Source organism: Meriones unguiculatus, assembly GCF_030254825.1.
Source record: "Meriones unguiculatus strain TT.TT164.6M chromosome 13 unlocalized genomic scaffold, Bangor_MerUng_6.1 Chr13_unordered_Scaffold_45, whole genome shotgun sequence".
NCBI lineage: Eukaryota > Metazoa > Chordata > Mammalia > Rodentia > Muridae > Meriones > Meriones unguiculatus.
Window position 1 is genome coordinate 1,918,501 of NW_026843652.1, and position 71,500 is coordinate 1,990,000.

Consider the following 71,500-nt stretch of genomic DNA (forward strand, 5'->3'; position numbering starts at 1 on the left):
TAACCAGAACAACCATAGCACATTCAAGCAAGTACTCAAAGGTTGGAATTCCATATTAGACTTGGTTCTCTGTCAAAAAAAATCTCCTCATTTTCGGATAGATCAAGTGGGGTGGAAATGGGGATAAATGTAGTGATGTTAACATCTGCCTCCTTGTAGGTGTTGGTCTCCCTGTAATTGCCACAACCGAACAAAGATATCTCCAATGATATATACACAGGTTGCAGGAGGAGGCTGAGGCAAATCAGAGGAAGGGACATGTCAGGCTCTTTGCTGCACAGAGACAGTCTCCTGCATCAAGGCATTTCCAGGGAGATTATTGGCTTAGGTCCTGCAACAGGCTCAGACCTCATGGATGTCAGAAAAGACTTTGTTTGCAACAGATGCTTCCTACTGTTGCTTCAGGCTCTCAGTCTGTGCCTACCCAAAGGTTCTCATGACAGGCCAGCTCACTCACTGTAGCAAAGTCCAGACAACTGAGGGTCACAGTGCTGAGATATTTCTGTCACTGTAGCCAGACTTGCTCTGAATTTGCTGTCTTTTTATTGTTCTGTTTCTCTCATCCATGTATTCTTGGAATCCCATAGCCCTGAAGCTCTGCACCTGGTTTCTCCATGTGGGTGAAAAACATGTTTGGTTCTTTCTTCAACAATCTGTATGATTTCATCATGGTCCACAGTGACTTTGGTGAGCACCAGAGTCTGAGACAAAATAGTCGGTCATCCAAAAACAGCTTGTTTGTTTTGGATTGCTGTTGTGAAAGTAGTTTCAACATTTGATTTTTCCTAGGAAGGGGAGCAGGGGCAGTCATGCTTTGATCAGTTTGATAGCTCTTTTATCACTTCCACCAGTCAAGGTGGCTTAAACTAAGCAACAAGGAAAGTAGATCCAGAGAGTTTGATGAGACTGGATAAGCTAGAGTAAGTTAGTAGAGGAGGAGGACATCCCTTATCAGTGGACTAGAGGAGGGACATGGAGGGGGACTGGAGAGGGAGACTTCAATCATATTTTGACATGGGGTTTTGACCAAGAAAGTAAACAGTAGTGACTCAACCTTATGCAGGACACCTGGGTTCAGGGTTCTCAACTCAGCTTTTGCATTCAGACCTCCTCCTGGATGTCTGGCACCAAATTCAGAATTATACAGGACCAAAAGAGAGGGCAAGCTGCTCATAGTCAATTTAAGTCATGACAGGCAACACATTTACGATGTGTGTGCTTAGTTTAGATTATCAGCCACTTTCCTCTTTACATTCTTTCCTGATTAAAAGACAAACATTAATCACCTTAAGAACGTGCCATATTTGTATTTTTGAACTTGTGTTACTATATACTCAGACTGATTTTTTTCTAGTTTGCCTGCAGATATGCATTTTCTTTCAAATTTCATGGTTTGCTTTGTAAAAAGACTGAGTAATATTTTGTTGTGTAAATGTCCACATTTTCTTTATCTATTCTTCTGTTAATGAACATCTGGGTTATATCCAATATCTGGAAGTATTGATTAGAGCAATCATAAACATGTTTGCACAAATGTCTCCATGGAAGGATGAAACATTCTTTGGATATATGCCCAAGATTAGTATAGCTGGTTCTTAAGGCAGAACAATTCCCACCTTGCTGCGGAAAAGCCACAAGTATGTCCTTAACTAAACATGTTTGTACTCCTACTAGCAATGTCTGAATATTCTTAGCGATTGTGACTCTCTTTAGGCCATACCTCAAACTATTTTTGATTTCCATTTCCCCAGGGACTATGGATCTTGCTCGTATCTTTAAATGTTTCTCAGCCATTTGAATTATTTCTTTAAGAATTATCTTCTGATATATTTTTTTATTTATTTCTTCAGGGACTGAAGATTTTTTTTCATATAAGTCTTTCAATTGCTTGGTTAGAGTTACACCAACGTACTTTATGTCCTTTGAGGCTATTGTGAAGTGTGTTGTTTCCCAATTTCTTTCTCATCCCTTTTGTCTTCTGTATATAAGAGTGCTACTAAATTTTTTGAGTTGATTTTGTATCCAGGCACTTGGCTGAATGGATTTATCAGCTGTAGGAGTTCCCTGGTAGAATTTTTGGGGTCACTCAGGTATACTATCATATATCATCTGCAAATAGTGACATGACATGAACTCATGGGATGGCTCTTTGATCACTTACACATGATGGTGTAGCAGCCTTACCAGTCCACAGAGGAAAACAACGAAGCCAGTCCTGATGAGACCTGATAGACTCTTGTCAGACGGAAGGGGAGGAGGTCCTACCCTATCATTGGACTGTGGGAGGGGCATAGAAGAAAAGGGTGGGTGGGATTGGGAGGGGTTGGGAGAGGGTGTTACACCTGGGATACAAAGTGAATAAACTGTACTTAATAATACTAATAAAGAATTCTTTATTTAGAATTATATGTGTGTTTTATTTGTATTGTATATTTTCTTGATATCTAATTTTTCTTTTGACTTATTTATGCATTTGAATATTAGCCTTTATTTGGGTGTGTAGTTGGTGAAAGTAGTTTAGCTTTCTGTACACTTCTACATTTTCAGAATGATGGTGGTCTTTTGTTATGCAGAAGATTTTCAGTTATCTACTGTGTTTTTGAAGATGGTTTATTTTTATGCCTGGGCAAGGGCTAGAAGGATCTCCCCTGCTTATTGATAAGTAAGATTAATAGAGTAAAACTCTCCATCCTAAAAAAATGTCAACATCAACATTCAGTGCAAACCTCATAAAAATTCCAGACAATTCTTACCAGATGTTTAAAGGACAATTTTCAGCTTCAGCTAGAAGCACAAACAGAGCATGAAACCTAAAACAATCCTAAATAAGAATTGCAAGAGGGATCGCCTATCCAAAGATTAAATTGAACTAAAAACTATGGTAGTAAGTAACAGGATGGTATTGGCAGAGTAACAAACACTTTGGTCGATGATGAGATCTAAGATCCAAGCAGAAATCCAAATACGTATGGACACTTGATATTTTTAAAAGAAAAAAATCTTAAAATAAACACTGGAAAAAAGACAACATCTTCAACACATTGTTGTGGTCAAACTAGAAGTATGCACATAAAGTAATTTGAAAGATCCTTATGTATCACTCTGCATAAAACTCACCAAAATAAAGAGCTCAGTATAAATCAAGAAACAGAGAATCTGATAGATGAGAAATTAAGGAATTGTATTTTCTCTAGTCATGAAAATATCTTTTTCATGTTTTGGACTGTGTTGGTGAAGCTTATCACTTGAGTTTCTTAGACTTCTTCACTTTTTTTATTTCTAGTTACACCTCAGTTTTTAATTTTATTGATTCCTATGCAATAAAATGTCTTAACTATCTTCAGTGTGTTATTTCACTTTTTGTTTGTTTTCACAGACATCATTGAGGTTTTATTCATATCCTCTGTTATAGACTTGATTTATCTATGTTTTGAAATCATTGTCTTATTCTGTGGCTATATTAAATTTCTCAGGGTCCCCTCTAATAGGATTGTGGTGATTTGGTGTCTTGGGTGTTAATGATTTTGATTTCACTGTAGTGTCTAGTTATCTGGGTTTCATATGATTGTGATTCTAGCTGTTGCTATCTGGACTTGTCTATTGTAGGTTTATGATGTTTAATTCCTTCACTTCTGTTTCTCTCTCTGGATCTTAGGAAAGGGTGTTGGCTGTGTATTGTCTTGTAGAGGATTCTTCTGAATGTGTGCCTTGATAGGTCATTAGGGATACTAGAGAGAGACTGTTCTTAGGTGTGGGTGATTACACTAAAAATAATGATGAATAAAGATAGACCTTTCCTCAGATTATAAGGCTGGAAATGGTTTGGAAAGCAAATTGACCCCCCAAAAAAACAAGATGAAGTATCCATTTTCATGTCTCAAAAATAAGTTTTCAATCAAAATTAATCAAAAGAGAAGGGGAAGAACACTTTATACTCACTGAAGAAAAAACCCACCACTACCATTCAATAATGAACATCTGTGATGCAAATCTAAGGGTAGCATCATTCATAAAAGAAATATTACTAAAGCTTAAATCACACATTGAATCTCACACATTAATATTCGGAGACTTCAGCACTGACTTTCTCCAAAGGACAGATCAAGACAGAATGTAAATGGGGAAATAAAGAAACTAACAGACATATTGAATCAAATGTGCCTAACCAATATATATAGAACATTTCTCAGAGGCTCATGAAACCTTCTCCAAATTTTACCATAAAATCAGTCACGAAGCAAGCCTCAGAAGATATAAAAAGATTGAAATAACTCCATGAATCTTATTAGACATCCATGGATTAAAGCTAGACTTCAACAAGAGAAACACCACTTGGTCATGGAAGAAACAAAGGAAGAAATAAAAGACATTTTAGTTTTCAATGAAAATGAAGGCAAAACATACCCAAACTTATGAGACAGAATGAAAGTACTGCTAAGAGAAAAGCTTACAACATTTTGATAAATGAAGTGCCTTTATAAAGAAATTAGAGAGATCCCATACTAGTAATTTAGCAGCACACTTGGAAGTTCCCTAACAGAAGGAAGCAAACACACCAACATGGAGCAGTTGACAAGAAATATTCAAATTTGAGGCTGGAATCAATACATTGGAAACAAAGAGCCTTATACAAAGAATCAATAAAACCAAAAGCTGATTCTTTGAAAATATCAACAAGATAAACAAACCCTTAGCCAAACTAACTAAAAGACAGAGGGAGAGTATCCAGGTAAACAACATCAGAAACAAAAAGGTGGACATAACTACAGACAATGAGGTAATCCAAAAAAATCATTAGGACTGTATTCCACAAAATTAAAAAATCTAAAGGAAACAATTGATTTTCTGGATAGATTTCACCTACCGAAGATAAATCAAGATCAGGAAAAAGTTTAAACAATCCAATAACAACTAAGAAAATAGAAGGAATCATCAAAAACCTCCCAACCAAAAAAATACCCAGATCCAGATGGTTTTAGTGCAGAATTCTGTCAGACATTCAAAAAAGAACTATTACAGATACACTTCAAATTGTTCCACAAAATAGAAACAGAAGGAACATTGCCAAATTCATTCTATGAGGACACAGTCACACTGACACCTAAACCACATAAAGACTCAACAAAGAAAGATAATTCCAGACCAATTTCATGCATGAACTTCCATGTAAAATAATCAATAAAATGCAAACTGAATCCAAGGACACATCATATACATCATTAAGGGGATGCAGGGATGGTTTAACATACAAAATGTCATCAATGTAATCCACCATATTAAAAAATTTAAAGACAATATTACACGGTCATCTCATTAGATGGGGAAAATATGCTTGACGAAATCCAGCATCCCATCATGATGAAAGTCTTAGAGAGATCAAAGATAAAAGGTCTATATGTAAACATAATAAAAGCTATATACATCAAGCTGATTGCAAGCATCAAAATAAATAAATGTAAAAATATTGTAGAAAATAAATGTAGAAAAATTCAAAGCAATTCCACTAAAATCAGGGACAGGAGAAGAATGCCCACTTTTTCTGTTCCTCTTCAATATATATAGTACTTAAGTTCTAGCTAGAGTAATAAGACAACTAAGGGAGATCAAGGAAGATCAGCAAGGAAGAACTCAAAATATTCCTATTGGCTGATGAGGTAGTAGGTTATGTAAGCAACCCCAAACATTCCACCAGAGCTCTCCTTCAGCTGATAAACAGCTTCAGCAAAGTAGCTGGATACAAGATTAATTTTTTTAAAAAAATCTGTAGCCCTCCTGTACATAAGGGACATATGGGCTGAGAAAGAAATTAAAGAAACTACACCATTCATAATATCTACAAATGTTATAATGTATCTTGGTGTGACTCTAACCAAATAAGTGAATGTCCTGCATGAAAAGAACTTCAAAGGTCTGAAGAAAGAAAAGGAAGATGTCAGAAAATGGAAAGATCTAATCTTCCATATCCGTAGGATTACCATAGTGAAAATGGCCATCTAACCAAAGGCAATCTACAGATTCAATGCAATCAAATTAAAATACCAACACAATTCTTTTCAGACCTTGAAAAAACAATTCTAAACCTCATAGGAAGAAAAAAAAAACAGAACAGCTTAAACAATCCTAGACAATAAAAGAACTTCTGGAGTTGTCTCCATCCATGACTTTAAGCTACAACACACAGCAATAGCAATAAAAACTGCATGGTACTGGCATAAAGATAGACTGGTTGGTTGATCAATGGAATTGATTCAAAGACCCAGAAATAAACCCACATTCCTTTGGTCAATTGATTTTTGACAAGGAAGCCAGAACAATACAATGAAAAACAGACAGCTTCTTCAACAAACCATGCTGGTCTAACTGTATCTCTGCATGTAGAAAAATGCAAATAGATACATATTTTTCTCCCTGAAAAAATCTCAAATCCAAGTAGGTCATAGACCTCAATATAACTTCAGACACACTAAATCTGTTAGAAGAGAAAGCTGGAAGGAGCCTTGAACGCACTGGTACAGGAGACAACTTCCTGAACAGAACACCAACAGATCTATAAGGAGTAAATGTTATCAATGGAACTAAATGTTAGTCTACACATTAGGAAAAGAACACATCAATCCTATTTTCAACACAGAGCTATATCCAAACTATACAATGCACTCAAGAAATCAAACTCCAATAAAAAATGACCCAAAATACTAGAAATGAAATGATTCAATGAATCAACAAAACCAAGAGCTGGTTCTTTGTGAATATCAACCAGAGAGACAACCTCTTAGCCAAAGTAACTAAAAGGCAGAAAGACACTATCCAAATGAACAAAATAAAAAAGGAAAAGAATGATAGAAGTACAGAAATCGAAGGAATCATTAGGTCTTACTTCAAAAGTGTATACATCACAAAAATTTTATATCTGTATAAAATGGACAATTTTTGTGATAGATTCTACTTACCAAAGTTAAACCAAGATCAGGTAAATAAAACATCCTATCTTCCCTAAGGAAAGAGAGAAAGTCATCAAAAGTCCCCATCCAAAAAAAGTCCCCATCCAAGGGCCAGATGGTTTCAGCTCAGAATTTGATCAGACCTTCAAAGAAGAGTAAATACCAATACTCTTAAAACTATCCCACAAAAAAGAAACAGAAGGAACATTAACAAATTGATTCTATGAAGACACAGTCACGTCACAGTAAGACCCAAGAAAGACATGAACTTCAGACCAATTTCCCAAATGAACACTGACACAAAAACCTCAGTAAAATACTTGCAAACTAAATACAAGAACACATAAAAGATATCATCCACCACTGTCCCATAAGCTTTATCCCAGGTATGCAGGAGTGGTCCAGTCTACAGAAATCCATCAATTTAATCCACCACATAAACAAACAGAAGGGTAAGAATTCCATGATCATGTCCATAGAAGCCAAAAATCCAACGCCTGTTTATGTATAAAATGGAACTAAATGTCAGTTTACACATTAGGAAAAGAACACATCAATCCTATTTTCAACAAAGTGCCAATATCCAAACTGTACAATGGACTCAATAAATCAAACTCCAATAAAAATGACCCAATTAAATAATTTGCACAGAACTAAATAAAGAATTTTCAACAGGAAAATATTGAATGCCTTAGAAGCACTTAAAGAAATGCTCACCTTCCCTCATCATCAGAGAAATGCAAATCAAAATGGCTTTGAGATTCCATCTCATACCAGTCTGAATGATTAAGATCAAAAATCTCAAATTTTAGCACATCCTGGTGAGGATGAGGACAAAGGGGAACACACTTTCCTTACTGTTGTGAGTGTAAATTTTTACAAGCACTTTGGAAAACGATCTGGTGCTTTCTCAGAAAATTGGGAAGACCTAGCTATACCATTACTGAATATATACCCAAAAGAGGCTCTACAAAAGGACACCTAATCAACTACGAGATTCATAGCAGTTTTATTTGTAGTAGTCAGAATCTAGAAACCACCTAGATGTCCCACAACTGAAGAATGGATAAAGAAACTGTGGCACATTCACACAAACGATAATACTCAGCCATTAAATCAAAGCAATCAACTTGCACTGCTTTCCCCAGCCAGTGGTGAGATTTTTTTTTGAATTCTCTGTTTCTTATCAGGCAAAGAAATCTTGAATTGAGCACGCATAGACACACCCTACCCACTCCACCCCATTCCCTTCCCCCATATCGGCTGCATATGACAACAACTTCACGTTTGGGTCAGGACCTCTGAAAAAAAAAAAACAAGTTTCTCTAAGATTATAGTAATCAGATTAGAATAGGATAGAATATTGTCATAGTGATTATGGCATTTAAGGAGACCACAGGCCACAAATGCACACCCTCATGGTTTTATAAATGGCAAATGTGCCCAGGTCAGGCCTGCACAGTAAGATGATGAGAGACACTAAGGGTGAGGAAAGGAAAATCCCCTCCTTCTCTCCAGAGATGCTCTCCAAGCTCAGACACACCCAGGAAACTTTGTGGAGGAATTCATCCTAACCCTTCCTGGATGAGAGGAGTTCTGGAGGAGTTTCAAGTTCCCTGCAGTCACCAGAGTGGTTAGTGACACCTGAATTCACTGTGCCAATTGCTTGAGAAAAATTTGAAGGCACTGCTGAACTGATGACCCTTTGGACTCTATGAGTTCACAGCTCTAGTCACTAGCTTTCTGCTAGTCATTGTCAGAGGGTTTGGGTGTCGTGCTAAGCACATTGGCATCTACTATATACAATATATTAAGGATAAAACCCCTCAGCAAATGATGTCCTCACTAAAATAATTTCTAAACGAAAGGTCCCAAAAACTTCAGTCTTAATTTGCATACATATTCTACTACTAAAACTTCATAATCATTATTAGTGAGAAAGTAAACTCATCTAAGTGTTGTGCCAGCCAAATCTGAAAACATTAGTAGTGGATATTTTGAGAACAGGGACTGTCTCTGACATGAACTGATTGGCCTGCTCTTTGATCTCCTCCCCTTAAGGGGGGGAGCAGCCTTACCAGGCCACGGAGGAAGACAATGCAGCCAGTCCTGATGAGACCTGATAAACTAGGATCAGAAGGAAGGGGAAGAAAACGTCCCCTATCAGTGGACTGGGGGAGGGGCACGGGTGGAGAGGGTGGAGAAGGGGGAGAGTGGGTGGGATTGGGAGGGGAGACGGGAGGGAGCTACAGGGGGATACAAAGTGAATAAATTGTAATTAATAAAAATTAAAAAATTAACAATATAAAAAATGAACTCAATTGACTTGGATAATCTCTAGACTCGACAAAGAGCCCCATGAATTTATTCAATTGTGCTTTTGCAGTAGAGCAACTTGGAAGTTAACACCTGCTTCAGCTACCAGAGTGTTGAGACAAAAAAGCAGTAAAAGTCAGGTGGGCAGGGCTCCCGGGGGAGAGACAGGACCATTTCAGGAGGATCCTGATGTCCTGTTCCTAGGAGGAACCCAACTCCCTTGGGCACTCAGAGAAAAGCCCAAGTTGACCGCCCAGAAATCATAGGCTCCTCTGAAGATTACGCATATCTTTTCCTCCCCCTCTAGAGATTTGGATAATCTCTAGACTGGACTAGAGCCCACAAATTTATTCACTTGCACTTTTATAGTAGAGCAACTTAAAATTAAACACCTGTTTCAGCTACCAGAGCCTTGAAACAAAAGAGCAGTGAAAGTCAGGCAGGCAGGACTCCCTGGGGAGAGACAGGACCATTTCAGGTGGATCCCTAGGATGCCCTGTTCCTAGGAGGAACCCAACTCCTTCGAGGTCTCAGAGGAAAGCCCAAGCTGACCGCCCCCAGTCCAGAGACCATAGATGCCTCTGAAGATTGCACAGGTCTTTTCTTCCCCCGCCAGCTCGGTGTCTTGTTTCTAAAATTCCCATCTGCACAACATAAACAGGAAACGTGCAGAAAAGGCCTTGGTGGTGCAAATTCCAAGCTTCCAGGAAAGGGCGAGAGAATCTTTGCTGTGCGGCCAGTGGCAAGCAGGCAGCAGAAAAGAGCAAACTTTCCAAGTGACCCCGCGCCCCTCCACACCCTTCTCCCCCCACTGCAAAATGGAGAGAGAAGGTGGAAGGAAAGACCCTGCTCCAGGAGAATAAAGAATAGGAGAGGGGGCGTTGAAGCAGAGGCCCGGCCTTTAAGAGTTCGGCCTCCGTGGCAAGAATGCGTCGGGCCGCCCACACCCCAATCGGCGTGTCCAAGCCTCCTCGGAGGAACCCAAAGGCCGAGCCCTCTCAGGTGGGGCCGGAGAGGTGCTTTCGCTAGGCACAGCGCAGGCACAGTGCGCGCCTCCATTGTGAAGCATGGCAGAAGCGCCGTTGCTATGGCTACAGACGCTGAAGGGAAAATGCTGAGCTTGTCCTGGGCCTGGTGGTTGGTGGCAGCGAGGGTTGGCGACAGGAACCCTCTTCCCGGGCGCGGTGGCGGCGGTCATGGCTCAGATAGTGGACTACTTCATTTTGGTAGGCTGAGACCAGGAGAAGCCAGGTAAGGGTGTGGGGCAGGCGCCACACCTCAGCCTCCTCCTCAAGCTCCGCCTCCGCCCCATGGCTCTGCCCCCGCCCCGCCACGGGCTCCGCCTCCGTCTCCCAGGCTCCGCCTCCGCTTCCCCGGGCTCCCCCTCCATCCTCCGCCCCTCCGGGCTCCACCCCCGCCCCCGGGATCCTCCCTCCGCCCCAGGTCTCTGCCCCTGCCTGGCTCCAGTTTCTGCCTCTCCCTGGCGCCGCCTCCGCCTCCGGGCTCCGCCTCCGCCCCACTAAGTTCCTCCTCTCCTGGGCTTCGCCTTTACCTCCCAGGGCTCCACCTCCCGCAGTGTCCTGGCTCCTTCCCCGTCCCCACCCTGGGCCCCAGCTCCGCCCCCTGCAGCCATCCAGTGGGCTAGGTTGTGCTGGGCCTGGAATCGTGGCTGGGAAGTGGGAGAAGAGAGAGTTGGGTCCTTTGGTGGAGAAGAGGCGGGTCTACGGGTGTCGGCCATCGCAGAGCGGTTGAGCCTGGCTGGCTGTGGGAGTGTGTGAGGGACCTGCAGGATGGCGGTGGCGGGGCGAGGCCGGGTGGTGGAGCCAGGGGCTGGCGGGCTGGGCGGGTCGGGAGAGCCTGCCCGAGTTCTGCCTTGTGCTTCAGTGGAGGCTGTTGGTACCCAGGACAGCGCCCTAGTGCTGCTGGGGTTGAGAGGGCAGGAGCACACTGAAGAGTGATACTGGGGCCAGTCCTCCAGGAAAGGACATGCAGAGATTCCAGTGCTGCGTCCTGCTTGCCCTAGGACGGGTGGGGTGGAGGAGCTTGGGCATCCCAGTCTAATGAAAGTACTGGGAAAGGCGACAGGAGCCTTGCACATTTCTAGGAATATTGTTTCAGAATGTACGTGCCGGCGTTCCAGAATGAAATGCTGCTTCTTAAATAAAAGACAGCCAGCCAACCACTGTAGGTGCTCTCTCTCACTTAGCTTTCACATGATTTGATTGTTCCCCTTATTCATCAGAGATTTCGTCATAAGGAACAGTTTGGCGGATACATTGCTGTTTACACTTTGATGGACTTGCACACCAGGAGTATACAGGGTTCACGCAGGCTTATTTTCTTATTATTATATCTTTGTGTTATGTATAGATAAGCGAGATGTAATAACAAGGTTACTGTAGAGCTGGGAAAGGTCTTCTATTTCAGGGTAATTCCAGTTTTCCCCTTGCAAGGAATTTTAGCTACCAGCCATGCAGGCCCTTGTCTCAGGAGGTGCTTAGGTTATGTTTTGCTGATTTTTAGTCATTGGTAACACTAGGATAACAATGTTCTACTCATCTCTTTTTATTATTTATTCAACCCTAAGAATTTGTTTAAGAGAAGGGGTCCTTCACATTATTTTTTTCTCCCTACTACCTAATTGAGGCCACTTAAGAGAATTGCTTGCAGGTTGGTGAGATGGCTGAGCAGATAAAGACTCTTGCTAGGCAAGCCTGGAGATCTGAGTTTGATCCCTGAATTCATGAAAAGGTGGAAGGCAAGAGTTGTCTTCTGACCTTCTATGTGTTCCCTAGTATGCATGCTTCACCTGCATCATGAACACACAAACACACCACACACACAGACTATGAAGAAGACATTGACCTGTATTAAGGAAATCTTCATGCTGCTCCATAATATCACGTCATTTCACTTTTTAGTCTCTTACAGACATAGTCTTACCCAGCCTGCCAGTACGAAGAATCAGTTTTTTTTTAATCTTGTTCAGCTTTTAGTTACATTGTTGTTTCCCCTAAAGCAATGTTATTTAGTTATTTTTGTTTGTTTGTTTTTGTTTTGTTTTGAGACAGATTCTCTCTACAGAGCCCTGGATATCCTGGGCTTTTCTATGTAGATTAGGCTGGTCTTGAACCTCCAGAGATCTGCCTTCCTCTGCCTCCCAAGGGCTGGTGTTAAAGACCGTGTCCAGTTTCCCCCACAACAATTTTGAAATAATAACAAACTTGAAGATAGTTCCAAGTATGTACAGTTAATTGCTGTTTTACTTTGGACATTTTGAGAGGAAGCTGCCGACTTTATGCCCTGTCACTCGGAATGGTTTAGTGTCAATTTTATACAAACAAGAATGCTGTCCTATGTAATGACAGTGCAGTTATCAAAATAGGAAATTTATGCTGACATAATATTCCATTTAATTTGGGTTTTGTTGACTATGTTATTACTCACATAAATGTTGAAAGAAGTTGGTTCATTTAAGTGTTGCATTCTTTATTTCTTTAGTCTCTTTCAATATGGAATGGTTCCCTCATCTTTTTTATAATCTTGTCACTTTTGATGACTGTCAGTTATATTTTTTCTTTTTTAATTAAAATTTTATTTTTATATTAATCACAGTTTCTTTACTTTGCATCCAAGCTGTAGCCCCCTTTTTCTTCCCTTCCAGTCCCACCTTCCCTCTCTCATCTCCTCCTATGCCCCTCTCCAAGTCCACATATAGGGGAGGTCCTTCTCCCCGTCCATCTGACCATTGCTTATCTAATCTCATCCGAACTGGCTGCATTCTTCATTAATTTTTTATTTGTTCATTTTACATCCCCCTCACAACCTCACTCTCTTCTCTCCTCCCAGTTCCACCCTCCCACCCACATTCCCTATAATCCCCCCACCAAGCAACCTACCTTGGCATATCAAGTTACATTAGAATTAAGTACCTCCTCTTTCATTGAGGCAAGACAAGGAAGCCCTGCTAGGGAAATGAGATCCAGAGGAAGGCCACAGAGTCCAAGTCAGAGACAGCCCCTGCTCTAGTTGTTAGGGGACCCACTTGAGGACAAGCAGCCCATCAGTTTCATATGTGAAGGGGGGCTAGGAATAGTCCAAGCATGTTCCTTTGTTGGTGGTTCAGTCTCTACAAGGCCCCATGGTTCCAGGGGGGCTGGTTATGTAGATATTTTTTGGTGTCCTACCCCTCCAGCTCTCTCAATCTTTCCTCTTATTGTTCCACAAGACTCCCTAAGTTTTGCCTAACATTTGTTTGGCTGTGGATCTCTTCAACTTTTTCCATTATCTGCTGGATGAAGCCTCTCAGAAGACAGTTATGCTGGTCTCCTGTCTATAGGCATAGCAGAGTATTATTAATAGTGTGAGAAGTTGGGTCTCTCCCATTGGTTGTGTCTCAAGTTGTGCCAGTCATTGGTTGGCCATGTCCTCAATCTCTGTTCCGTCTTTTATCCCTGCATATCTTGTAGGCAACAAATTTGGGTCGAGGGTTTTGTGAGTTGGTTAGTGTCCCCCTTTCTCCACTGGCTACAGGATTTATCCACTTCAGTCTCAATATCCCTGCTGCTAGGAGTCTTACCCAGGGTCACCCCCATAATAATAATAATAATAATAATAATAATAATAATAATAGTAATTATTATTATTTATACAGTGTTCTGTCTGCATGTATGCCTGTAGGCCAGAAGAGAGTAGCAGATATAGATGGTTGTGAGCCACCATGTGGTTGTTGGGAATTGAACTCAGGAACTTTGGAAGAGCAGCCAGTGCTCTTAACCTCTGAGCCATCTCTTCACCCCCTTCTGTGTCTTTTTGACATGTCCCATTTCCATCATTCTTTGAGCATCATTACTTTTTGACCTAAGGTATTTCTGGCATACATGCTCACCCATCTTCTCCTTTTTGATTTTAAGCCTCTGACACGGGGCCACTTACACAATAGGCCAAGTGCAGCCCTGTAATCAACTATTCCTGTAGGGATCCCTGATTTCTCCCAGTAGAGGCTAATTTCTCATGGCTAGCATCATTATTACTGTTGGGTTACAGTAATCATGTGGAGCTAGAGGTTCTCTTCATGTGGAGCTAGAGGATATATTTATCCATATTTTCACATATATCTATAGTCTTGTCTCTGTACATTGAAAACTGTGAAGTAATTCAGTACTTCTGACATCAGGCCAGAAATCTAGCATTTGCATTTCTCATGTTGTAATGATCTTCACAAGCAGTGAGAAATCAGGCTTTGCATACACGCACACACACACATATCTTGTTTATTTTTTGCTGTTGTTTGTTCCGACTCTTTTTCTCTCCCTACTGAAGCTATTTCTTCATTTCATATCCTCTTCCCTCATTTCCAGCTCTGTTGGATCTAAAAGCCCATGTTAGGATGCCACCACACAAGGTCTGTCCAACTTGCTTGTGCTCTGATGTGCTTGTGTTTATGATGGTTTCTGTGGACACTCTTCTCATTCTGCTCATGCTATAACCTCACACTTAGGCATATTCACCCTCCCTCCCTTTCCATCTCACTGCTCAAGGCCAGTTTGTTCCTTCAACTTTGACCCACAGTTTCTGATACAATGTGTTTGGCTTTGGCCATTCTCTGGCCACATGAACAAAGGGAAGATCTTTCTTTCCATTTGTTTTTTAAATGAAACTCAGACTGTTGCATAAATCATAATCTGAAGTGTGAAATGTATACTTTTTACTGTTATATTTTTGTATGATTTATGTGGTTTATTCAAAACTAATCTTTGTGTGAAAAATTAGGCAAACATTGCAGTGGTTTTAAGCAATTATATACACTAGTATAATCACTACCACAAACAAGATATTGTACATTTTCTTCCCTATAAAAAGTACAGGGCATGGTGGTGAATGCCTGTAATCCCACCACTCAGGGAGGCATCTGCAGTCAAATCTTTGTGAGTTTGAGGCCAGGCTGGTCTACAAAGAGATCCCAGGATAGCCAAGGCTAAACAGAGAAGTTCTGTCTTGAAAAACAAAACACAAGTCCTCTTATGCTCTTTTGCAGTCTGTTTTGTCCTTGTTTTCTCCTGGTTACAGATCTGCTTTCTGTATGTATGATTTTGTTGTTTGTGAGTGGCATGTAAATAGAATCAGAAATTAAAAAAAAATGTTTGGCTTATTTTCCTCTTTGATTCATACACTGAGATTAACTCTTGTTGTATAATTTTACCCTTGCACTGCTCCCCTTTCCCTTCAGTGTTGATGATTGAATTCAGTGCCTCATCCATGCTAAGTATATACACTACCACAGAGCTATAATCATTGCTGTTCCTTCCCTTCCCTTTCCTTTCCCACCCTTCCCCTCCCCTCCCCTTCCCTTTCCCATACCTTTCACTTCCCTTTTCCATCCCATCCATTTTCCTCTCCCTTCCCCTCATTTCCTTTTTTTTCTTTTTCCTTCCCTTTCCTTTCCCATTCCGATCCCTTCCCTTCCTCTTTCCTTCACTTCCTTTCCCTTCCATTTCTCTTCTCTTTCCTTTACCATCCCTTCCCTCCCCTTCCTTTCCTTCCCTTTCCAATCCCTTCTGTTCCGCTTTCCCTTCCCTTCCTTCCCCTTCCCATCCTTTCCATTCCCCTTCCCCTTCTCTTTCACTTCCCTTCCTTCCACTTTCCCACCCCTTCCATTCTTTTTTCCCTTCCCTTCCTTTTTCTTTTTCTTCCGTTCCCTTGCCCATCACTTTCCTTTTTTCCTTCCCTTCCCTTCTCTTTCCCATCCTTTCCATTCCCATTCTCTTCCCTTTCCCTTTTCTTTCCTTTCCTTTATTTTCCCTTTCCTTCCCTTTGCCTTCCCCATTCCCTTCCATTCATTTTCTTTTTCCTATCCCTTCCCTTTCCCTTTCCTTCACTTTCTTTCCCTTCCCTTTTCCTTCTCGTTCTCATTTACTGGGTATGGTATATGATTTCCACATAGTGAGCACAAAGTGAGCAATCAAAATTGTCAATCCAGAATTTATGGAAGAATATCCTGGGTACTGGGAGGGTGTTAGTGCCTCGAGAAAATGCTTTAAGAGAGGGATGGTTCTTGTTTTGAATATGAGAAGCTTCCTCTGAACAAGTTCATCAAATCATATTTGATACAGTGTGTAAATATAATGTATTGCTTTGCCATGTTCCACAACTTCTAGATGAAAATATTCTATTCACCATGCAGAAAAATTATTTATATCACTACAAAATACATGAACATTTACCTGTGTATGTTGGTTCAAGTTCAACAAATAAACAGCAAATAGTACCACGTTTTAATCAGCTGGGTGTTTTTCTATAAAAACAACAACAACAACAAACATCAGATATCTTTCTTTCCTTCCTTCCTTTCCTCTTCCTCCTCCTCCACTTCTTGCTTTTTCTATTTGCCCATGTGTGTATGCCTTCAGGCCAGCAGATGTGGCTAGAGCCTTATGAACTAAGTCCCCAGCACTATAACCACTAAACACAGAGCACCTTACCTACTCAGCCCCAGCACCCTAAACATTATTTATAGTTTCCTCACTGATCATGCATCCACAGGCCAGCAGAGGGCGCCAGAACACCCTATACTAGGTAGTGCACAACCTGACCCCGAGTTTGGCGGGAGAGGGGGGACGTGGGGGAGGGCGGCGTACACTACACCCATTTCCCCAAAGATGCATGCAGGCATGGTGGGAGCGGGAGAGCTGTGCCCCTCTCTTCCCGTCATTCCCTGCCTACAGTTCTGCCCCAGGCACAAGCTGGCGAATGGACAGCGGGCTAGTGATGTGCAACTCCGTCAAACAGTTTGGGAGAGGAAGGATACTAACATGGGAATGTGGTCCGCGATATTGGTGCACCTATCACGGAAGTCCTGCCCCTTCTGGCTTCGATTCCATATCCGCCCTGAAGAGAGCGAAGACTTCCGGGCGTGGAGGCTTGGGGTCACCCTCCTTCCCCACCTCCCACTTCCAGCCATCTCCCTGGCCCCCACTACTGAAATTTAAACACAAAGCTTCTAGTCACGGGGGACTTTTATCCCTTTGTTTCTGAAATTGGAGCGCTCCCAACTCAGCAAAGTACCTACAGTCCCAAGATGCATTGTGGCAGAGGGCCACCTGCCTAAGAACTACAAACATGGCTTCCGAGCAAGGACTTCTGGGATTATACCTGAGAACTACAAAAAAGGTGTCCAGGTGGCATACTGATTGCTTACAGTCACGCCTCTACGTCTCTCCTTGGCTACAGCATGACTTATGGCTCGGGTCCCGCCTACAAATCCCAGAATTCCCCTTGTACGGTTCCCAGCACCACGTGCCAGCGTTCACTAACGAGGAGTCCGGAAGTAGGCACCTGTTGACTCCTCACACCTTTGCTGGTCTGTGGCACATCGTCGTCCTCAGAGCCCATACAGCCTGTCCTGTGGTCCCGGTGTCTGCGAATCTCCCAGACAAGCCATAGTGTTTGTGGGATCACGGTTGTCCAGGAGCTTTGTGACGTCATTGCCCCGCCCCCTGACCCAGAACTCCACACACAGGAGCTGCTCCTGCTCCTGCTACAGTAAAAAATGTCCAGTCCCTGGGAGCTGGAGAAGGGGTTGCTGCTAATTTCAGTGCCAGTAGCTTATGAAGGGTCTTTGGGTCTCTGCCCCTTTGATTATGTCATTGGGAGTCAGACACAGGTAATAAATCTCTTTTAAATGTATTTTTAAAGAGCTGGGTGTGGTGGCACACCCCGTCGTCTTAGCATTCCTGCAGGCAGTGGCAGGTGGTCTCTGAGCTTTTTTCACCCCAAAATCCCACTATCAGATGAATTGTAGCGATTTTGTGTGACATTGATTAATGCTCCATTTTTAAAATTACATGACGAACTGCTGGAGTGATCGCTCAGTCGTTAAGGCGGTGCCTGCTGCTCCAAATGGACCTAGGTTCAATCCACAACACCTACCACTGTCTGTGAATCCAGTTCCAGTGCATCTGATTCCCTCTTACACACAAGAAGGCTAAGAGATACTTTTCTAAAAAAATAAAATAAAATTTAATAAGGAGACCAAAAGCTCTGATCAAAAAGGACTGTGAGGATGTCAGCGATGTCTGATTTAATGTCTGTGCATGCACAAACACACATGCACACACAGGTAATATAATCAGAGGTCCCCTCATTCACCCACTCATAAATCTTATAAAAAGTTTGGTATATAAGGAACGCTCCTCCAAAAATTCATAACAGTCTAAGGTCTTGCCAGACGTGATTGCACAAGCCTTTAATCCAGGCACACGAGAATCAGACACAGGCCGATCTCTGTGAGTTCAATGTCAGCCTGGTTGACAAAGAGAGTCCAGGACAGACAGGCCTACACAGAGAAACCCACTATTCAAAACAAAGCAAAACAAAAAATAAGATTCAAACAAAAATCTGAGCCAGGTTTGGTGGCACAGGCCTTTAGGACCAGCACTCTGGCAGGCAGCAGCAGGCCAGTGTCTGTCAGTACAAGATCAGGTTATTCTACACATCTTGTCTAAGACAGTGACGGGTAAAAGGAGAAACACTGTCTCAAAAATACCAAATCATTAATGTATATAAATATATTTTAACCTGTATGTAAATATATATTTATTCAATCTATATTTTAATATATTTATATAAAATATTTAATAAATACATAATGTAATTAATATATATTTAATAAATACTGTTTTAATCATATATATATATAAAATCTGAGCCAGGCACGGTTGTACATGTCTATAATCCCAGATCTCCAGGAGGCACAACTATGCTGTTTTGTGTGAGTTAAACATCACCCTGGTCTATAAAGCAAGTCCAGGGTATGCAAGACTACAGAGAGAAACCTTGCTGAATAAAACAAGGGCTTTCATACCCACATGTCTAGATATGTCTGAAATCACTTCAACTAAGCTATTAGAAAGTCATGTCAGGCATGGTAGCACAGATCCTTAGTCTCAGCACTTGAGAGGCTGATGAAGGTGAATCTCTATAAATTCAAGGTTAGCGTGATTTACAGTGATATTCCTGGATTGGCAATGATGCACAGAGACACCGCGTCTCAAAAATCAAAACAAAACAAAACAACCTCCCACACACATTAACTTAACTTAACTTAAATTAAATTAAAACAAAAAATCAGAGCCTAGCAGGTTGACACATGCCTGTAATACGAGTACTCTGTCTAGAAGTAGGAGGTTGATCTATGTGAGGTCAAGGCCTGCCTTGTGTAGAAAGTATGTCAGGTAAGTCAAGTCCATTCCGAGAATCTGTCTCAAAAAATAGCACCCTGGTATGTAAACAAATAACTTCTAATAATGGAAGGCCACTGCTTTAATCATTTCTGGGGGCTGTGGTTGGAGCTGAGGACAGAGGCCTGCTGAACTGGAAAACTACCCCAGTCATTCCTTTATTTTTTATTTTTATTTTTTATTTTTATTCACATGGCCCAGGGTCACGTTCACTTTGAATTCGTCCAGGTGTCCCTGCCCTGCTCTGTCTGCATTCTTCCCCACATCTACAATAACTTTCTTCTCCTCCATACCTGTACCTATCAGGTTCCTTTCTTTTATATTTCTGTTTTTGTTCTCACAGCACTTCTGGTCACTCACTCAAGGGAGAAGGAACTTTGCATTTTCCCTGTGGAGACATGTGACTCCCACTAAACTGACTCAAGCTGGAAACCCATTCCCCAGGAAACAGCCTGAAAGCTCAATTATGGACTTAACTGTGTTCTTTAAACAACATGTTGTAGGCCTGCGGATGAATTTAAGTTAGTATAGGATTTGTCTGGCATATAGAAAGCCCTGGTTTTCATCTCTAGCACCACATATACTATGTATGTTGGTCCCTTCCTGTGATCTCAGTATCTGAGAGGCAGAGGCCAGAAGATCAGAGATTCAAGGTTAGCCTCAATTCTATACTCTGACTTCAACCTGGCTACAAGAGACCCTCCTTTAACACAACTACACAAATCTTTAAATGGCTACACCAACTGAAATACAATAGGTGAGAGAGCAAGGGCAGAACTAACACTATCTTGTTTTTCAGAAACCATTTTGAATGTCCCTGACCTTTAGGTTACCCAAGTTCTCCCACAAAGATCTTAGCAAATAAAAATACTTACAGAAGGAAACTGGCAAGTGAAAAATGCCAGGGGAAACTTGGCAACAGCAAGTAGGCCCACAGGATGAACTTGGCAAGAATAATTAGGCCCCCGCACCTGGAGCCAACCAGTGAAAAAAAACTACGAACATAGTTCAGGGCATTGCCAGGTCAAAATTCCTTTTTCAATCACCTGTTTCCTCCTTAAGGATTGGCCAACTGGCCGAAAACAATCAGCTTAAAGGTCAATCTACCTCAGTCTACCTACAAACTTCTTACCCAACTGTGTAATGCCAAGGCTTGGAATTCCCTGCTTATGGTTTTCCTTAAAAACTCTACCCTCTCTAGGCTCTGGACTCTCTTTCTGAATTACTGTGTCAGGGATGATTGATGGCTTAATCTCAAGCTTGAATAAAAACCCTTGTGTGTTTGCATCATACTCGTAGTCCTGGTGGTCTCTTGGGGGGGCATCTCATGATCTAGTCATAATAGGTGAACATGACATTATCTTTTAAATATAAACCTTTTTTTTCTCCCAGAATTACCATGATAGGATGAATTTTTTATGTTGTAACAGTTCAGGCAGAATGTTGGGTGAATGTTTTGAATGGCAAATGTTATAAACAAAAATGAAAATCCCAAACATTCAATTTTACCAATAAAGAGTCAGGGACCATATGCTGCAGTGAAAACATTCTAACTCAGAGAAGAAGAGAAAGCACCCAGCTGACATTACTTCTCAGCTCAGGTCCAGATGGAAAAAAAAATCCCAATAGGTTCACTAGGTCAACAAACACCCAGGACGAAAAGGCCAAAAACCTAGAGGCTGAAGGCTTGCTAGGTCAAAGTCCCCAAAACCAGGGAGCTAAGGGCTGAAGCATAAGCTAAAGCTAAAGCCAGAGTTTAAGATAACCCCTTTCTTCTTCTCCAAACTGTCTTTAATACACCTCAACTCAAAGTCCCTCCTCCTCTTTAATCTCTGTCAGCTTGTTTTAGGCCTGCCTCTTGACCTATGGTTAACTTTGTCAAATGCTGTTCACAGAAAGCTCAAAACATAACCTTAATTTTGTATCATTATACAAATGATATATAACAATGTAACCAATTATGAGCTTAATTTTGGTGTCAGTATCCAAACATCTATAAGAATAGATTCAATAATCTACCATTTTTCCTATTGTTCCTATAGTCCTTCTGTTTTTAAGTTTATTTTTCATTAACTTTACATCATGATTGTAGCCCCATCCCTCCTCCCCTCTCAGTCTCACCTTTCCTACCTTTCTCCCTGATACTTCTACCCTTGTTTGTTCCTCAGTAAAGGGAAACTCCCTTTCCCATACAACCCAGTTCATCAATTTGCATTAGGAAATACCATGTCCTCTTCACTTTAGTCTGGCAAGGAAGTCCCACCAGAGGAAAGTGATCAAAACGCTGTCAAGTTAGTCAGCGTTCAATGCAGACCTCACTTTCCTTACTAGAGGACTCACAAAATTCCTAAACTTCCCATCTGCTACATCTTAGTAGGGGCCTAGGTGCAGTTGCTGCATGGATCTTGGTTGATGCATCAGTCTCAGCTAGCATCCCTGGGGCATGGTTGGTTGGCTCTGTTGGTCTTCCTGTGGAGCTCCTGTCACCTCCAGGTCCTTATCTCTTTCCTCCACAAGACTTTTTATCACTTTTCCACAAGACTTCCTACTCATTGTCATATGTTGACCTATGAGTTTCAAGATATGTTTTGAGACACTACTACATAGAGTCTCTCAGAGGACATCTCACAGGCTCCTGTCAGGAACCTTAGCAGAGTATCATTTATAGTAACGGAGGTGGGCCCTATCCCATAGTGTGGGTATTTATTTGGGTCAGGCATTGGTTGGGTATTCCTTCACTCTCAGATCTAACTGCTCTATCATTTTCCCTACACATCTTGAAGGCAGGGTAAATTTGGGATTGAATTTATTGAGGGTGTGTTGATTTCCCTCCCTGTGCTAGGAGACTACTCTAGTTAGAGGGTGTGCTCTTCAGTCTCTATGGCCTCTGCTTTTAGGAGTCTCTGCTTGAATTTACCTCATATCCTCATAGGAGTTTGCTCTGAGTTAGATCTCCAGCTTGTCACAGAGATACCACACGCTCAGGCCATTTCTCTAAAAGCCTTCTGTCCTCTCTCCCCATTTTTGATCTCTACTTTCTTAACTCTCTACACCCCCTCTCTTGCTTTGTTCCCTCTCTTCAACCACTGCTTGTGTCCATGCTGATTCTACAATCAAGTGAGATTTATATAGCCTCCCTTGGATCCTCTATGTTGCTTATCTCCAATGGGTCTGTGCCTCAGTATACTTATCCTGTATGATGTGGCTAAAATCCTCATGTAAGTGACTACACACCATGTGTGTCATTCTGGGTTTGCATTTCCTTATGCAAGATGATCTTTTCCAGTTCCATCCATTTCCCTGCAAATTTCATAATTGCTTTATTTTTAATGGCTGGGTAGTATTCCGTTGCTTTGCAGTTAGTTTGGATAAGTGTTTGTCTATCTTGTTGATTTTCTTCAAGAACCAGTTGTTGGTTTTATTGATTCTTTGTATCAGTCTCTTTGTTTCCAATTTAGTAATTTCAGCCCTGAGTTTGAATATTTCCTGTCATCTACTCCTAGTTGCTGTGTTTGCTTCCTTCTGTTTGAGACTTTTCAAGTGTGCTGCTAAATTACTAGTATGGGATCTCTCCAATTGTTTTAGGTAAGCACTTTATTTTCTAAAAATACTAAGAGCTTTTCTCTTAGCATCACTTTCTTTGTGTCCTATAAGTTGGGGGATGTTGCACCTTCATTTTCATTGACAACTAGAAAGTATTTAGTTTCTTTTTTGTTTCTTCCCTGACCCAGTGGTGGACCCAGTGGTTGTTCAGTTTCCAAGAGTTTTTAGACATTCTGTTCTTTTTCTTGTTGTTGAAATCCAACTTTGATCCACGGTTGTCTGATAAGATTTAGGGGGTTATTTTGATTTTCTTATATCTGCTGAGGCTTGATTTATGACTAAATATATGATCAGTTTTGGAGATGGTTCCATGAGCTGCAGAGAAGTGTTCTGTAGATATCTGTTAGGCCCATTTGATTCAAAATGTCTGTTAGTTTCTTTATCTCCTTATTTAGTCTCTGTCTTGATAAACTGTCTCTTGGAGAAAGTGGGTATTGAATTTTCTTGCTATTCATATGCAGGATTCAATGTGTGATCTAAGCTTTTGTAATATTTATTTTATGAATGAGGATGACCTTGCATTTGGGTCATAGATGTTCATAATTGAGTGGTTGTTGGAGTGGATTTTTCCTTTGATGAGTATGAAGTGTCCTCTTTTAATTACTTTTGTTTGAAAGTCTGTTTTATGAGATACAAAATGGCCACTCCATCTTGCTTCTTGGGTTTGTTTGATTGGAAAACTTTTTCCAGCCCTTTAGTCTGAGGTAATGTCTATCATTATTCAACATTATTTTTAGTGTAATCATCAACACCTAAAAACAGTCTTTGTCTAGTATCCCTAATGACCTATCAAGACACATAATCAAAAATACTCTCTACAAGACAATACACAGCCAGCACAGTTTCCTAAGACCCAGAGAGGGGAACAGAAGTGAAGAAATTCAACATCACAAACCTAAAATTAACAAGTCCAGAGAGCAAAAGCTAGAATCACAATCATCTCAAACCCAGATACCTAGACACCAGTAAGAAACCAAAATCATTAACAATCAAGACACCAAATCACAACAACCCTACCAGAGCAGACCATGAGAAATTCAATATAGCCACATACCAACACAATGACCTCAAAACATAAATAAATCAAGGATCTTACAGAGGATATGGATTAATTCTCAATGATGGCTATGAACACAAACAGTGAAATAAAATGCTGAAGGCAGTTGAAGACATCATATTAGAAAATTAATAAAATAAAAAACTGAGATAGACCTAGAAATTAAAAACAAACTGAAAAGGTCAAACAAAAATTCAAATAATAAGCCTCACCAACACAGTCTAAAACATGAAAACTACTCTATCAGGATTAGAACAAATGCACCTGTGTTTAGCAAGTCTTTTTTTTTTTCTCAGCAAGTGAGTTCAAGGCTATTCCTTAACTTCTCATCCATCAGGTACTCTTAATTTTACTGAGGTCTTCAATCTAATTTTGAGTTTTGTGCAGAGTGATAAATAGGGATCTACTTGAATTATTTTACATGCATACATACAGGTTTAGCACCACAATATTTTGAATATGCTTTCATTTTCTCAGTGTTTATTTTAAGATTTATTAATTTAAAAATTTTGGGTGTTCATAGGTATGTGGATTTCTGCCTGGATGTTCGATGTCATCATTGACCAAAGTGTTTGTTAACTATGCCAATACCTTGTTGTTATAAACTACTGTAGTTTTGCAGTTCAATTTAATCTTTGGATGGGTGATCCCTCTCCCAGTTCTTATTTAGGGTTGTTTTAGCTGTCATGGTTTGTTTGAAGCTAAAAATTGTCATTTCATCATCTGACAAGAATTGTCTGAAATTTTGATAGGAATTACACTGAATGTGTTGATTGTCTTTCTTAGGATGGAGAGATTTAGTCTATTAATCCTAGTTATCTATGAGCAGTGGAGATCTTCCTAGCCCTTGCCCAGACATAAAGATAAACAATCCTCAAAAATACAGCAGAAAACTGAAAGTTTTCTATATGACAAAGGACACCATCATTCTGACAATGTAGCTGCATACAGAAAGCTAAAATACTTTTACCAACTACACACTGAAATAAAGCTAATTCTCAAATGTATTAATAAGTAAAAAAATTAAATATCAAGAAACTATATAATCAAAAGAATACAGATATACAGTTCTAAATAGAGAATTCTTTAAAAAAAGAAATTCAAATGGCTGAGAAACATTTAAAAATATGTTCAAGATCCATAGTCATCAGGGAAATAGAAACCAAAATTGGTTTGAGATATAGTCTAAAGAGAGTCACAATGGCTAAGAATATTCAGACATTGCTAGTAGGAGTACAAACATGTTTAACTATTAAGGACATTCTTATGGCTGTTCCTCAGCAAGATGGGAATTTCTCTGCCTCAAGAACCAGCTCTATCATTCCTGGACATATATCCCAAGAATGTTTCATCTTAAAATGGAGATATTTGTGTAAACATGTATAACCAACATTTCCAGAAATTTGATATAACCCAGATGTCCATCAACAGAAGAATAGATAAATAATGTGTAGATATTTACACAACAAGATATTACTCAGTCATTTTATAAAGTAAATTATGAAATTTGAAGGTAAATGCATATCTACAGGTAAACTAGAAAAAAGTCAGTCTGAGTATAGTAACACAGGTCAAAAATACAAATATGGCATGTATCTACTTACATGTTAATATTACTTGTAAAGTGAATGATAAGCAACCTACAGTATATAAAACCAAGTAGGATACACACAAAGTAAATGATGAGTGTTTGAGAACAAGTAACTAGATCTCCCTAGGATAGGGCAATAAAATAGTTATTTATAGATGGAAGATGGACCTATAAAGGAGAATCGGTTGGAAGTGGGGAAGAAAGAGGACATTAAGTAAAGTAATATGAAGAAAAACAGCGAAAATGAAATGTCATTTGAATGTTACTGTAGTAACGTAATACAGTAGAAGCTTCCAAAAATATATACATATTTGAAGGTGATCCAAATGAAATGATATGAGAGAGTCCCAACAGGATGTCACTTGTCATTAAATGAAGACTGGGCTATATTTACTTGAGGTGGTGGCCAAAGGAGTCTTATTTGAATGCCCAAAGAAGGCACACTTTTGTCAAAATTATAATTTTCTTTCCATAAATTAACTGGAAGTCTCTATCGCTGAATACAGCACTTATACAACTCACTAAAAACAGAGAAATTAAGCTGGTGCCTACATAGAAATTTCACTATATAGGTATATTTATAGATATCTAGATAGATAGATAGATAGACAGATAGGTTTGTGTGTTTGTGTGTGTGTAATCTGTATACATATTTTAAAAATTTCAGTAACCAAAATTTTGTAAGATTATACATAGGAGACATTAGTTATTTTGTTTGTTTGTTTATATATAAGAATTAACATTACATCATTTTTTTCACTTTCCTACCTTCAATGCCTCTTGCAGTTTTAGCTCTTTTGACATTTCATGGCAGTGTTTTAATGAATGAATTTTACCTAAGGTAGATATAACAATTTGATTTGCATTATATTGTTTATATCATATTATAACAATAATATCTAATAATACCATGAAAGAATATCAATAGTAATTATGATAAATAGTATTACAGTAAATTAGAAAAAAGTACAGAGATGAAATATTTTTCTTTTTGATTGTTGTTATAAGACAGTTGACTGAGTCCAGCCATCTCAAGCCTTCTGCCAGGTTCAAAACTGAGTTCATATTCACAGGCTCCAAAACTTACTAATATCCTGATTCTTCAGGTGGTTCGCGTTTGTCTTTTAATCAGGAAAGAACGTAAAGAGGAAAGTGGCTGGTAATCTAAACTAAGTACACAAGTCGTAAATGTGTTACCTGTTATGACTTAAATTGACTATGAGCAGCTTGCCCCCTCTTTTGGTCTTGTATAATTCTGAATTTGGTGCCAGATGTCCAGGAGGAGATCTGAATGCAAAAGCTGAGTTGAGAACCCTGAACCTTGGTGTCCTGCATAAGGCTGGGTCACCAATTTTTACTTTCATGTTCACAAGTATAATTGGAATCTCTCCCTCTCCAGCTCCTCCCACCCCATGTCCTTCCTCTAATCCACTGATAGATGGATCTAATCTATCTAATCCACTCCTCTACTACTATCTTACTGTAGCCTATCAGGTCTCATTGAAACTGGATCCACTTTCGATGTAGCCTAGTTTTGCCACCTTGACTGGTGAAAGTGATCAAAGAGCCAGCAATATGATCAAAGCCTGACTGCCCCTGCTTTCTTTACTAGGAGAATTCAAATGTTCAAACTACCTCTCACAGTAGCAATCCAAAACAAACAAGCTGTTTTTTGATGACTTACAATTTTGTCTCAGACTATGGTGTTCTCCAAAGTCACTGTGGACCATGATGAAATCATACAGCTTGTGGAAGAAAGAAAGAACCAAACATGTTTTTCACCCATATAGAAAAACCAGGTGCAGAGCCCCAGGGCTACGGGATTCCAAGAGTACATGGATGAGAGGGAAATAGAACAATAAAAAGACAGCAAATTCAGAGCAAGTCTGGCTACAGTGACAGGAATATCTCAGTACTGTGACCCTCAGATGTCTGGACTTTGCTGCAGTGTGTGTGCTGGCCCATCATGAGAACCATTGGGTGTGCACAGACTGAGAGCCTGAAGCAACAGTAGGAAGCAGCTGTAGCATTCAAAGTCTTCTCTGACATTGTTAAGTCTGAGCCTGATCTGCCTTGATGCAGGGGTCTGTCTCTGTGTAGTGAAGAGCCTGACATGTCCCTTCCTTTGCTTTGCCTCAGCCTCCTCCTGCAACCTGTGTATACATCAATGGAGTTGCCTCTGTTCACTTGTGGTTATAAAGGAGAGACCAACACCTACATGGAGGCAGATGTTAACCTCGCTACATTTATCCCCATTTCCATACCACTTGATCTATCCCAATACCTCCAGATCCTTTTTGACAGAAAACCAACTCTACTATGGAAGTTTGACCTGTGAGTACTTGGTCGTTCTGGTTAAAAGATAGTATATGACCTGCTTAACACATGTAATTCCATTGAGAATAATGAACTAGATACAGAACAAGGTGAAAAACAGATTCACATTTTTTTCTCCTTCATTGTGCCTCTGCAAACATCTCCACTTCTCTTTGTTGTGTACCAGGTCAGAAAGACATCAGGGATAGAAAAAAGAACAACTTTTGTGTCTGCTCCATAGTGTGATTCCATGGTGAGACTTACATATTTTTAACACACTGGCTGTAATATGTCAAGTTAAGTTTCCATTCTTCTCAGGTCTATCTGGCCATCTAAATGTCTTATGTTTGAATATCTGTTTCTTTCCAGAGACTTGGAGAGTTTCTGTTAAAGTGAACTTGAATATGCCTATGTCCTCGGTACGAATGTTAGAATCTCCGGTTTCACATGTTCTGGCTTTAGTATCTTTAAAGTACCTCAGACTTTAGACACTGTGGTCATACTTATAACTTTTTATTTATCACTGATATTGTAATGGAGTGTTCTGAAATTCATGTCATTCATGCCCATATTCTGTCCTCTGTTTAGTTAGCTCTGCTGAAAACTCAGTGTTCTTTGATTTGATTGGAGGTTTTATGATTTTAACTAGCAACCTTTCTATCTGTCTTTCTCCTCCTCACAATCTCAATTTTGTCTTATGATTTGTCTTTTATGGCACTCAGTCTTTTTTTGTGTACAGCTGTTTATTCTATCCCTCATCCAAGTTCTGATGGAGACTGCTGATTCTTGTCTCAATGACCAGTTGAAGTCAATGCTTGGCTCTGTCTTCTTTTCTGTTGTTTGTCTCTTTACTTTCTGAAGTATTCATCTACCACTTGATCTCTCTGAGAAACTCTGAGTTAGGTTGCTGGTTATTTATGATACTGTGCAAGATTCATTAGGCTTTTTCATATTCCTGTTTTTCACTTGATGCCATAATTGGTACATATGTTCATTTGAACATCAATTTTGGGATTAGGATGGTCCTTTGCTGAAAAGTACCTTCTTCAAACTTCAATACATATTTCCTCACTGAGTAGGAAACTCTACTAATTCATTTAATCTGCAAGCCTAGAGAAACACATTTCCTTTACTACTTTTATACTACTTTTTGAATTTTTGTAAAGATTTATTAAAATTTACATTATGTTTATGAGTGTTTTGCCTACATGTTTGTGTGTGTACCACTTGTGTGCATGGTCCCTTCAGAGGACAGTAGAGGACATGGATCCCCTAGAACTGGTGTTCCACACTATTGGAACCTAAAGCTGGCTACTGTGACTTGAACCAGGGTCCTCCAAAATAGCAACAACTAGTCATAACATATCAATCATTTTTCAAACCCAAGAACACTATTTTGCACACGCTTATTTATTATTATTTCATGTACTCAAGAGCTCACTTTCTTATATATATGTGAATACCACAGGTATCCCTGGTGCCCAGAGATGCCAGAAGGGATCTTATGAACTGGAGCTAAATATGTTTCCAAGACCACCCTGTGGGCACTGAGAACTGATACTAGCTTTTTTTGAAAGTGGTGTATCTATAGATAGATGGCCGGGCATCTGTCTATACCTCACAGAGACATTTTAACACTAGGAATGCATATAAACTTGTTAGAATTTTTAATAAGTGAGTATGAAATTGAATCATTACAAAAGAAAAGGTTATGAAGCTCTTATTAATATTCCTTTAGTGCTTCCATGAGCTGAAACATCATAAGCACCTATGTATACAGTACTCATAGGATACAAGCAAGTGATATTTTATGTACACAATGTACACCAAAAAATATTAGAAACAATTAAACTTCTGAGAGTTTAGGAGCCGTTCGATGATGTTCCTGGGTTGTCATGAGCTTATGCACACAAGATTTACATGTCACAAGAAAAGTCAAAACCTGCAAAGCCAGGTTTTGTGGCCCACATGTTGTAATCTTAACACTTAGGAAGCAGAGGCTGAAGGATGGAGAAATCAAAAACAGCCTGTGGTAGATAGTGATTCACTATCAAAAGAAAAGAAAGAGGGGGAGAGAAAAGGAAGGAAGGAAGGAGGAGAGGGAGGAGGAACAGCCTCCTCTATCAGTTCCAACCTACCATTGCTTTAAGCCTCTGCAACTTGAGAAGCTGTTTTTGCAACATACCCTAGCATATTCTGAAAGGCTGACCCTCTATAGTGTTTGTCTTTAATGTTTCTGTTTCTCAGTAGCATATAATTTTTGTCATAGCCTGTATTTCTGTGAACCTTTGGGGGGCTTAGTTTACATTGTGTGTGTGTGTGTGTGTGTGTGTGTGTGTGTCCCAGTTTATTATGCACTGTTATTCTTTATAGACTCAACATCTAGAATTATGATCCTCTGGCTTCTTACTTAGATTGTAGTCCTGCCCTCCTCACCTTTAGAATACTGATTTTCAAATTAATAAAGTCATTAAATCAAAAAAAAAAGAAAGAAAAGCAAAGGCTATGGCCTCTAGGTTCCTGTATTTGATAGACTTTTTGAGAAAAATGTACTGACAATACCCATCATTCTGTTCCTCTGGTTTAGATCGAAATGGAGAAACTATCAATATTTGCTGACCTTATACTTTGCCATCGAAGAGATCAATAAGGACTCAAACCTGCTTCCCAATATAACCTTGGGTTTCCACATCTATAATGCTTTTATTTCTAACAAAATAACCTTGGAGGGCCTTCTGATGTGGCTGTCTGGAAGGAGTGATTATATCCCTAACTACAAGTGCAACACTCAACACAAAGCTCTAGGAATCATTTCAGGAAACAAGCCAGAATTTTCTGCTTCAATTGCAACACTTTCAGAGCTCTACAATGTCCCACAAGTAAGTTAGAAACATATTTTATGCACAATCACATCTTAGATCTGACCGAAACAAACAAACCAACAAAAGAACAATAACAGAACAAACAAAAGAAAACAGAGAAGTGGATTATGTTTAGTGTAGGCAGATTTCTAAGAGCAGTGGACGAATTACTTTGATATGTTAATAGTTAACAGATGGCAGTGTTTGGTAAAAAGCATGAACAGTAAATTCTGGGAGTTTCTGAGAAGATCACTTAGTAGTATCCATGATTCTATCTCCAAACAATGGATGATGTACTGTGGATGCTCAGTCTGCATTTGATAATAAGTCAAATTCTATAGCAAATGTACCTAACTCCCCAATCTAGCATATAAACATCTCAAAATTCCTATGGTTGTCAATACCTGACATATGGAAAAAGAAAGTCCAGGACATGTAACTGAGTTTGGAACAATGTTTAATGCCATCAAATATGAAAATCTTTCAAGGAATTAATTATCTTATTCAGGAAAGTGGATCTAAGAATAGCACCCACAGATACCATCCACTTAGCTATATCATCACAATTGACTATTGCCAGGCTACACTGAAGAAATGCATCTATCAGCAGGTATTACTACAAACAGAAAATACTTGGTGAGCACAAGAATCAGCAATAATCAAGATTAAAAAACCCACATGGTAATGTTCATTGTTATCACTCAGTTAAACAATTCATAAGTGTATTTTAACCTAATGCAATAAAAAATAAAGACAATAATTTACATTTCTGAGTTTTGTCTCTATCAAATCTATCAAGAGGGATGATACAATAAACCCTGGCAATGAGGCCCCAGGTCATCACAACTTGAATCATTTTAACTTAGGAAACTGAATTTCTAAAAACTTTGTAGTCTCTTTCCATATTTGCTTTCCTAAAGGTGAAGGTTCTCTGAAATATGGTGTTATGTGACTAGAAAGTAACTGTTAATGCTTTCTGCAGTTTTCTCTATATCAGATACTCTTTTGCATTGTTATTGCAACAAGAGAGATCTATCATGTCTTTCAAAGCCAGTAAACAGCTTATTACTTTCTTCTTGGCTGCTTCAGCCACATTTAGGGACAATGTAATCTCACAGAAGACATCCTCTTTAAAAAAATTCAGTCCTTTAACCCTCATATTTGAATTATGAAGTCACTTCCTCCTAAGGGTGATGATTCCAAATACCTGAAACTCAGAATCACATTTTTTTTTTGCTTCTTCAGGTCACATATGGACCATTTGATTCCATGCTTAGTGACAAAGATACGTTCACATCCCTTTATCAAATGTCTACTGAAGACAGAGGTCTAGCCCAAGGGCTGATCTCTTTATTGCTCCACTTTGGCTGGAAGTGGGTGGGGATCATTGTGTCTGATGATCAGAGAGGAAGGGAGTTTCTCTCTGACCTGAAAGTAAAGATTGTAAAAGAAGATATCTGTGTGGCTTTTACAGTAAAACTCCCAGATAATTTGAATGAAAATGGAAATTCTGATTATGGTTTGCAAAATTTGAAACAACATGCTCGAGTAAATGTGAATTTATTCTATGGTGATATCGATGACTTGCTGTTCTTCTGTGTAGATGTTAGTATCTTTGTAACCAGAAAGAAGGTGTGGATCTTGGCAAAGCCACACTCGACATACTTAGAGTCTATAATAAATGGAAAGCATATTATGATAAACTTATTCAGCGGAAGCTTCTCATTTTTAAAGAAGAGAACTATCCCTGGCTTCAAGCACTTTCTTGAGGCCCTTACACCCTCCCATTTCCCAGGAGATATTTACTTCTCTAAATTCTGGATTGACAGTTTTAATTGTTCACCTACTTCGCGATGTGGAAATTATAAACCCTGTCCAGTGAATATTTCCCTAAAGACTAAGGATAAAATAAATGATATGATGACTATTTCTGAGCCAAGCTATTCCATATGGAGTGCAGTATATGCAGTGGCCCATGCCCTCCATAAAATGCTATTGAGCAAAACTGAAACAGGATCTAAAGAAGACAGAAACACAGGCTGGCTTCTATCATGGCAGGTAAGCCTCACTCATAAGCAGGGGAAGCTTAGAATCTTACATTATTAGTAAGTAATTTGCTGTGGTCATCAATAAAACATTTCATCTTATAATTAAAAATATAAGTTAAAATGGAAAAGGGTTTATGTTTCTCTACATTTAGTTTGATGTTGGCTATAGGCTTGCTGTATTTTGTCTTTACTATGTTTAGGGATGGGCCTTGTATCCCTGATTTCTCCAAGACTTAGTTAAACATGAATGAGTACTGGATTTTGTCAAATGCTTTTTTGGCATCTAAGAAGATGATCATGTTCATAAGAGAGATAGGTCTGAACTCTTTTTTGTTGGGTCTTTGTGAGGTTTAGGTGTAAAGGTGACTGTGGCTTAGAATGAGTTTGGTAATGTTCATTCTGATTCTATTTTGTGGAATGCTTTGAAGAGAATCGGAGTTAGCTCTTTTTTACTAATTTTTTTATTTTTTTATTAATTACACTTTATTTACTTTGTATCCCCCCTGTAGTTCCCACCTCCTCCTCTCCCAAACTTTCCCTTCCTCTTTCTTTTCCATGCATGCCCCTCCCCAAGTCCACTGATAGGAGAGGTGTTCTTTTCTTTCCTTCTGATCGTAGTCAATTAGGTCTCATCAGGAGTGGCTGCATTATCTTCTTCTGTGGCCTGTTAATGCTGCTTCCCACTCAGGGAGAGGTAATTAAAGAGCAGGCCAATCAGTTCATGTCAGAGAAAGTCCCTCTTCCTATTACAATGGAACCCACTTGGATACTGAACTGTCATGGGCTACATCTGTGCAGGGTTCTTAGGTTATCTCCATGCATAGTCCTTGGTTGGAGTATCAGTCTCAGGAAAGATCCCTGAGTTGAGAATTTTTGGTTCTGTGCTCTCTTTGTGGAGTTTCTGTACTCTCCAGATCTTACTGTTCTCCACTTCTTTCATAAGATTCCCTGCACTCTGCCCAAAGGTTGCCCATAAATCTCAGCATCTACAATGATAGTCTGCAGGGCAGAGCCTTTCAGAGGTCCTCTGTGTCAGGCTCCTGACTTGTTCCCTGTTTTCTCCTTCTTCTGATGTCCATCCTCTTTGCTTTTCTGGATAGGGATTGAGCTTTTTAGCAAGCTTCCTGCCTCTTGATTAGTTTCTATAGGTGTACAGATTTTAGTAGGTTTATCCTATATTATATGTCTATATGAGTGAGTATATACTGTGTGCATCTTTCTGCTTCTGGGATACCTCACTCAGGATGATCTTTTCCAGATCCCACTGTTTACCTGCAAATTTCATGATTTCCTTGCTTTTTTTATTGTTGATTAATATTCCATTGTGTAGATATACCACAATTTGTGCATACATTCCTCCACTGAGGGGCAATTGGGCTGTTTCCAGATTCTGGCTATTACAAATAAGGCTGCTACAAACATGGTTGAGCATATGTCCTTATTGTGTACTTTAGACACTTTTGGGTATATGCTTAGGAGTAGTATAGATGGATCTTGAGGAAGCACTATTCCTAGTTGTTTGAGAAAGCGCCAGATTGCTTTCCAGAGTCGTTGTACAAGTTTACATTCCCACCAGCATTGGAGGAGGGTTCCCCTTTCTCCACAACCTCTCCAGCATGTGTTGTCTCTTGAGTTTTTGATCTTAGCCATTCTGTTGGTTGTAAGGTGAAATCTTAGCATCCTTTTAATTTGCATTTCCCTGATGGCTAATGAGGTTGAGCATTTCTTTAAGTGTTTCTCTGCCATTCGATATTCCTCTATCGAGAAACCCAGAATTGCTAAAACAATCCTCTACAATAAAAGATCTTCTGGAGGTATCTCCATCTCTGATCTCAAGCTGTACTATAGAGCAACAGTAATAAAAACTGCATGGTACTGCCATAGAAACAGAGTGGTGGATCAATGGAACCGAATAGAAGATGCAGAAATAAACCCACCCACTTATGGCCACCTGATCTTTGACAAAGATGCCAAAACCATACAATGAGAAAAATATAGCATCTTCAACAAATGGTGCTGGTCTAACTGGATATCTAAATGTAGAAAAATTAAAATAGATCCATACTTATCACCCTGCACAAAACTAGAGTTAGCTCTTTTTAAGGTATGTAAAATTCTGCACCGAAACCCTCTGGCCCTGGGCTTTTTTGTAAGGGATACTTTTGGCACTGCTTCTATTTCTTTGAGGCATATAGGACTATTTAATTTATTTACACAATCTTGATTTAATTTTGGTAAATGGAATCTATCAAGAAAATTGACTATTTCATTTAGATTTTCAAATAATTTGGCATATAGGCTTTTGGAATAGACATAATGATTGTTTGGATTTCCTCAGTACCTGTCATTATGTCCCCTTTATCATTTCTGATTTTGCTGATTTGGATTGTTTCTCTTTGCCTTTTAGTTAGTTTGCCTAAGGGTTTGTCTATCTTGTTGATTTTCTCAAAGAACCAGCTCTGGGTCTCATTGATTCTTTGAATTGTTTTCTTTGTTTCTAATTCATTAATTATAGCTCTGAATTTGATTACTTCTAATCATCTACTCCTCTTGGGTATGTCTGCCTTTTTTTTCCCAAGGGATTTTATATGTGTCATTAAGTTGTATGAGATGTCTCAAACTTCTTTCTGGCAGCACTTTGTTCTATGAACTTCCTCTTAGCACTGTTTTCATTTTGTCCCATAAGATTTTTTTTTTTTTTTACTATTGCTCTGTAGTACAACTTGATCAGGATAGAAATACCTCCAGAAGTTCTTTTATTATACAAAAAAGTTTTAGCAATTGTGTTTTTGTTGTTGTTGTTTCTGTTTTTCTTTTGGTGTTCAATATGAAATTGAGAATTGTTCTTTCAAGGACTGTGAATATTTTGGTTGGTATTTTGGTAGTAATTGCATTGAATCTGTAGATTGATTGTAATAGGATGGCCATTTTTACTATGTTAATTCTACTGGTCCATGAGTATGGGCAATCTTTCCATATTCTGATATCTTTTTCAGTTTCTTTTTTCAGAGATGTGAACTTCTTGTCATAGAGGTCTTTCTGCTGCTTGGGCAGTTATACCAAGATATATTATATTATTTCTGGCTTTTGTGAAAGATGTTGTTTCCATAATTTTGTTATCAGCCAATTTATCATTTAGAGTCAAGCAGAATACTGAGTTTATGAGTTAATTTTATAGCATCCAGTTTACTGAAGGGGTTTATCAACTTTAGAATATCTCTGGTAAAATTTTGTGGGTCACTTATATATATACTAGTGTATCTTCTGTGAATAGGGATATTTTGACTTCTTCCTTTCCAGTTTGGACCCCTTGATCTTTTTTAGTTGTCTTATTGCTCTAGCTGGAACTTAAAGTACTACACTGAAAAGCTATGAAGAGAGCGGGCAGCTTTGTATTTTCCTTGACTTTAGTGTAATTGCTTTGAGTTTCTCCACTTTAATTTTATTTTGGCTATCAGCTTGTTGTATATTACCTTTATTATGTTTATGTAGGGCCTTGTATTCCTGATCTTTACAGGGCTTTTATCATGAAGTGGTGCACGATTTTATCAAAGGCTTTTTTTTTTGCATCTAATGAGATGAACATGTTTATTTAATTTTTTTCTTTCAGTGAATTACAGTGATGGATTTAAATATGTTGAACCATCCCTGCATCCCTGCGATGATGCTTTTTTGATCATAGTGGATGATGTATTTTATGTGGTCTTGGACTGGTTTTACCAGTAACTTTCTGAGTATTTTTGCATTAAAGTCCATACAGGAAATGGGTTTGAACTTTTCTTTCTTTGTTGGGTCCTTGTGTGGTTTAGGTACTAGTGTGACTGTAGATTCATAGGAAGTGTTTGGCAATGTTCCTTCTGTTTCATTTTGTACAATAGTTTCTGAAGTATTGGTGTGAGCTCCTCTTTGAAAGTCTGGTAGTATTCCATGCTAAAACCATCTGGTTCTGGGATTTTTTTTTGGTTGGTTGGTAGACTTCTGATAACTGCTTCTATTTTCTTAGGGTTTATAGGACTCTTTAATCTGCTTACCTGATCTTGATTTAACTTTGGTAAGTGAAACCTATCAGGAAATTTTTCCATTTCCTTTAAATTTTTGAAACTTTCAGAAATCAGGCTTTTGAAATAATATCTAATGATTCTTTGGAGTTATTCCCCCTTTTCATTTCTGATTTTGTTTATTTGGATGCAGTCTCTCTGACTTTTTGTTAGTTTGTTTAGAGGTATGTCTATCTTGTTGATGTTCTCAAGAGAAACAGCTCTTGGTTTCTCTGATTCTTTATATTGTTTCCATTTTTACTATGATACTGATTTCATCCATGAGTTTGATTATTTCATGCTGTCAATTCATCTTGGGTGTGTTTACTTCTGTCCTAGAGCTTTTACAGATATTTTTAAGTTGCTACTGTGAGAATTCCTTAATTCTTTTTAGGAAGGCACTTAATGTTATGAAAATTCTCTTTAGCACTGCTTTCATTGTGTCCCAGAAGTTTAGACATGTTGCCCCTTCATTTTCATTGAATTCCCAAAAATCTTTAATTTATTTCTTCCCTAACTCAGTGGTCACTGAGTTGTTCAGTTTCCATGAGATTTTTTTTAGGTTTTCTCTTGTTTCCATTGTTATTGATATCTAGCTTTAATCCATGGTGGTCTGATATGACAAAAAGGTTATTTCAACTTTATTGTACTTTTTGAGGCTCACTCTCTGTCAAAGTCAATGGGCAATTTTGGAGAAGCTTCTGTAAGGTGCTGAAAAGAAGGTATATTCTTTTTGTCTGGGTAAAAATTCTATATATGTCTGTTAAATCTATTTGATCTGTGCATATGTTAGTGTAATTGTTTCTCTATTTTCTGTCTTCATGACCTGTCCTTTGGTGGGTGTAGGGTTTTGAAGTCTCCCTCTATTACTCTGGCTGTATTACTGTATAATTTAAGCTTCAGTAATGTTACTTTTACAAATGTAGGTGCCCTTGTATTTGGAGCAAAATATTCAAAATTGAGACATCATCTTGGTGGATTTTTTTCTATCATATGTGTCCTTTTGCTATGATATGTGTCCTCTCATATCTGTTTTGAATACATCCAGTTAAAAGATCATTTTATTAGATATTAGGATGGCTTCTTTCAACTTGCTCCTTGGGTCAGTTTCCTTGAAAAACCTATTTACATCCCTTCCTTCTGAGGTAATGTCCTCCTTTGTTTTTAAGATTTTTGTATGCAACAGATTGATAAGTCCTGTTTATGCATCTACTGTATTAGTCTGTGTTTTTTTTTAAATGAGAAACTGTGTCCATAGATGTTGAGTGATACTAATGATTAATGATTGCTAGTGCCTGTTATTTTGATTTTTATGATTGCAGCAAGTTTTTGTGTTTCTGTTCTTTTGGTTTTGCAGCAGCGGTGTTACATATTTTCTGTGTTTCTCTGGGTGTTGTTTATTTCCTTTGGTTGGGGTTTTTCTTCTAGTGTCTTCTATACAGATGTGAAGCATAGACACTGGCATTTTCAAGTCCACAGCATGACCTTTCACTTGCTGTGAAGTCACTACAGTCACATCCTTAGTAACCATGTCCACTGGGTGCCGCCATTTTGGATCCTCTTCAAACCTACATCTTCTAAATGGAAATATTATTTTCTGGTCCTGGAGAAAGACACAGGACCTTTTTTCAACTAAGGACATGATACACACTATACTATCTTGCATCTCATAGAAAATAGTTCTGCTTGTATTCAGTATCTCTTGCGCTATTTCTATGGGTAATGATTTTAATGTCACTAAACAACTGGGAAGACAAATAAGCAAACTAAGCACTTTCAAAAAGAAAGCCATGTTAGAGAGAGGAAAAATGAAATTTTCTTTAAAGTCAGCCAGTAATCTGTGTGAGCCACTCATGTCATATGATGTCTCTCTTCAGCTTCATCCATTTCTGAGGAAAATTAAATTTATAAATCCTGCTGGAGATGAAATAAGCTTTGAAGAGAACAAGAATATTAGGGAAATGTATGATATACAAAACTTTATTGCATATAGTTTTCAAAATGCACTATTACTTAAAGTGGGAGAGTTTGTCTTCAAGAGTGCACAAGATCAAGGCTTTTTCATCAATGAAGTTCTGATTCAATGGCCAAGCAACTATAAACAGGTCTGGAAATTTTTCAATATTTAATATGAAGGGAATTATTTGTAAAGAATTATAAAAAATGATTGTATAATGATTCTTTGAACTTTTAAAATAATTGTGAAATTTTAATTCTTAGCTCTATTGTGACTGTGAGCTTGTTTGTGGGTGTTCATACACCCGAGCACATGTGCTTCTTAAGTCCACAGTAAACTGTGGTTATCTTCTTCAGTTAATGTCAACTTTATTTTTATCCGTGTGAAACCCTTACTTTTGGATTTTGCTGAACTCAGTGGCCAGCATTACCTAGGTTCTCTCTCTGTCTTCATGATCATAAAGTTTGGATTACAGGCCCATTTTTCTGCACCCATCTTGTCTTCCATCCTTTCATCATGATCAAATTCACATTTTTCTGCTTATGTGGCAAGCATGTTAAATACTAAAACATCTCTTTAGTTCTGTTTGATTACTTTAAATCAGAAATGAACCAATATTTCAGAATTACATATATGTATGTATACATAAATACACATACAAATGCACACATAAGGTCAGTTAATTCCTTAGCTAGAATTAGATAAATTGAATGTTTGTGTTTGTTCATAATGCAGTGAATGAATAATTGAGAGATCATGGTGATATAGTGGCATGTATGAGTGTTTCTATATGTAAACATACACATGCACACAAACTTATGAAATTTTCACATATGTTAATTATACAGGTTAGCTGATGCTCAAGCATTCTTCCATTCACACAACTTATGTTCAAGCATATCAATAATTCCACAATGTTGTGAGGTAGCATAAACAATAAATTATGGATTTGGACACAAGACATTTCTGTAAACAATGCATATGAGCTGCCCAAACTGTGTGTCAGTTACTGAACTCATATTTCAGTGCAAGAGTTGTATGCACTCTTAACAGCTGATCCAGTTATCCAGAAACACATTTCTGTTAATATGTACATATTAGACAGAAACTGAATCCAAACCAAGGCAGAAAAGAGGTCTAAGATAGAAATATTTCCTGTCCTACAAAATTTCTAATATATAACAAACTAAAATTGCATTAGAATTTTATTAGTTATGTGATTATCTAAGAATGCAACTGCTGAAATCCCATTTGATGACTACACTAACGTTTGAAAAGAAAGGCAAAGAACAATCACTAACATTGGGAGTCAAGGGTAAAAGTCACAGTAACAGATTATAATTCACCAATGGCAAAACCATTTTCATGAGAAAATTAAACTTCCTTTTGCAACTGAATCAGAGTGCATGGGTGTTACTACAAGACTGGAAATATAAAGGTAGAAACAAGTGTGCCTGGAGGCAAGTATGATTGGATTCTTGTCTTAAAAACCAACTGTTCCAAAATTCATACAATAAAATGAGTTCTGGCTGGCTGCATCACAGAAGAGAATATGATGATGCTCTATACATTTCACACAGGCTAGGCAGTAGTGAGTCATGGTTTGGTCATATAAAGGGATGTTGAACATTTAGTATTGAAAAGCATAGTAAGTTTAAATCTCCATTCTACATTCCCACATTAAAACCTCAGAGTTCCTCATAAACAAATACAATTTTCATAGGTTATGTGTATTTAGCCTAAACTATTTTAAACTGATGTTCAATATCATGACCAGTTTTTCTGTGTTGCTTTCAGACTCCTCAATCTGTATGTACACAGAGCTGTGGTCCAGGATTCTGGAAAGTTCTACAAAAAGACAGACCGGTCTGCTGTTTTTCTTGTGCATTTTGTCCAGAGCAGCACATTTCCAACCAGACAGGTAGAAAAATAATACTTTTACTCAAAATGTTTGGGAATGCAGAGGGGGAAAGTTAAGAAGTGACTTTGGTGTCATAATGTAGTGCTGTTCCCTATGTCTCTAACATTCATCCCTTAATCCATTATTAATCATTGCGGAAGCCACATAATGTGTGAAGTTTAGAGTAGCAATTCTCATGCTAATGTGTCATATGCTCGCTACTTTTAAAAACCTGCCTTTTGGTGCATGGAAGTGCCATCTTAGCTCTTGCAGTGTACCAGCTCTTGCAGTGTTCCCCATTAAATATGAGATCTCCAGTTGTCCAGGATCTATTTGTATTTCTGTGTTTAACAAGCCTAATGATTCTTGCCTCAAAGTAACTCCAGGAAAACTACGACTGATTGTTTCTGAATGTACAAGAAACTGAACTGCATTTACAACACAGTTGTCATTTTCAGTATCAACAATAGGAAAAAAGCAAGTCTTTGTAAATGAAAACATGGCTGCCTGTTTAGTGTTGTGGTCAACTGTGTGATAACGTATATAAGTAACATCATATGGAATGAGCAGGTTGCATTGTTATATACAAACACACACACAAAGACACAAACATATTTAATAAGAAAAGAGGCTATGTATTTGAGAGTGAATAAATATAAGGTGGGTCCAGGAGAACATTTAGAGAAATGAAAAAGAAGAAGCATAGTGAGGTAATTATATTATTTTTAAAATGAAAATTTTTACAAGAAAATAAAAAGTCAGAAGGAAAATACATTAATATAATGACGAGAATCAACTATTTATTATATTAAAAAGGCCAATCCTTAGACAACCATAATACAAGCAGAATTTTTTATGTATTATTGCAAATGATCAAATGTTGAAAATTAATTCTAAGTTCTAAAGCTATCATGGGTTAAATTCCTTGCAGAGTGACACATGACTTCAATCCCTATGTTAAAAAGATATGGAGTGAGCAGGCAGCCTTACCTTGTCCCTGATTTCAGTGAAATAATGAAGCTTACATAGGTCATGAATCAAATACCTAATAGAAGTCCTCAATTGGGATTGATTTGAGTTTCTCTCTGTTTAGGTTAATGTTTTCTGTAGGGTTGCTGTATATTGACTTTACTATGTTTAGGTATGTGATCTGTGTCCCTGATCTCTCCAAAATTTTATACATGAACAGGTGTTGGATTTTTGGCTTCTATGGACATGATCATGGAATTCTTACCCTTCTGTTTGTTTATGTGGTGGATTAAATTGATGGATTTCTATAGACTGGACCACTCCTGCATACCTGGGATAAAGCTTATGGGACAGTGGTGGATGATATCTTTTATGTGTTCTTGTACTTAGTTTGCAAGTATTTTACTGAGGTTTTTGTGTCAGTGTTCATTTGGGAAATTGGTCTGAAGTTCATGTCTTTCTTGGGTCTTGACTGTGATGTGACTGCATCTTCATAGAATCAATTTGTTAATGTTCCTTCTGTTTCTTTTTGTGGGATAGTTTGAAGAGTATTGGTATTTACTCTTATTTGAAGGTCTGATCAAATTCTGAGCTGAAACCATTTGGCCCTGGGTATTTTGGATGGCGACTTTTGATGACTTCCTCTCTTTCCTTATGGAAGATAGGATGTTTTATTTACCTGATCTTGGTTTAACTTTGGTAAGTAGAATCTATCACAAAAATTGTCCATTTTATATAGATATTAAATTTTTGCGATGTATACACTTTTGAAGTAAGACCTAATGATTCCTTCGATTTCTGTACTTCTATCATTCTTTTCCTTTTTTATTTTGTTCATTTGGATAGTGTCTTTCTGCCTTTTAGTTACTTTGGCTAAGAGGTTGTCTCTTTGTTTGATATTCTCAAAGAACCAGCTCTTGGTTTTGTTGATTCATTGAATCATTTCATTTATAGTATGTTGATTTCAGCACTGATTTTTATTATTTCCAGACCTCTACTCCTCTTGGCCCTGTCTACATCTTGTTTTATTCTAGGTCTTTCAGTTGTGTCATTAGATTGCTTGTAAGAGATGTCTCAAATTCCTATACGAAGGCACTTAGTGCTATGAATTTTTCTCTTAGCACTGCTTTCATTGTGTCCCATAAGTTTGGGCATGTTGTGCTTTAATTTTTATTGAATTCTAGGAAATCTTTAAATACTTTCTTTATTTCTTCCATGACACCTGTCATTGAGTAGAGTTGTTTAGGTCCCATGTGTATGAGTAGGCATTTTGCTTTTTCTGTCATTGTTGAAGTACAGATTTAGAACATGGTTGTGTAATTGGATCCAAGGGATTATTTCAGTCTTATTGTATGCGTTAAGACTTGCTTTTTGCCTGAATTTATGTTCAATTTTGGAGAAAGTTCCTTGATTTGCAGAGAAGAAGGCATATTAGTGCCTGGGTGAAAATATTTGAGGACTTTTATTAGGTATTTGATTCATGACCTATGTAAGCATCATTACTTCACTCTTTAGCTTCTGTGACAATGATCTGTCACTTGGTGAGAGTGAGGTAATGAACTTTACCATTATTACTGTGTTGTGACTGATGTGTGGTTGAAGTTTTAATAATGGTTCTTTTACAAAATTCAGGTGCCCTTCTATTTGGGGCATAGTTGTTCAAGATATTGTTGTCCTCATGGTGGATTTTTCTGTAATGAGAATGAAGTATCCTTCACTTCTCTTTTGATTAATTTTGGTAGGAAGACTTTTTATTAGATATTAAGATTATACTGCCACTTGCTCCTTGGGTCCATTTGATTGGAAAACCTTTTTCTAGCACTTTACTCCAAGGTAGTGTCTATCTTTTGGGCTGAAGTGTGTTTATTGTATGCAGCATAATGTTGGATCTTGTTTCCATAACTATTCTGTTAGCATGTGTCTTTTTATTAGATTGCTGATTCCATTGATGTTGAGAGATACTAGTCACCAATGAATATGAGCTCCATTTATTGTGGTGTTATTGTTGATAGTGTGTTTGTTTTCTTTTTATTTTTGTTCTGAAGTTATCTATATCATGTGTTTTGTGGGTGTAGTTGATCTCATTGGGTTGGAGTTTTCCTTCTAGTAGCTTCTCAAGGTCAGGGATAGTGCAGACATTGGTTTAATTTAGTTTTGTCATGGAATATCTTGATTCCTCCATCTCTGTTGATTGTAATTTTGCTGAGTACAGTAGCCTGCTCTGGCATCTGTGGTCTCTTCGCATCTACATGACATCCCCCAGGCCCTTCTGAGTTTCATAGCCTCTGTTGGAAAGTCAGGTGTGATTCTGATAAGTCTGCCTTTATATGTCACTTGATCTTTTTCGTTCGTGCTTTTGACATACTTTTCTTCGTTGTGTAGATTAATTGCTTTGATTATTTTATGGCAAGAAAATTTTCTGTTCTAGTCTATTTAGTGTACTGTAAGCCTCTTGTATGTTTAAGGTTATCTCTTTCTTAAGGTTGGAGAAATTTTTTTCTACGATTTTATTAAAAATATATTCTGTACCTTGGAGCCTGGAATCATCTATTTAGTCTATTCCTATTTTTCTTAGGTTTCACATTTTCATGGAGTCCTTGAACTTTTCTGATGGTATGTTTTCTTTGAGAGATAGATCAGTTTCTTCAATTGTATCTTCAATGCCTGAGATTCTCTCCTTCATTTCTTATATTTTGTGGATGATGCTTATCTCTGTGGTACTTGATCTATTCTCTACATAGTCCATCTCCAGGGTTTTTGTTTGTTTCCTTATTGATTCAAATTCTGTTTTCAAGAATTGAATAATTTTAATAATTTCCTTCACCTGTTTAATTGTGGTTTCTTGTCTTTGATGGCCTCTCTTTGTTTGCCCTGTATTTCTTTGAAACATTTGTTCTTTTCCTTTTTATATGTCTCTAATAACTGCATAAACATATATTTAATGTGCTTTTTCTGTGTTTCAGCTGTATTAGAATATTCATTGCTCTTGGGGGTGGGTTCTGGTGGAGCCAGGATGTCCCAGTTTTTGTTGACTGCATTTCTATGCTGGCCTTTAGCCATCTGGTTGTCTGTAGCCTTACCTGTTTCTTCTTGGAAACTGCAGCAAAGACTGGATCTTCCTGTCTTTGGAGTTTACAGTAGTATTCAGGAAGATGTCAAATATGCAGTGGCTCAAGAATGGATACTGGCAGTTCAGATGCCAGCACCTTGAAGGGCAAAGCACATGGCAGCATATGGACACATAAACATGTAGGGACTGGTGAATTGAAGACAAGTGTGTGCATGCAATGGAACCATGAATTTTGGGGTGCAGGTACTGGTGCTCATCATTATCAAGGTGCAGGTGCCTCAAGTGGCATCCCTGGATTCCTCAGAATAAAGCTGGGCTGCCACTTGCAGGCCTGCCCCAAATGGTGCTCCCTGTACTCAGATTCCTCTGAGATTTTTCTTCTTGGATCTGGGATCCCTGTAATTTTATTGCTCACCTCGTGTCCACAGGATGACCAGTAGTACAGTGGCTTGGTGGCTTAGATGCTCTCCAAGAAATCCTGAAGCTGCTCTACAGGGAGCAGGAGGAATCCGAATTCTGGCTGCTAGCGCAAACTGTCCCTGGATATGGGGATCCAAACTCACTGGAATATGTGAAGGGGCAGGTGGCCCAAATTTTGCTACTCCTGACTCCGTGAGATGGCCACAGAGAGCCTGGATCAGATCAACTCCATTTTCTGGACGACCTGTCTAGAAAAGGAAGCAGCAAATTTGATGCTCTGGATCTAGCCACCTGTCCATACACTGGTCTCAGAATCTCTGAATCTCTGCCCCTCAGATATGGTGCACACTGGTCTCCACCATATTGGAGTCTCCTTGTTTTGATCTTTCATCATTTTCGTTTTTGGGTGGGAGCCTTTTCTGATCTTTTGAATTTACACTTGGGTCTGTTTAGTTCTATTTAGGTTGCTGAATTATTGTTGAATATATCTTTGAATAATGGTTGCTTGACTAAATCTAAAACATCCATCTCATGACCATTTTTAAGCTGACTAGAATATAGTATGTTTTAAAAATATTTCCTTAGAATAGTCTGAATTTCATTGAATTCTGTAGTAATGTTTTTTTTCCTGTAATTCCCTTTAATTTAAGTACTCAATTTTTTCCTTAATTCACTTGATATATAAGTTTGTCAATTTTCTTTATCTTCAGAAAGAGCCAGCTCTTCCTTTGGTTAATTGTATGTATTGTTTTCTTTGTTTCTGTTTCACTCATTTTCATTACAATATTATTTCTTTTTATTATATTATTGTGTACTATCGCAGCATCTGCTCACACCTGTCCTCTCAGACCCTCCCTCTCACCTCACCTACCAACCTAATGTGCCCCTCTTCCCTTTCTTTAAAAAAAAAAGAAGTCCCCTATGGATATCAATCAGCCTTGGCATATAAAGTTGAAATAAGATTCAGCACAACTTCTGTCATTGAGACTACACAAGGCAGTAAAATTAGGAGAAAAAGAGTCAGAGACAGCTTTGGTCTTTCTGTTATGTGTCCCCATAAGGACCAGGCTTCACAACTGTTATGTATGTGCAGAGATCCCATATCTGTCCCATGCATGCTCTATTGTTGGGAGTTCATTCTCTGTGAGCTTGTGCCAGGAGCCTTTCTGTGGGGCAATTCTGAGCATGGAAAAGAGAGGTCTTTGCCTACAGGGTGCTCCAGAGAGCAGATGAGGGGTCAGCAATGAGAGGAAGTTAGTCAGCTCAAGTGTTCAGGGTACTCTAGCAGCTGACGTCTAAAATTCAGACCTTTCTTTGTCTCTGACTTATTGTTGACAAGGCTCTTCTTGTTTATACAAGTTTCACAGTGCGAACACAGATTAATGATTATACAAGTGGTACAGAATGGGTGTTTGATTTTTTTTATTATGCAGGAATAAAAGCTCAGTTACAATTTAAAAAGTACACACAGAACATATTTGATTATCATTATTAGCCCTATAACTCTTTAAATAATCTAAAGAATGTCTCCTTCAAAGAAAACACATTTAATATGTGAAAGTGTGCTTTTAGGCTGGCATTGTTTGCAGTATGAGTGCAGTCCAGAGAAACAGAAAATACTTTAACTGGTCTTTTTATGCACAGCAAATACAAATAAATAGCTCCCTTTACTATATGTATCACCATCTATGCTACAAACTAGAAAAAGTTTATTTAAGTCAATCTATCTTATTTACTAAGTTTTATTCTGTCAGGAGTGTACCCTCTGTGACCTTCTATCATTAAACTACATTTTCCAGGAGCTCTAAGCTTATAATAAAGGATCTTAAACCTATACATGAATCTCCAGGCCTCTCAGGGTAGTCACATTGCCTCTGTTTACCCTGTACCAATATACTGTTTAGGGGCATATACCCCAAAAAACTCCTGAAATAATGGCCTCAACTCTCTCTCTGCTTAACTCTGCTTAACAATCTCCAGGTCACAAAGATTTTAAAACAGTGGATAGATAATGTTAAGTTTAGTATTATCATAAGGCTCAGGTCTCATTAGGGCTGGCTGCATTGTCTTCCTCTATGGCCTGGTAAGGCTGCTCCCTGTTAAGGAGAGGTGATCAAAGAGCCAGCCACTGAGTTTATGTCATAGGGAGTCCCTGGTACCCTTACAATGCAGCCAGTCCTGATGAGAACTGATAGGCTAGGATCAGTGGGAAGGGGAGGAGGACCTCCCTATCAGAAGACTTGGAGAGGGGTATGGGAGGAGATGAGCATGGGAAGGTGTGGAGGGAATGAGCAAGGGTGCTACAGCTAAGATACAAAGTGAAGAAACTATAATTAATTTAAAATGCCTAATTTAAAAAATGACTCAGACATAATTTCTCTGTAGAAAAAAAAAAAAAACAGAAATTGAATCTTAGTGCAGAAATACCCCAGTAATGCAAAACACACAAACACACACACACACACACACAAAAAAAAAAAAAAAAAAAAAAAAAAAAAAAACAGAAGTTAGAAATAGAAGAACAATGATTGTAACAATCTGCTCAGCTTTGCTGGAATAGCACCAATAACTGTACCGGCTTCATGACTCTCAACAATTTCAGTGAATATGGCTTTGTCATTCTCCCTTTCTGATTTAACATTTTGTAGATTTATGGTATTTATGACATGTAGGTCATTTTTTAGTCTTAAGAATATTACTGTAAGAACAAGAGTGAAAATTAGAACAATTTCCAGGATTATTCTGGACTTAATAATGAAAATCAAAGAGCCCTCTCCTGAATCAAAGGATATCAAAGACTATAGAAATTTATTTGCAACTTCCACAGCTGAGATAGGTAAAGATTGGTCTGAGATTATAGCGGGAGTTTGTTGATGCAAGTGTTGTATATTTATTGCCAAATCAGAAACTGTTCCATAGGTCATGGAGGTGGGACCTAAATTATTCCCATGTTACCTTAGAAAAATTATAGGAGTGGGATAACAAATATCCACTGAAACAGTGAATAACAAGAAAAATTAGAAGAACCCATGATGATGGAAACAAGGAAGTGCATTTTTATACATTGATGTCATCAAAACACAACGTACACGTATTTAGAAACTCAAAGTGTAAAAAAATCATTTGAAGGCATACGTAACAGTATTACTTTATCTGAATATAAATAAAATAGTTTTCAGTGCCCCAAAGAAACAGTGATAAGCTGTTGAGCAGAAATCTTATTGTTAATTAAACAAGATAAACAATAGGAATGCGAATTGTAAAGAGTTCGTGTCCTTGGCAATAAACAGGATGCAGAATATACCAGGGTACACACATCATTCGAAAGCACTTTAATGAATTAAATGTGCAATGAATAGATACTTGTATAAGGTGAAATGTTGATCCAATTTCTCCACACAGATCAGCAGGAGTGCATCCCTTGCCCAAGTCAAGAGTACCCAAACCCTGAGAGAAACCACTGCCTGCCCAAGGCAGTGACCTTCCTTTCCTTTGAGGATCCTCTGGGCATTGCTCTGGCCTGCACAGCTCTGTGCTTCTCTATCAGCACACTTGCAGTTCTGGGGATCTTTCTCAAACACCGAGAATCAGCAATTGTTAAGGCCAATAACCGGACTCTCAGCTACATCCTGCTCATCTCTATCCTCCTCTGCTTCTTCTGCTCCTTTTTCTTCATTGGACGCCCAAACATAGTCTCCTGCATACTGCAACAAATAACATTTGCACTTGTGTTCACCTTGGCTCTTTCCACTGTTTTGGCAAAAACTATAACTGTAATTCTGGCTTTTAAGGTCATGAAGCCAGGAAGAACAATGAGAAGGTTGTTTGTCTCAGGCGTCTATAATACTGTCATTCCCATCTGTGTCCTGATCCAACTTATTCTTTCTGGAGTCTGGCTGGGAATCTCGCCTCCCTACATTGACTCAGATGAACACTCTGAACATGCTCATGTCATCATTTTATGCAACAAGGGCTCAGTTACTGCTTTCTATTGTGTGCTGGCTTACTTAGGGACCATGGCTTTAGGCAGCTTCACTGTGGCTTTCCTGGTAAGGAACCTGCCTGACACATTCAATGAGGCCAAGTTCCTGACATTCAGCATGCTGGTCTTCCTCAGTGTCTGGGTCATCTTCATCCCTGTCTACCAGAGCACCAAGGGCAAAGCCGTCGTGGCTGTGGAGGTCTTCTCCATATTGGCCTCTAGTGCAGGGCTGCTGGGGTGCATCTTCTTCCCTAAGTGCTACATTATTCTCTTAAGACCTGATAAAAACTCTTTGAGATTTATTAAAAACAAAAAATAGCAAATAAAAAATGATCATTTTGATGTATTACTTTTCTTTTTTCTAATAAAACTCATTAGTATACTAAAATTAAATTATTTACCCACTTTTAAGTAACTTTTTCTTAAATGTATATTTAAACAAACATAAGAGCCCCTCACTTTGTCGAACAGTCACAGACATTCTATTTTAGAATAAAAGCTGCTGCTGAAAACACATTTTAGTAAGTTATGCATGTTATTTATTAATTTTTGGAAAATATACATATTCAAAATGTAGTTACATGAAAGTAATTGAGATAAACAGTACATGAACAAATACTTGTTTTCTTTGTTATTTTAGGGAGTATACAGGGCTTTGGGTGATATCTGAGATTCTTTTATAGACCAAGCATGAAAATCAATTTCTGGAAAGGGGTTGTGGTGTGTCTTTTAAACAGTTGAGCCATTCCAGAAATCAGAGTAGAGAATTTTCTAAACAGAAATTATAAATCTGCTGCCTGACTCTGCTCTCTTTTCCTTGACATACGTAAAAATGACTCGACATCCCACTCTACAAATACTTGTTCAGTCACCTTCGTTGCTATTCTGTTCACAATAGGTAGAAATGGAAACTCATAAATATGTTTATCATGATAAATATCATACATATAAATAGATGTAAGTAAAAAAAAAACATAATTTAAGTAACCCATATCCAGAAGACAAATATATTTCATTCTCTACTCTGGGGCATCTAGCTCCAAATGTTGATTTGTGAGTATTCATCATGGAATAACTATAGAAACAAGAAGGCATGGTGGGTAAGCAATACAATGGCAGATACAATTGATCCGATTGAAATAAACCAGGGGAGGTACTATAATTATGAAGGAGGATAAATATAAAAAAAGGAAGTGGGTGAAATAATAGTAAATTTTTGAAAGAGTTTTAAGCAATCATACTGTGAATTATCTACATAAAATCCCTATAATACATGTAAGTCCATTCATGAATATAAACATGTTGCAATCTAGATATTTTCAATAATGCACACAGATAAGTATAGTTCACCACTGACCAAATTTTATGCTACTGCCATCTAACCTGAAAACTACAGTCCATTTCCAGCCTGAAAAGATGTTTTTTTGTTCGGTCTGCAATACCTGAAAATAACATGATACAGGAGGAAGTAGGAAAATGAAGAGGATCCATACTAACTCCTGAAAGTTTAATTTCCACCAAGTGTCAGATTCTTGGAGCATAACTTTATAGTTATTCTCAAGTGCCTGCTTTTTCAACAATACATAAGACATTGAAGACATGGCATGCATGCTTGTGGGTGCTCGTGTTTCCCTTAACATTCACCATAGTCCACCTAAAGAGGAATGTACACACCAATCCAGCCATACACCTTTCACTCTCCAATGGTAACTTGCCTACAAGATTTGCTGGTGTGCTTGTGGAACAAATTTCATGGAAATGACCAATTAATATTTGGTTGAGTTTCAGGAGGCCCACTCCATGAAAAGGAACCTTGATCCAACATGGCTTGGGTGGCCAGGAGCCTGCATCTACACAGGCCAGGGACATCAGAGAAATGTAAATGCTATAGTTGCGCTAAAGGAGCACAGCCATAATCACAGATCGATGCCTTACTCAGCCATCATAGAAAACTTCTTCCTGCAGCAGATGGGAACTAATACAGAGAACCATATCCAGTTGATTTGCAGACAGTGAGAGGCCTTGGACCATTCCACCCTAAATGAGATGTCTCCAGCAATTCCCTCCCCTAAGGGCTCAAGGAACTCTGTGCAGAGTGTAAGCACCAGAGGGGATGAAGGACACGAGGGTAACAAGGTCTTTTAAACACAGCAGGACCAACACACATATGAATGCACCCTGACCCACAAGCTAGCTTTCTATCAAATTCCCCTGTTGTGGCTACCTTGCCATGCCACAGGGGAAGAGGATGCACTGAGTCCTGATGCGACTTGATATGGTGGACATAGGGTAGGGGTGATCCCCTTCTCTGAGGAGCCAAGTGAGGGGTGATAGGGGAAACAGGGAGTGTGGAACCAGGAGGAGAAGAGGGAGGGGTCTATGACAGGGATGTACAATGAATCAGTAAAAATTAAAATAATAATAATAATAATAAATGATGGGGCTGGAGAGACATCACATAGCTTAAGAGTGCAGGCTTCTCTTCCAAAGGTCCTGAGTTTGATTTCCAGCACCCATGTGGTGGCTCACAAACATCTACAGTGAGATCTGGTGCCATTTCTGGTATGCAGGAAGAATACTCTACAAATAATAAATTTTTAAAGAAAAAAAAATAATACACTATGGATCATCAATAAAGTTCCCCTCCCTCTAAAAAGAACACTCACTACCTCTTTAAATAATAATAATAATAAATTTTAAAGTTAGTTTTCTCCAAGGGGCCACAAACCAAACTAACCATTTAGCCCCGTGAGCAGCAACAGATGGCAACAGAAAAATTCAAGGGCATATTTGTGGGTTGTCAAAGCTACAATATATATTTAATTCTTTTGTATGCATATGGCTTCTGGTTCCATGCTTTCATGGCATCTCTGTGTAAGTGAATATCTGTATCTCTGCACCCACGTTGCCCTCATGTTTTTTCTTTGCTCTTTTTATTAATAACATTAGACACCTCAGCAGTATTATTGATTTCTGGAAGATTGGAGCCTGACAATTTCCTCTTTATGAAATACAAAAGTGTGTGCCTGTGACATAAATCCACCTCCCCAAACTAATGATCTGGTCTGCCATTCAGGGTTTTCTGGTCATGGGTTTGGTGCATCTCTGTCCTTCTTTGCTATCACTGCTGTGGTTTTGGATCAATGAAGTACTAAGCTTTTCCTGGCCATTGTCAAGGGCAATCCCAGAATTCTAAGCCGTCTCTTGATTATCTGCTGCTACTGCTTCCTCTACTATTTATTCTTCCTTGGCCACCACAGCACAGTCATCTGTGTCACCCAGCAAGCCTCTCTGAGGCTCTGTTCATGATTCATTTGGGGTGTATATGTTTGAGAGAGAGAGAGAGAGAGAGAGAGAGAGAGAGAGAGAGAGAGAAAGGGAGACAGAGAGACAGAGACAGACAAAGACAGAGAGAGAATATTGTTATATGTGTGTGTGTGTGTGTATATTGCTATAATTCAGGAACACTGAGGTGTTTGCTGGTATCAGTCGCCTGTCTGTCCTCATTTGCGCTTGGATTCAACTTGTTGTCTATGGAGTTTGGTGGGAAGTTCTCTCCCATGTTGACAGATTTGCACACCCTGAACCTCACTGCAAACCTCATCATGGGAATGAGCACTTCCACAGAGGAGTTGTGTCGACAGAATCTGACTGACTGAGCAGAACTGGAGTCATGTGGAGATGTTGGTGTGTCCAGAGCCTAATAACAATTTGTCTTGGGCCATCTTTAGTCCCTATTAGTCATTCCATGCTAGCCTCTTTGTTGGACCTAGTGTCCTAGGACTAAGAATATCTTTAGGAACATGATAACTAGAACACAAGCCTCTGCCAAGCCTGATGTTAAGAATTTCACCTGATGGCACTGGAGGCCCATAGCTGAGTTTTCTATGCTTTCCCATGACCCGTTTTTCTAAGGTCTAACTGAAGAGCATTTATGGCTGTTCTGAAAGTATAAATCCTTCATGGGACTGCCTCTGTTGTGCCCAGGTCGTGAGACCACAAAAGATCACCAGGAGTTGAGCTGTTGCAGAACACATGAGGATCTTTTTATTACAAGCTATAGCTTTGGCCCACACCCTCAATGACTCAGCAGTTGAGAGTAGAGTACCTCGTGCTTAGGGTAGGTGGACTTGACTCCTTTCTTTCAGTGAGTGCCAACTCTCCTAGTCAAAACAGGGCTGGTCTCAGGAAGGCAGACACATACACAGAAATTATAAATCATTTTTAAAGATTATTAAAAAAAAGCCAGGTATGGCATTACACCCCTGTGACCATCAGTGGGGCAAGCAAAGGCAGGTGTCAGTATCAAGTCATCCAGGTTTGCAAAGTGAGTCCAGGACACACAAGGTCACACAGAGAAACCCTGTCTCCAAAAACAAGGGTTTGCACCCCCTGCCAGCTCTTCACACTCACATGTCTGGACATGTCCTAAGTTACATACTACAACTTCAACCGAGCTATAAGAACATCCTGCCAAGCATGGTGGCACAGAATTTTAATCCCAGCACTGGAGAGAAAAAGGCAGGAGGTTCTCTTTGAGTTTGAGGCCAGCCTGGCCTTCACAGCAAGTCCAAGACAGCCAGGGTTACACAGAGAAACCCTGTGTAAAGAAGTCAATAATAATAATAATAATAATAATCCAAACATCAGAGCCACACCTGCTGGCAGTTTGCAGGGTTCCTTTCACAAGGAAGGCTCACAGTAAAGTTTATAGAAAAAGATAGTGGGTGGAAGAAAGATTTAAGTCTTCATTTTATTTCAATTTTTAAATCTCCATTACAAGAAATTCTTAATGGGTTAAAAATAAAAGAAGTCAAAGATGGCAGGAGAAACTACAGAAGACCCATGGCAAGGGCTAGGGGGAGACACAGGGTTCTATTTTTATTTTGTATAGAGAACATTTAAGATCCTTCTACTGAAGATGAATTGTGTGAAACACTTGAGGAAATATTCTGCACGTCAAGGTCATATCATCATGGTCCTTCTCAGTTGCACATTGCTTCAAAATGTGCTTTTCTAGTTGTGATTGCACATTTACTTTTTAAAAGACACATATGTTGTGTGTGTTTGTGTGTGTGTGTGTGTGTGTGTGTGTGTCCATGGATGATAGAAGAGGATAATGGATCCCTTAAAGTTGGAATTATAGTTGATTAGGGGTTGCCTGACGTCTATACATTTTAATATCTTATTAAATGTGTGAGATACATTAAACATACCAAGTTTGGAATTCTTAAAAGGTGATAATCCTCGCAAACAGAGAACTGTATCATCTGCTTCAGTATTCTCATTTTAGCGGCCCAAGCTTTGAACCCCAACATTCAGAAGGCTGACACAGGAGGATCACAAGTCCAAGGCTGGCCTCTCCACCTCCCCATGAAAAGGTGCAATTTACTCATCCATCCAGTTAGCTCAGCTAAGGCAGCATACAGCCTCCCGGTGGTCATGAGTAAGAAAAATCCTGAAAACACAATGATAAATTTCATTCACCACATGGTGACATAAACTGTTGAGATATACTCGACAGTATTCATTCAAACTTATGTGTGACCATAGTAAAGAATCATTAAGACATTTGTTAATAATCTTTTCATTTTCCTCCTTGAAAAACAATGCCTCATTCTACAGATGTTCATAACACATTCATTTATATTTTAGAAAATTTAAGTAGCATGAAGTAAAGAAAAGTGGGACCAGGGCTAGAGAGGTAGCTCCGATGTTAAGAGCATTGGCTGTTCTTGTAAAGGCCCTAATTTTAATTCCCAGTAACCACATGGTGGCTCACAACCATCTATAGTAAGATCTCATGCCCTCGTATGGCTTGCAGTGATACATGCAGGCAGAACACTGTAAAATAAAGAAATAAATAAACCAATAAATCAATAAAATAGAAGAAAGAAAGAAAAGACCATGAACAAATTAATACCTTAAATTCCTTAATGTTCTTGGATGAGGCTGAAGTGGTGGCTCTGAGGTTAAGGGCACTACTCACTATTCTTCCAAAGATTATGAGTTCAATTTCCAGCAACCACATGGTATCTCACAACCATCTCTACTGAGATCTATTGTGCAGGCAGAATGTTGTATAAATAATAAATAATTATTTAAAAAGTTTTGGAAACATGATCCTCCTACCTCTGCCTCCTGAGTGCTTACCCTGCAGCTTTGTTCTCCACATCTAGCCTTATCAGGCCACAGAGGAAGACAATGCAGCCAATCCTGATGAGTCCTTATAGACTAGGATCAAAGGGAATGGAAGGAGGACCTCCTTTATCAGTGGATTGGGGGAGGGGTAATGGTAGGGGAAGAGGGAGTGACGGTGGGATTGGGGGGAAGGTGGGAGGGAGAGAGCTACAAGGGGGATACAAAGAGAATAAAATGTAATTAATAAAAATAAAAAAAACATGTAGCCTTGTTGGATAAATGTTGCTTAACAGACATAAAGAAGGGGAGACAAGTAAACAGATCAACTGTGCTTACCCCATCTCAGAGAAATTATATTGTTCCTAAATATAAAAACAATAGGCAAGCTGGGTGTATTTTATCATGCCTTTAATTCCAACAACCCTCAGGAGGCAGAGGCAGGTATATCTCATAGAGCTGGATGGTAGCCTGGTGTATGCAATGACTTTTAGAATAGTCAGGGGCACAGAATACTCTCCAAAAATTAATCCAACAAACAATAGATAGAAGGAACTGACAGCTCTTTGCTCAAGTTTCTACACAGAGCTATTCATTCCCTGTAGTTATATACATATCTTCTAGAAACTTGGAAGTGCCTCACTTTAAATTGTAACATTGATATGATCTTCCTAAAATGAAATCTATATTTAAACAGTTACAAATAACAGATGAAAGCATCAGCATTGTAAGTGTTGATCAAAAATAGGCAACATAGGGCGTGAGAGTTGGCTCAGCAGTGAAGCGGTTTTGCTGGTCTGGCAAATAACTAGTCCTGATTGCCAGTACTTACATAAATATGGGAATCAGGAACCATAGGGAACTGGAATGAGTGGCAACAGAGCCCACGCAGAATCCTGGGAATCAAACACCAGAGACAAGACTAAAAGGGGCAGATCTAACTTTATTATCCATTGTAACAGCCGGTAAATGACTGAAAGCCCAATCAGAACCTCCCATGCTATCCTCAAGTACCAGGAAGAATCCATGCAGTTGGTTCAACTATAAGGAAAAGAAGGAAAAGTGGGAGTTGAGTGGAGAGGCAAGGTCATGTTAGGAGACACATTGGGAAAGAATCTTCACCAACCCTTTATCTGACAGAGGGCAAATATCCAGTATATATAAAGAACTAAAGAAGCTGAAAAGTAGCAAACCAAGTAATCCAATTAATAAATGGGGAACAGAGATAAACAAAGAATTCTCTGTAGAGGAATACTGAATGGCAGAAAAACACTTAAAGAAATGTTCAACATCATTAGCCATTAAGAAAATGCAAATCAAAACGACACTGAGATTTCACCTTACGTCCATCAGAATGTCAAAGATGAAAAACTAAAGTGACAACACATGCTGGAGAGGTTGTGGAGAAAGGGGAACCCTCCTCCACTGCTGGTAGAAATGTAAACTTGTACAACCACTCTGGAAATCCAGCTGGTGATTTCTGAGACAAGTAGGAATCGTGCTTCCTCAAGATCCAGCCATACCACTACTAGGCATATATCCAAAAGAGGCTCACGTACATAATAAGGACATTTGCTCAACCATGTTTGTAGCAGCTTTATTTGTAATAGCTAGAAGCTGGAAACATCCCAGCTGCCCCTCAACTGAAGAATGGATGCAGAAATTGTGGTACATGTACACAGTGGAGTATTACTCTGCAATGAAAAATAAGAAAATCATGAAATTTGCAGGTAAATGGTGGGACTTGGAAAGGATCATCCTGAGTGAGCTGTCCCAGAAGTAGAATGACACACATGGTATATACTCACTCATATAGACTTATAACATAGGATAAACCTACTAAAACCTGTACATCTAAAGAAACTAATTAAGAGAGAGGATCCTGACTAAAATGCCCAATCCCCATCCCTAAAGGCAAACAGATGGACATCAGAAGAAGAAGAAAACATGAAACAACCTACAAACCTGCCACAGAGGGCCTCTGAAAGGCTCTGTCCTGCAGACTATCAAAGCAGATGCTGAGACTTATGGCCAGCTGTTGGGAAGAGTGCATGGAATCTTATGTAAGAAGTGGGAAATAGTAAGACCTGGAGAGGACAGGAACCCCACAAGGAGAGCAACAGAACCAGAAAATTTGAACAGAGGGGTCTCCGCAGAGACTCATACTCCAACCAAGTACCAGGCACGGAGATAACTTAGAACCCCTGCGCAGATGTAGCCCACGGCAGTTTAGTGTCCAAGTGGGTTACATAGTAATGTGAAGAGGGACTGCCTCTGACATAATCTGATTGGCCTGCTTTTTGATCACCTCCTCCTGAGGGGGAAGCAGCCTTACCAGGCCACAGAAGATGACAATGCAGCCACTTCTGATGTGATCTGATAGACTAATATCAGAAGGAAGGAGAGGAGGACCTCCCTTATCAGTGGACTTGGGAAGGGGCATGGGTGAAGAAGGAGGAGTGAGGGCGGGACTGGGAGGAGAGGAGGGAGAGACTTATGGGGGGATACAAAGTGAATAAAGTGTAATTAATAAAATAAAATTTAATTAAAAAAATCAGGCTTGGCATGAACACTCACTTTCTGTGTTTTTACCCATTCTGATTGAATAAAATTCTTATGAGATCTTTAGGAAGATGCTTCGCTATTCAGATTAATTAATTCCTGATTATATAATTCCTGATTTGATTCAAACTATTTTAGAAGTTAACTTGCTTAGAACTTCTAAAACAATTTTACAGTTTTATGGCTGCAATAAATACTGTTGTGGTTCTCCATAAGCCTCAGTAAGAGAAGGGCTTGAGACAGATTGTGGCTTCAGATAAGCTCTCACTTTAGGGATAGCTCCATTCATTCTTGTATACAGCAAAAATATAGGCAAGTTTACACTTCTAAAAATTATAAAGGGGGCAACCAAGAAATGACTAAATTAAATACAAAACTTGATGTCACTATGTACAAATTGTTTCACTGTAATTCCTTATGCCTTGTCAGTTTATGGCATAAAATACTGTCAGTCTAAATTCCCTTTGTATCTTGGAATGAAAGACAGATAAAATGTTGGTCCTGAACTCACTACAAACTAAGAGATAGCTGGAGAATATGTAGCCAGGTCAGTCCTAATTGAGCAGACATATATCTTCTTGTAATCTCTTGGACCCTGTTAACCTTTAACCTGTCAACCTTGGTCATTCTGAACTCACCATGAATTCTATAATGGATACACAAATACAAAATATTTAGTTTTAATGAAAATACATGTAACCTGTTACATTTTTTAATTCTTTATCTGTAATCAATTACCTTTTTGACTATTAATTTACTCCTTTGTCTCAGAAATAAAAAAAGCTAAGACCAGGCCATAAGCAGGACTGAAGCCCCCTGCAAGTTGCTTCATCCATGAGTTGTAAATATGTGTATTGATGTGTTTGCATGAAATGTCTTTTTGTACACGTTATATGAGTGTATGTCAATTGCTGCCTGTAAGGTGCTCCTTTTGCATCATCCATGGAATATGTGCATAAATATGTACAGGTTTACATATCTGATCATTTGTCTATGTGATTGTATGTGGGAACCAGCCATAACCGGTGGACCAGGAAGATGTTCTCCCAAAGGCAGCCTGAATTTGCTGCAGTTTATGCGGAGGAAATGCTAGCTAAAACCAACATCATCATCATCATATGTAAGCTTGTGGGAATTTGTTTGAAAAATTTCTTGTTTCAGTGAGTGTGTATGCCTGAGACCTCTTTCTTTTCTCTCCATTTCTCATTCATCATTCACAGAGGGCAGTGGGACCCTAAACCTCTACCAGCCCTGGGAGCCTGCCTCAGAGAGGACAGAGGATGGACAGTCAGCCCATAGTGGCCTGAAGAAAGTGTCTGAGTAAGCAAGCCTGAAGCACTTTGTCAGTCTAATTAAGACCACCTGTTGTTAAGCAATAACATTAGGGAAAGAGTAATTTTGGTGGGAGGGAGACCAGAAAGCCTTAAGTGGATCAAATGGTAAAGCACCAGGCTCCAAGTAAGGAGACTGGGGGTTAATACTTAAATAAAACTCTTTCTGACTTCCTCATCAAGATGCTCAAACTAAGTTTAGGTACACAGAAAGATACAAATATCAGTCTCTGACCCTGAATTCATGTGCCACAGTCTTTTCACCCTCAGTATTCACTTCTGGATTAGAAGTGAATTGATTAGAATTTATCAATTATTTTGAGTCTATAGTTTCATCACAAAATTTCTTCCTTCTTTTTTTCTCCCTCCAGGCCTTCCCACATACGCCCCTCCACACACACATACTCACCTTAAAATCAAAGGCTTCAACTAAAAGGAAGCTTGATGGTGTTCAATCAGAGGACTGACCTCTTGCAGGAGCAAATTGATACCCTATGGCAAATCGCTCAACCTGGCTGTCAATGAAAGTATGCTGGACTTTGTGTCACTAGCATACAACATGAGAATTTTTCCTGCGCTGCAAATCTGTCTAAACAATTGTCGAGCTATATTTTAGGTAATTGGACTGGAGAATTCGATACTACGATGGAGCAGCTGAGAGTGGCCATTGTCACAGTAAATTCTACCGGAGTGGACGCAGGACTACCCACAGGATTATCAACATGGATTGCTGCAGCCATGAATCATCTGAAGGAATGGGCGGGCATGGGAGTGTTAGCAGGCCTTCTGGTGTTGGTCTCCTTGGTTTGCCTGTGGTATATATGCAAGATTAGAGTCTCACAACAGTGTGATGCAGCCATGATCATTCAGGCCTTTACAGCCATTGAAGCAAGACATTCTCCCCAAGCATGGTTGGATACCATAAAAAGCTAAAATGATACACTCAGGATGCGAGGCTAAGCACTGCACTCAGGGTCAGCTGCTTTGGACCCAGAGAAGAGCATGTCTGATTGCATGCGGGTTGATGCCCCAGGTCCCGCCTCTGAGAAAAAGGTATCGGACGGGTCCGATGCTCTTTGGGTGGATGACACCTAAATGAACATCTGTACAAAGTCCCAATTTATTTCTAATATCAGAGATCAGACCTCTACTCTTGCCTGATGCGTCTAAAACAAAAAGGGGGAACTGTAGAGAGCTGCGGAATGCTATGCCTTAAAGATGGAGCTGGTTTCCGCCTTCCACCTTCCCGATGGTGAGTGCTCTCTGTCACGAACAACTCCACATTTGGCTAAGGCCGAGGATCTGGCTTGCTTCCATGTATGTGGACCTATCTGCATTGCCCCCGTGGCACGCCTGGGTTGGCTACCCAGAGGCTATTTAAGCTGTGGGCTGGCTTTCCCCGGGGTCCGAGGATTGTTCAAGGTTCCTGAATAAACTGCATTGAAAAAAAAAAATCAAAGGCTTCTTTGTTCATTGTTACTTCATGTGTGATATATACATGTATTTTGAAACATAAACTGCTTATTTTTTACAATGCTAACTATATGTATGTTTTCAAGGATGAACAACATTTCTTTATATAAGAAAACTAAATGTTCTAAGTAATTGTATTTAATTTATAGTTATATACAGGAATGAAAGTAACCAATAATAATCAATTTTAAAAAAACTAAGGAAACACCAAAATGAACAAAATAATGGGAATTTATAAACATCTTTCAGTAAAACCTCAGTAGTAAGAGACCCAATCCTACAACAAAGTGGCAAAATTTTTAGACAAAACATTTTTACAAAACAATTAGAATTTTTGCTGCATTCAAACAAGTTTAATACATCAATGACAGTGATTTTATTTGTTGTTTTTATTATTTTTTATTTTTTCAATTACAATGTTATTTCAAACATAATGTAATTTTATCACTACCCCATATTCCTCCTTTGAAACACTCTCATACACTCCTCATTGCTCTTTCACAAAATTGTGGTGTCTTTTTTCATTGTTATTACACGCACACACAAACAAACAAACACAATTTTTGAGCATAGCATTAGAAACAATAACAAAGAAGCTGGAAAATGCTTGCTTAAAAACTACCCCATGCTCAAGAACAACTCCTAGCATTCACAATTCCTGAATGAAACCTCAGGGGCAGAACTAAGTTCCAAAATTTATCAAGCCACTTAAAATCTCCAGCTCCTAGTACTACAGCAAAGATTCTCACTTCTTCCCTCAAAAGACTGGCACATCAGTGTTCTGACTGTGAGAAAAATCCTGCTTCTGGAAATGCCTGTCTTCTCTCTATTAATTCCATGTCAACTTCATCAATTTTGATATAACAGACAGTACAGCATGCACTGAGGAAAGCAGAGAATCATAGGTTCATATTTTAACTCTTCATTCAACTAAACATTCAAATATAAATATAAAATATAAACTGGTAGACTTCTACATGTATAAAATCTAACAAGATTAAATCAAGATGAAGTAGATTATTTAAACAGAAACATAACAACCAAAATAGAAAAAGTAATTTAAATCTTTCAATTAAAAGGGGCAGGGAGGAGACCAGGGAAGGAGTGTGGGGTTGGGGAGGGATCGGGATACAGCTGGGACACAGAGTTAACAAAATGTAACTAAAAAGAAAAATTAAAATTAAAAAAAAAATCAAAAACAAAAAACAAATAAAGTAGAGACTAAAAAAAAGAAAAGAAAAGAAATCAGGGACACGGCCAGTCTGCCTACTCTCTCCATAAAAAAAAAAAAATAAAAGCGAGCAAGCATAGGTTTAGATTCAGCATGAATTCTACAAAATTCTCAAAGAACTCACTGCAATACTCCTTAAGGTATTCCACAGAAGGGAAAAGGAAGAAATACTTCTATATTTTGGTAAGACACCAGTATTATATTGATAACAAAAAGTCAACTCCTGAAAATTAATAACTCAACCTAATACTGTGATAACTAATAACTCATGTTATTAAAGAACTTCTATATAGGTATACAGTTATCTGAACAAGAGACATACCAACTTACCAGACATATTATGACTAGAAGCCATGATTATAGATTATGTCAATATCTATGTCAAATATTACTTATTCCCATAACACTAACTTACATAGTACACTAAAGATTCATAATTCGTCTTGTATTTACCTATCATTGACTGAATGAAGAGATCTTGAAGAGACTTGCTCAACAATATTCTTGATGATACCCTATTTGAAGGTGATCTCCAAGGCTTGTTAAGTGTAAATGAGTCCTAAGTTTATATATTGTTTGTTTAAAACCCTCACATTACATTTATCACCAATACATTGAGATATGTCCCAGGCTCAAGAGCATTTTCTGTATTCTAAAATTTCATAATGGAAGCAGTTTTGGTTTTACCTTCATCTTACTTTACTAATACTAAATAATACTATATACTAAATTAAAAATTGAAAGCAAATTACTTTTCAGTTACTGTTGACTCTAGGGCAGGGTATTTATTGTCCACAAAGGGATCTTCTTATGGTCTTGTATCATAAATATAGATTGTAATTTTGGTGAAATGGCTACTTTGGATATGATCCCCTTGTTTATATCTTATGGTGTTGGACATATTCCATGAATTATAAAAAAAAATTTGTTACTGAACTTGCTATATTTTTGCAATGATTACACTTACAACTTACAGAATTTTATCTCACAATGGGAAAACACTTTTTGAAATATATTCAAATTTAATGTCTTCAAATTCGTGCTTTCAATCTCAAAATCATGTAAGATGACTATAGACATATATGCATATATTGTAATAGTTCCCTTTTCCATTTTAACTTATACTTTTAATTATATGATGAAAATGTTTTATTGGCTTGACAACAGTAAATAACTTACCAATAATGTAAGATCCGGGTGCTTCCCTTGCTTCTGAGTGAGGCTTACCTGGCATGGTATAAGTCCACCCTTGATTTTGTCTTGTTTAGATCCCATTTCAGGTTTCTTCAACAGCATTTTACAGACGGTATATGCCACTGCATACACTACATTTCAGATAGAATAGCTGGGCTCAGAATTAGTCATTACAGCAATTTCTTCTGGATTAGTCTTCATAGAAATATGTGCTAGGTATGGCTTACAATTTCTACACAGCAAAGCAGGATGCGAGGAATTAAAATTGTCAATTCATAGTTTATGGAAGTAAGAATCTCCTGAGTACTGGGTGAGTATAGGTGCCTTGAGAAAAATGCTTTAAGCAAGGGATGGTTCTTATCTTTGAATATGAGAAGCTTTCTCTGAAAAAGTTCATCAAGTCATTCTTATTTATAGACTCTAAATATAATGTGCTGCGTTGCCATAGACTCTAAATATAAGGTGTGTTCCACACCTTCCTTCTAGTTGAAAATATTTTATTTGCCATGCAGAAAAACATCATTTATTTATACAATTAGAGACTATGTGCACATCTGCCTGTGTCTGGTTTGAGTTCAGCAAATCAACACCAAATAATACCCAAGTTTCAAATAGATGGGAGTTTTTCTGAAAAAAAAAAAAAAAAACAAACAAACAAACAAAAAAAACCGATAGATTGATTGATGTTCCTTCCTTCCTCCTCCACCTCCTCCTTTTTCTGTTTGCCCATGTATGTATGCCTTGAGGTCAATATTGGTGGCAGGATCCTTATGTACTGTGTCCCCAGCACCCTAACCACTAAGCACAGTACAACTTACCTGTTCAGCGCCTAACCCCCTAAGCGTTATTTATACTGACCTGTCTGCTCGTGCATCTGTCGGCCATCAGAGGGCGCCCAGTACAAGGCCGTGCACAATCTCAGTCATGGGAAGGGTTAACCCATTTCCCCAGGATGCACGCAGGCGGAGTGGGAGAGGAGGCCTATGCCTCTCTCTTACTGCCATCCCCCTGCCTGTGGTCGGCCCCACGCACGAGCTGCTGGGCAGGCAGACGAGCAGTGGATGGGGAAACGCCCGCAACGTCCCCTTGGATGCGGAATTCTGGCGAAGAGCTTGAATAGGAAGGATGCTGACCTGGAAAAACCCGCAAAGGTACTGGCGCACCGATTGCGGAAGTCCCGCCCCTTCCGGCCTTGATTCCGAATCTGCCCTGCAGAGAGCAGAGACTTCAGGACTTGGAGCCTCTGAGGCTCCCCTCCCCCACCTCCCTTTCCACTTCCCGCCATCTCCCTGGCCTCGGACATGGGTATGTAAACACACATGGGTATGTGTGTGTGTAATGTGGCTATGGGTTCTTAGAGGCCATGACAGATGTGTGAAGACTTGGTGACAGCTTTGTGGGTTTTATTTTGTTCATTGTTATATGATGTTCAACGTCATGTTGCCAGTTTTGCTAACCACAAACATTCCCAGGTGAGTTCATTGAGCTTCTTCTATTTGGATTATAAACCTATTCTCATATAAGGATGGAAGAACATGAAATAATTTGAATAATAAATACTATTTTCAAATTAAAATAATATAATGCTGTCGTTTTTTGGAATGTGTTAATTCATTCTTAGGAGTAAAGACATATTTATAACACTTTCTCTGATCTACAAGTGAATGTCACAGAATTGTCTCAGTGGGCATCGTTGGTTGTTTCTAAGCCTGATGATTTGAGCACAATTTCTGGGTAGCCCATATTACCCCTATAGATTTTTTTCTAATATCTCTATACTTGGGCTATTGTATACACAAATTCACACAGCAGCACTTACATAAATCATTTTTAAACCTAAACAAGAGCCATTTTTCACTGGCCAAAGGACTCTTTGGGTTTCATGTCGAAAACTCGTGTGGAATGTAAACAGATAGTAAAGAGCAATAAATTGTCTTCTCACTGGCACATACATACAAACATTTTTCAATGGATGAAATTAAAGTAAAGGAGAAAACGCACTTATTGACAACATCAGAAATTATTTGCAAGTGTAAATCAATGTAGATTTTGAATACTTATTACTGTTCATTAAAAGAAAAATGGAACCTTTGTACATCTTATTTTATCCTTTCATTCCTTGATTCAGGAATAGGTCATTTAAAAAAATATGAGATGTGTCCCTGTCATCCTAGACCTGGGAGTCCATGGCAAGCTAATCTTTCCGAGATTGTGGTCAGCTTGGTCCACAGAGTGAGCTCTCTTTTGTGTTTGTTTGTTCGTTCATTTGTTTTTTAGACAGAATTTCCTTGTGTGTATTTCTGGCTGTCCTAGACTTATTTGTAGACATGGCTTGCCTCAAATTTTGGTCTCTTCTTCCCTGAGTGCTTGGATTACTGGTGTGTGCCACCATGCCCAGCTCCAAAGATTGAGTTCTAAAACATGCATGGCTATGTAGAAATATCATGCATTTATATGATCCCCAAAAAATGTACTCTATATCTCAAATTACACGGTTTTAGTGCCCACAGAGCTGGGTCCTGGTACTGTTCCTGGGCAAGGTGCAGTCTGCTCTCCTGCGTGCAGGACGGTTGAGCTGACAGAAGTCCTGCTCTGCTCCTCTGGTCAAAGCTTCAAGACTTGGGGCTGTGTGACCTTGGGTTAGAACCAGCCTCCAGCTTGACAGGCGCCTACCCTGAGTTCCTCACCCTCCTTCTCTTCCTCCTCCTCATGGAACTTCAGCCTCTTGGACTCCTCCTCCTCCATTTCCCAGAGGATCTGCCTGGCCTGGCGGTCCACCTCTGTGGTGGGCACTTGGATCCTGGCATAGTCCAGCACCTGCCTCATGACGGCCAGGTCCAGGGCCCCACAAAAATCCTGAGGGTATTTCTGCAGCCACTGGGACAGGAACGAGAAGAAAGCCCTGTGGGTGAGAGCAGGGCAGACAGGAAGAGGGGTCGGCAGCCTGGCCTTGCTTCTGGGCTGCTGGGTACATGGGTATCCCCCAGGACTCTTCCTCTCCTGTTCCTCCCTCTGCTGCTCAAAACCCAGGAGACCGGTGGGAGACCTCTGTCCTCCATGAGCCAGTGATGTTGCAGGGACAGTCCCTAGTGAGAGAACCCCAAAGGCAGGGCTCATGGCCATTACTGGTCCTCCACCCTGGCCACCCCAAACGCCCCTCCCCACTCACCTCCCTCTCTGTCCCAATCCCATTCATGTCTTTGTCTGCTGGTCCTCCTCACAGTCAGGCCTGAAGGATCTATACCTGGGTCTGAGGGTCTGAGGGTCTGAGGGTTGGATCCCTGGTAGAGCCGCTCGCCTGCTTTTTCAGGATCAGTTCCAGAACCACCACCGTGGTTGAAAACTTTGGATAAAGGACCAAAAGAAGCAGAGGGACACTCTGTCGTCTCTCTACACAACGGTGGGAAAATAGGGGATCCACAGGACACTCGCCCAGGCTGCCCCAGCAGTGGATCGGGGATGGAGGTGGACCAAAAAGTTCCCCCACCACAGGGCAACCCTGGTTACCTTGGTCTCCCAGCGAGGAACATGCCAGAAAACTGTCAAGGAGCGTACCACATGTCTCCAGCAGCGGCCCAGGCGACCACCGCTGGCTTCTCTGGGGCCTGAGCCCCTGGAGGTCTGGAAGCAGAACAGACTCACCACCCCAGCTCCTCCAGACTGGCTGGTCTGTCCAGGCCGCTCTTGATGCTTCTGGCCTTCGGTTACCTGGCAACCGGAGTTCCGAGTTCCATCTGGAACCCGGCTGAGGGAGTATGGTCACTTCCTGGAGTCACCTGGCCCGAGCCTCCCCCTCATGGGTTCTTTCTGGGAGCCACCAGCCCTGCAGGCTCCGCTCATGAAACCATGAACCATTCCAGAGAGAAATGATGGAGAAGTTGCCTCCAAGAGAGTGCTCAGAGACACAGGAGAAGGTATGAAGATGAAAAGAACTGCAGCAGAAGAGAAGGATGGCTACCAGGACTGCTCAGAGGTTAAGAGCACCAGGTGCTTTTCCCGAGGTCCAGAGTTCTATTCCCACCACCAGTGGCGGCTCAGAGCCAGCGCCCTCTGCTGGTGTGCAGATTAATTAGGAGACAGTGAAACAGGAGAATACTGGTCCTGGTTCTGGTCCTGGTCTCTCCCATACTGGAGAGAAACCTTATGAATGCAACAAATATAGTAAGGCCTCTGTATCCTTCAGTCCACTCAATACAACTCAAACACTAGTTCAATGCAAATGACAAAAATTTATTGTTACCCAGGCACTACTGGTGGATTAGGGCCACATAACAATCTTTGGAGCTCAAGTGTGACACTTACACACCCACGGAGACAGAAAATTACAGAGGTTCTGAGCTTGAAAAATCAAAACTGTCTGTGCTGTCTTACAAATATTTTTTTTTTCCATCAAACAATGTTTAGGGATATGTGATGTCTTTATGTCATTGATGATGTCACCTGATGCAAAATGTAGGCTTTACAGTAGAACCAATCATATCCATTTGTTCTTTTGTGGTTAGGAAGACATATTATGTCTTAGGGAACAGAAAGTTTAGCTTGGGACAGTCATTATGTTTAGGGGAACAGAAGTCATGGTATGAAACCATCATATTTTGGGGGAACAAACTATGAATAAGCTATTGGGAAGTCTATGGCTTTTCTAGGGACTATGCACTTAAACACAGTTTCAGAGTGTGTAAGCAACCTGCTGAAGCCTTTGCATATCACAGTAGATACTTTGAGAACCTGAAAGAATTCATTCTGAAGGAAATCTGTTTAAAGCAAATATTTGTTAAGATCTTTGACCAACCAACTTACATTCAGTTATACGAGATTAGTTGAAGAGGGTAGGGGATTTTAACAGGTGTCAACAATGTATTCATGCATTATGACATCCATCCTTATTTTTTTTTTCGATCTTAAGCTCATATGGACAATGGCGATGTGAGCGGGCAAGGAGGTGTGCATGTCAAAGGAGGTGTGAGTCTGATATGGGGTGAGAGCCTGCAAAGAGGCAAGAGTCTGCAAGGAGTTGTGAGCCTACAAGGAGGGGTGAGCCTGCAAGGAGCTGAGAGCCTGCAAGAAAGTTGAGCCTGCAAAGAGGTGTGAATGTCCAAGGAGGTGTGAATGTCCAAGGATGTTTAAATGTTCGTGGAATTGTGAATGTCCAAGGAGGTGTGAATGTCCATAGAGGTGTGAATATACAAGAATGTGTGAGTGGGCAAGGAGGTGTGCATGTCACAAGAGGTGTGAGTCTGATAGGGGGTGAGAGCATGCAAGTAGGTGAGAGCCTGCAAGGAGGTATGAATGTCCAAGGAGGGGTGAGCCTGCAAGGAGGTGTGAACGTGCAAGGAGGTGTGAGCATGCAAGGATGTGAGAGCCTGCAAGGAGGTATGAATGTCCAAGGAGGTGTGAATTTCCAGGAAGGTGTGAATGTCCACGGAGGTGTTAATCCAAGGAAGTGTGAATATCCAAGGTCAGGACTGAGGGATGCTTGACAACCTGACAGCCAGGTCTGCTTTGTTTTGTTAAATAGGTGCCTCAACCATTCATCCCAGCATTTGAAACTTAACAGTAGAGTAGGATGAGTAGGTTGAATTGATTTCATTATAATCTCAAAAATTATTTTTAAAAGTTGAAAATGGCCTTATGGTCCAATATTCTTCAGGGAATTCAAGTATATATTAGAGCACACAAGCTATTACTCACACCTTTTCTCTCAGGTTGTGCATTTTCAAATGAGGGGAGGGGAAAACATTCCTGTTAGGCACTACAGCAACACTTTGTCCAGATCTTCTGTGTGTTTGAACTAGTGTAACTGTAGAAATTTGCTTTCCAGAAACAAGTTTGACAACTATTTCATATTCTTGATTCTCTTTGTGTATGACTCACAGCCCTAAGTGTACACTTTTCACTTTTACTGACCATCTAAAATTGATTACCTGACTCATTGCCATCTTCCCTCCTCCCCCTCCCTTTCTGTGTTGTGACAACACCAGCTTCAAATTAGGTCAGTGAACTCATTTCTTACACAGGTGCTTATTTACTTGTAATCATCCACCTCCAAAAACAAACAAACAAACAAACAAACAAAACCCAGGGAGGTCAGTGGACACTCATTCACTGATCTCTTTTACTTCACAGTAACCAGTCAGGGCCCACCTGAAAAGAGTTGCAGGATTATTTTCTAGGGACTGGGCAGTAGAGGTAGCATCCAGTGTTTAAATAAAGTGTAAACTACATAACATGTGAAAGTCTGATCTACAGGAGACATTGCTTTAAACAAAAACAAAAATCAAAGCACTAGAGAAAAAGGAATGAAATTCTTAGTGACTGGGGATTATCAGAGAATATTAACTAATAAAGGACTAGAGCAGTGATGCATCAACAAAATAAAATTTATTAATACCAACAACCGACTTATTTATTTATTCATTATGTATACAGTGTTCTGCATGCATGTACACTTGCACACCAGAAGAGAGCACCAGATCTCATTATAGATGTTGTAAGCCACCATGAGGTTGGTGGGAATTGAACTCCTGATGTCTGGAAGAGTAGCCAGTGCTCTTAACCTCAGAGTTGAAAAAAAAATACACATAGGCATACTGATTTTGAAAAACACAGGCCATTCTCTTGTAGAGGGAAAGCCATTAATAAGATACTGTTTAATGTTGTCCCTGTGTACAATATTAGCTGCTGATCCCTGTAGCCCAACAAAGCTTTAGCCAATAGCCTGTATCTCAAATTTGAACTGACAGAACTGTGTCAGTGAGGATTGTACATATGGGCCCAGGACAGTCCCTTAATTCAAAATTCAATATTCACTGGATCAAGCTACCTGACCCAAATTGAACACCCACCAATCTGGTCTTATTTCATTCACATTCATGAATTAATAAATGCACGTTGGAAAAATTACAAATTAAAATAAAACTCATCCTGCCACATTTCTAGATAATGCTGGTGAGCAAACATGTGTATCCCAGGATCCTAATCTCTAACAGGACTGGTTAGCAAATTACTTATCTGTGGAGTGTTTTACAGACAGTCTTCCCTCAGCTAAATTCTAACTGGGACCCCTAGTTTCTCAGCAATAGTAAATTCCTTACATCATCAGTTCTACTCTTCTATATCACAGCTTAATATTGGAGTGCTCTCTGACACAGGATATACCATTTACAACCCATAACAAAATCCAAATGGACCTTTTAGAACTGAGAGAACCTACTTGACACCCCCAAATGTCACCAGAAACTAGGCCTAAAAAGGTCACCTAAAGGTCACCAGACTAGTGACTCTACCATAAGGTAACCAGAAATTGGGCCATGGGTCACCAATTTGAATAACAAGGTTGTAAGATTCCCTACCCAAGGAACAGCCTGAGGATAACCACAAGGATGGGAAGGTATCTTATCTCAAAGTAGGGCATTTGTGCTGAGCAGCCTACCAAACTTGTAGTAGAATATTCAATGACACAGAAAATACCTAACATTCCTGAGGCCTAGGGATAGCTTGCTTAATGTTGGTTATTTTAGCTAGCAAAACACTTTGTAAAAAGCTTGCACTTTCTGAATGTTACCCAATTCTGTAACTGATAAATTGGAACATCCCAGTCCTTCCTAAAACCCCAATCAAAACCCTGCCATGCATCTTCTCAGGGCTCTCCTCTCTGATTCACTGTGTTGGTGATGATGGAGAGACCCAGTTTAAGTTCATATAAAACTCTTTGCTCTTGCATTTGTGGTCCAGCTCCTTATGATCTTTGGGGACCCTAAGATCTAGGCATAACATTTGGGGTCTCATATTGGATCCCCAAGTCTCCCAAGCACCCCTGGCACATGGGGCTGAACAACAGCCAGTAAGTGAGCACTCTGTCTGGGTCTTTCTCTGTGTTTCTCTAGTTTCCTTTTTAGGGCCTTGGGGCAAAATTTGTAATTTGTGTGGTCAGAAAGGTTAGAGCTGATGCTTTGGACAACTGTGGGCCAGAGGGTGCCTGCAAGACTTTCCAGAACCCCCCTCAAAGGGGTAAATCTGTAAAGGGTTGAGTACCGAGTTTTCTGTGTTCTCTGGATTTCAGAGAGGATGAATGTGCCCCTATCTGTAAAGGGTGGTAGAGTACCCAGTTTTCTGTGATCTCTGGATCTTTGGACGAGGACAATGCAGGTAGCTCCTGTATCAGAGATTCGCTGATATCCTACTTTCATTTTTTCCACTGCAGGAGTGGTGGAATCTGCTGTCTGGCTCTGTGTATTTTTCTGCTGCACAAGCAATGGGATCTAG

The 71,500-nt window shown here is 39.3% G+C and overlaps 1 long non-coding RNA gene across 1 annotated transcript; it reads left to right on the top strand.

Annotated features, from left to right (window-relative positions):
- Positions 1 to 40,810: 40,810 nt before the first annotated feature.
- LOC132651315 (uncharacterized) lies at positions 40,811 to 60,236 on the top strand. Its single transcript, XR_009589059.1, has 4 exons — positions 40,811 to 40,886; positions 59,023 to 59,126; positions 59,227 to 59,326; positions 59,709 to 60,236. It is a non-coding gene; the product is annotated as an uncharacterized LOC132651315 (long non-coding RNA).
- The last annotated feature ends 11,264 nt before the right edge of the window (positions 60,237 to 71,500 follow it).